Source organism: Talpa occidentalis, unplaced genomic scaffold (genome assembly GCF_014898055.3).
Source record: "Talpa occidentalis isolate TD23 unplaced genomic scaffold, MPIMG_talOcc4v2.1 talOcc4.13, whole genome shotgun sequence".
Classification (NCBI taxonomy): domain Eukaryota; kingdom Metazoa; phylum Chordata; class Mammalia; order Eulipotyphla; family Talpidae; genus Talpa; species Talpa occidentalis.
This window is the reverse complement of record NW_023601322.1, coordinates 94,620,609-94,692,697: the sequence shown is the minus strand read 5'-3', so window position 1 is coordinate 94,692,697 and position 72,089 is coordinate 94,620,609. Positions and strand designations below refer to the sequence as shown.

The following is a 72,089-nucleotide window of genomic DNA, read 5'->3' as shown; positions in this document are numbered from 1 at the left end:
CGCTCTGTCTCTGGTGAATCCTCTCACCCTCCTGTACATCTGGCCTGTACCCCGATTCTTGTATAAATAAATAAATTACAAAAAAAGGATAATGAATTAAACATGTTTCTGTCTCTTTTCTTTGTATAAATCCCACATAAATTAACAAAAAATAACTCAAAGATAATAAAGTATAAGAAAAAACAGACAATAGCAGATGAACAATATTTCAATGAATTTATACCTCCTGCAAAGATGTATACAGTGTACTAATCAATTTGTTGTCCAGGGCCTCCCCGGTGGCACAGCGGTTGAGCACAGGGTTGCAAAGCTGCCCGCGGCCTCTGCAGCACCGGTTCGATCCCTGGCTTCTCCCCGGCCACCAGAGGAGGGTCCCACATGACATGCAGACCTCCCCTGGCGCCGCTGCTCCCCTCAGCAGTGTACTTCGGTCCTTCTGCCTACTCTGCTCCCCGCTCTGGCTCTGGTGAATTCTCTCACCCTCCCATGCTTCTGACTGTACCCAGTGCTTGTATAAATAAATCTTTAAAAAAAAAATGATCTTAAAAAAAAAAAAAATTTTGTTGTCCGGAGAGTCAGGGCTAGAAAAGATGAGGTCCCACGGAAAATGGGAGAAGAGGAAGCTCAAGCTAAAATGGGGCCTAGTAGAAAGCCTATATGTTCATTTATGAAGCAACCAGAAGTCTAGGTCACCTCGGGGGCCTCCTTGGTGGCATAGGGGTTAAGTTTGCAGTCTAATTGTTAGGGGGAAAAGGCAGTCCCAAAGCAAATTCCATACAGGCTTTGTGGACTCCACCCCCACCCCAGGTCAAAGCCAAAGACACTGGGAACTCCAAATCCCATCACCACCAAAGGGAAGGTGGCTGGGACTTGAGGGTGGGGTTAAGCAGCCAGGTGGATACAAAAGGCAGACACGTGGGCTTTGGGGGCTCTCTCCATTTTGGGGCCCTCGGCCAGCTCGCGGCGTCCGTCTAGCTCTGAGAGTGACTTTGGGGTTTCCAGGTCGTCGGATCGGGTAGGACGCATTAAAGACTTTATTTCCCTATTTTCTCCCTGAGTTGTACATTTTCCTTATTTCTTTTTCTCTTGTAAATAAACCTTTTATTAACCCTTTTGCGTGTGTCTGTAGTAGAGTATTCATAAGTCCCTTTAAAGCGCGCGGGTGAGGACCCACAGCCAGGAACCCGTTTAATATCGGGGTTGCTCTATAACATTATCAATGCTACCGCCTGAGTTCACTCCCTGGCCACAGAGCTGACCCACAAGGTGAAGCAGACCTCTCCTGCCTCGCCCACTGCTCCCCTCAGCAGTGTATTTCAGTCAGTCTGCCTGTTCTGTTCCCTGCTCTGTCTCTGGTGAATCCTCCCACCCCCACTCCTCTGGCCTATATGCCAGTTCTACCAAAAGTCTAGGTCCCTTCCCCACCTCACCACTGAGGACTGGAAACTGACTCAGAGAAGCACTGGACTCAGGAAGTTAAGGAAGGGGGAGGGGGATAGAAGACTGAATCTAAAGGAGAAGATTAAGTGAAAATCTGAATACTGAAAGCTGAGACTTTCAGCCACTTTTTGTCTATCCCACTTTAAGAAAAATAGCAGCCAGGCATAGAAGCCAACTCCCTCAACTTATCTCCTCTTCAATTCATGTTGCATTTAAATATATTCAAAATGTAGACTATGTTCACTGTGTGTGTCACAGAGATGTTGTAATGCTTGGAAAAATTAGCAAGAGGATCTCAGCAAATCTGGCAAATGAAAGATGAGAGAATTATTAACTGCAGGGGAAGCATTACATGGGAAAAAGGCATCATATCGTATACAATATGACTTAATAGTGGACAATATTTACAGTGTTAATGATGTAACTGACTACTGATTTAGCCCCAATTTATCATGGGGCATGAATGAAAGAGAGTGACAGGACAGGGAGGTGTGCTAGGTGTGATCACTTGGACTTTATCCACTCCATGACTGAGGCTGGGAAGCTAAAAATGACAGTTCCCAAATGGTCTTGAAATTACAGTTCCGTAACTTTCTAACTTGAATTTACAGTCCCGTAACTTTCCCGTAACTTTCTAGCTGCACATGCCTGAGATTTGGAAAGCAGAAGTGAGGCAAAGGTCATTTCTTTGTGGTGGTGGCTGTGGGTAAACAAGGTTGAACAGATAGGAGGTTGCAGTGAGCCAACTGCACATTCCGTAGTCTTTCAGTACTTCCTGGGTGTACCCTGTGTTCTGCACACTGTGCCACTGAACCCACAGTCCTATAGTAGCCTTTATCTGCCACTCACCTGCTCCTGTCCCCAATAGTTAGGTAACCCCATAATTCCCTGCTGATTCGCCCTAGAATACTTGCAGTTTCCTGAACACTGACTGATATTGGGAGAAAATGAAGTCTCGAATGTGAAACTGAAAAACAGTAGTATGAGCCCATTATTTAGAAATCCACATTTCTAGATGCCCCATCCTAGAGACCTTCATTGACCTCTGAAAACAAAAGGAATAATCAGCATGTGTTCATACAAGCAATGTATTTTGATGCTTTCTTTTTAACACTAAGAATTTTCAGGAAGCTTGCATTTCTGTGATTATTTTTGGTTCTACTTCTAGTGAATTATCTTTTGCATTTGCTAAATCTTAGTAAGAATGGATTTGCACAAGCAGTTTCAGTCATTCTTGCTTTCCTCCATCTCACCCCCTTGAACTCTCCTTAAAAATACCCCATGTCGGGCCTCCCCTGGTGGCGGAGCGGATGAGCGCTGCGCTGTGAAGCTGCCTGCAGCCTCTGCAGCACCAGTTCGATCCCCGACTGGCCACTGGCCAGGGTCCCACATGGCGCGACAGACCTCTCCTGCCTCGCGCACTGCTCCCCTCAGCAGTGTGCTTCGTCAGTCTGCCTGTTCTGTTCCCCGCTCAGTCTCTGGTGAATTCTCTCACCCTCCCGGTCTTCTGACTGTACCCAGTGCTTGTATAAATAAATAAATAAATCTTTAATTAAAAAAAAAAAAATACCCCATGTCTGGGCCTCCCTGGTGGCGCAAGGGGTTAAGCACCACACTATGAAGCAATCCGCAGCCTCTGCAGCATGAGTTCGATCCCTGGCTGGCCAGGCAGCAACCCACATAGCACAGCAGACCTCTCCTGTCTCACCCGCTGCTCCCCTCAGCAGTGTATTTAGTCAGTCTGCCTGTTCTGTTCCCCACTCTGTCTCTGGTGAATCTTCTCACCCCCCGCATCTCTGGCCTATACCCCAGCTCTTGTGTGCATTAATAAATAAATCTTTAAAAAAACTGTTCCTATGAACACTCATATGTGAATTCCTATGTGGATAGAGTTTCCAACTCTCTAGTTCCTGGGTCATACGGTAATTCTTCATTTATGTGATATTGCTATACAATGGAACAATATGAGGGACCACCAAACTGTTTCCAAAGCGTCTACACCATTTTTGTAGCAATGCATAAGATTTCCAATTTCTATACAAACTCACAAAAACTTGTTATTGTTAGTCTTTTTTACTGTAACTCTTTTCAAGCATATGTAGTAATATTTCTTGTGGTTTTATGTTACATTTTCATAATGACTAACTATGTTGAACATGTCTTCATGAACTTACTAGTCATTTACTTATCTTGTGAAATGTCAAATTTACATCATTTGCTATTTTTAATTGGATAATTTGTTTTCTGAGTATTGAGTTACATGTTCTTTATACAGTCTCACAAAATTCTTCACCAGATGTCTTATTTTCAAATATGTTCTCCCAATCTATGGCTTGCCTCTAATTTTCTTATGACTTTCAGGTCTTGAATTGGGGAAAAAAATGTAATGGACTAAATATTATGTGACAAAGACTTAGTCTCCTGATAATTGCATTATTTTAAATTCTTTAATAAAACATTACAGCTACTGGGTAGAGAGAATTTGTAAACATGAATTAAAGTTTACTCCCTAAAGGATGAATTATAACACAAGAAAAACTTCTCATAATAATATATTTTGGGGCCTCCCCTGGTGGCGCAGGCAGATGAACGCCACACTGTGAAGCTGCCCACAGCCTCTGCAGTGCCAGTTCGACCCCGCCCAGCCGGCAAAGATCCCACATGGCATGGCAGACCTCTCTGGTCTCGCCCGATGCTCCCCTCAGCAGTGCATTTCGTCAGTCTGCCTGTTCTGTTCCCTGCTCTGTCTCTGGTGAATCCTCTCACCCTCCCGTGCATCTGGCCTGTACCCCAGTTCTTGTATAAATAAATAAAAAAATCTTTAAAAAAATAATAATGTATTTTGTCACAATACTAGTATTTTACAACTAACTGGCTTTTGGGAGGAAAAGGGGGAGTCATGATTTGTAGCATTTCTGATTTCCTGGTGCAAATACCCCTTCATCCCCATAATGATTTCAAGGTACTAAATGTTAACAATCAGTTCACAGAATTCCTGAATATTGAGCTAATTGACTCTAGAGAGTCAGAAGCATATAGCTCTGGCATACTCCTGACAATCTATAATTGGAAAGGGAATAATAAATCTTAAAGAGAAATTTTTTTAATTCATTTATTTATGCATACAAGAGCTGGGGTACAGGCCAGAGGTGTGGAGAGGGGGAGAGGATTCACCAGAGACAGAGTGTGGAACAGACAGGCAGACTGACTGAAATACACTGCTGAGGGGAGCAGCGGGTGAGACAGGAGAGGTCTGCTGCGCCATGTGGGTAGCTCCCTAGCCAGGGATTGAACTCGCGCTGCAGTGGCTGTGGGTAGCTTCACAGGTTGTATCTTAACCTTTGCGCCATCAGGGAGGCCCCAAGAGAAATTCTTTTTAAAAGGATAACTACTTAGGGAGAATTTGCAGATTGCCAGCAAAGAATAAAAAGGAAGACTTTTCATAAAGATGATGCTGAAAGTAAAGAAGGAAGCCTCTGCCCCTCCCAAAGCCAAAGCAAAAGCTTGGAAGGCCAAAAAAAAACATGCTGAAAGGTGTCCATAGACACAAAGAAAAAAAAGATGCACATGTCACCCACCTTGCAGAGCAGAAAGACACTGCAGCTTGAAAGCACCCCAAATATCCTTGGAAGAGCACCCCCAGGAGAAACATGCTTGACCACTGGGCCATGATCAAGTTCCCTGTTACCACTAAGTCAGTCATGAAGAAGACAGAAGACAACATACCCGTGTCCATACTGGATGTCAAGGATAACCAGTGCCAGATCAAACAGGCTGTAAAGAGGCTCTAAGACACTGATGTGGCCAAGGTCAACACCCTGATCACACCTGATAGGAGAGAACAAGGCCTATGTTCCACTGGCTCCAGACCAGGGTGTTTCAGATACTGCCTTCAAAACAGGGATCATCTAAACTGAGACCAGCTGGCTAATTCTAAATATAATTTGTTCCCACTATTAGAAAACAAAAGGGGCCTCCCTGGTGGTACAAGGGGTAAAGATGCAACCTATGAAGCTATCCACAGCCATTGCAGAATCAGTTCAATCCCCGGCCAGAGAGATACCCACATGGCGCAGAAGACCTCTCCTGTCTCACCCACTGCTCCCCTCAGCAGTGTATTTCAGTCAGTCTGCTTGTTCTGTTCCCCACTCTGTCTCTGGTGAATCCTCTCAGCCCCCCCATACCTCTGGTCTGTAACCCAGTTCTCGTCTGCATAAATAAATAAATCCTAAAAAAAAAGAATAAAAGGAAGAAAGTTCTTTAAAATCCAAGTCTACAGATTATAAATATACATAAATAACAATTTCCACAAATGAGTTACATGAAAATAGAATTATTCTCTGCAGCAGAAAATGAAAATATTATATAACAACAGTAGCACTACTGTTACTCAGCCAAACCAGTTGAAGGGAACTCTAGTAGATATGGGGAATTCATTCCACACGGTGTGGGTGGAGCTAACCATTCCTATATGCCCACAGCTGCTAACATATAACCCTGGTTGTCCAATCAGAACGCTTTACCTCTTTATTCTAAAGTGGTTCCAGAAAGGCAAATGAACCAATCTATCCCTTCCTTCTGTAACAGTGTAATCTATTGAATAAAAAGGGGAGGTTCTACGTTCCCTGCCCTACCTACTGAAGGGTAGACCTGAGTGACTTCAGGGGAAGCTAAGAAGGACTTTGGAAGAAGTCGTGGAGGAGGCACATGGAAAAGGGAGACATGTGAAGAAAACACTTGCTTCTCAACCGTGGACTTGTACCAATGACTTGGGGGACATGGAAGGAGACTCTTTAAAAGACACCTACAGGGAGGCTGACAGTTGCAGCCTTTACCTTGATTTTGATTTTGCTCTTTTCCTTCCAGACTTGCCTGGCCCTTCTTCCACTTTTCTTTGAGTCCCCACCAGAAGGTGCCTTAGATTTGTGGCAAGCTTTTGGGACTGAGTGGCCCTGCTTTGGGCCAACCCTATTTGGCTGGGAATTTACCCATGAGGGATAGGTAACCTTGGGTGCTTCATTTAGAAACTATACTCTTTCTCTTCTCTCTAATGCACACTAATTCTATTAAAGTTCTTTTCTGCTGATATACTTACACACTGAGTGTAAAAACACATTGTGTTGGGCCTCCCCGGTGGCGCAGGGGCTGAGCGCTGGGCTGCGAAGCTGCCCACAGCCTCTGCAGCACTGGTTCAATCCCCGGCCGCCAGGTGAGGGTCCCACATGGCGCGCAGACCTCTCCTGCCGCCCGCTGCTCCCCTCAGCAGTGTGCTTCGGTCCTTCTGCCTGCTCTGCTCCCCGCTCTGGCTCTGGTGAATTCTCTCACCCTCCTGCGCTACTGATGGTACCCAGGGCTTGTATAAATAAATAAATAAAACTTTAAAAAAAAACCACACTGTGTTTTGTTTTTATGGCATGGATGGCAGAAGCCATTTAAAGTGTGCAGGTTTGAGGGTCCCACGTACCCTTCACTCTTCCTGCCAGTACTTCCACTCTTCAGGGTTATTAGTGGCAACAAAAGCACCTACATTATTCAATATCTTTCTGTCCTGGGTTTTTGTTTTGTTTTGTTTTTAATCTTTTCTGTGTCACTGTTGTAGAGCAACCCCGATACAAAACGGGGTGCCTGACTGTGGGTCCTCACCCGCGCGCTTAAAAGGACTTATCAATGCTCTACTGCAGGCACACGTGAAAGGTTAATAAAAGGTTTATTTACAACGGAAAGGGAAATGAGGAAATGTACAGCTCTGGGAGAAAAGTGGGAGACAAAGTTTTAAATGCGTCCTACCCGATCCGCCGATCAGGAATCCCAAAATGGCGCTCTCAGTTGGCCGCCAGCCAGGAGCGGTGAAGCCAGGAGGCGAGCGATCGCGAGCCAGAGAGAGAGCAAGGCCCACGTGTTTGGTTTTTATATCCAACCTGGCTGCCCAACTCCACCCTCAGGTCCCAGCCACCCTCCCCTTGGTGGTGATGGGATTTGTCTTTCCCAATGTCCTGATGGCTTTAGTCTGGAGTGGGGGTGGAGTCCACAAAGCCTGTATGAGATTATCTCAGGACATCCTTTCCCCCTAACATCACTAGACAGAACAAATCATTTTTTGGAAATTGTGTCCTTCTGGGATTTAACCATTCACTCTTTTCCTATTCTTTGAAGGCATCCAACATAGAAAGACAACATTGCACGGCACACTGCAACCGATCCAGGGTCAGTCGTCTCTCCTTTCTCATCAGCAGCCTCTTTTCACCCACTCCTAAGTGACCCAGTTTTGGACTGTTTTCTTACACTAACCTTGCACACCATCAGAACACCCTGTCTGCTAATTACCCACTCACTCCCTACAGTGAACTCCAAGCCCTCAGGTAAGAAACACCCTACTTTGGAGCCCAGCCCAGGTTCCTGTGACTTGTCCAGGCTGAGCCCACACTCAGGAGAATCTGATATCTGTGTTAGCACTTTATGCTAGTTCCCTATGCCAGTGTGACAACTCCATTTTAACTGGTCATGCCTGCGTCATAAATATAGGTGCCATACCATTCTCCTAGGTCTTAAATAAAACAAATTCCTACTAACTGAAAAATAAAGTCTCAACAATAGCTAGACACAATTTATTAGATCACCAAAGTGACAGAATTAGAACCCAGGAAGCAACCCAATAGATTCAACTCTGCAAGAGATGTTTTGCCAAACTTACGTTTGAATTTAGTTCCTACAGCTAAAGTCAGTGAATCATTGATACTAAAAATGCAATTATTCTTGGTAGGAGGTGCTTCTAGTTCTCAGTTGTGCTGATCTACAGATATGCTGATCTAGAGGCAGGCAATGCAAGATCTAATCTCTTCCTTTCTGAAGAACACCCTGCAGAGATAGGAAAGCAGGGTGCTCATTGTTAAATCTGTTTTATTGGAAAAGACTAGTGTAGCCCTCACTGCAGCATTTTCTATTTATTCTGGAGGTGACACTGTAAGAGGAATATTGATAGCGAACTCATTCCAAGTAGGAAGAACCTAAAAGGCAGTATCCTGCGGGGATTGTTCTCCCTGCAAAAGAAAATTCTTAGGAAAGAGCAGACAGCGGTCTCAAATAGTTAAGCATCTGGACTGTATAAAGGAAACCAGATTTATTTCATGCTCCCTGTGAAGAGGATTAGGAAGGTTAAAAAACAAAACTCACCTGAATAAATTTAGAGATCTAGTTGATTTTGTTAAAGGACTCTCATGTAAACCAGGCAGCCTCACATCTAGCAAGCAAAAGGGCACTGAAAGGAGTTGCACAAAATGGAAGACTTTTAGAATCAGAAAGGGGCCAGACAAGTAAAGAAAGATTATTTCAGACAAAGCCACTGTCTCTTAGGTGAAGGCAAAGGAGTTCTTACCATGCAGATAACCTCACTAGTGCTGACCGGAAGTCCTAGATTAAATGGTTTAAAATTTCACTCTAGGAGGAGGTTGACACTCATTAGCTAAGAAAGTAAGTCTTGGTGGAGTGTGGCATAAAGACTCCATTTGGGGGGCCTCCCCGGTGGCGCAGCGGTTGAGCGCCGCGCTGCGAAGCTGTCCGCAGCCTCTGCAGCGCTGGTTCAATTCCTCACCGGCCAGGGAGAACCCCACATGGTGCAGCAGACCTCTCCTGCCTCACCCACTGCTCCCCTCGGCAGTGTCTTCAGTCCGTCTGCCTGTTCTGTTACTCTCTCTGTCTCTGATGAATTCTCTCATCCTTCCGCGCCTCTGACCTGTACCCCGGTTCTTGTATAAAATAAATAAATAAATCTTTATTTAAAAAAAAGACCCCATTTGGGTTCTGTTGCTTCCTTTTTTCAATGGGAGCAATGAACATATTACGAAAAATTAAATTAATCTGGGTTAACCCAGACTGAAGCTGACATTAAATGCTGGTCTATTGGAGATACGGGAGATATGCGTTCCTGATTTGAACCAATCAAAGATTTTTAAGATCTGGGCTTCTTTTAAAATTCTAGAATGTCTCTCAAGTGAAATGCTATCAGTATAATTTTAATTGGGGCTTCTCAAACTTCAGTGCACCTAAGAATTATCTGGAGAGCTACTTAAATGTAAATTCAGGATCCGACTCCCCAGATATTCTGATTCAGAAAGTCCAAAGTGATGCCCAAGAATTTGCTTTTCTAATAAGCTCCCAAATGACGCTGAGTCTGCTGGTCCAGGGACCATGCTTTGAATAGCTCCACAAATCATAGTGATTTATCAGATATTTATGAATAGATGAAAGAAAATTAAAAGGCATTGGCAAGCAAAAAGGGAAATGAAAAATAATGTGTACTTGGCACTCATATAGGAAATAAAAACAGTGTAATGACTACTTCAAAGGAAAGAATCCTTCCAAAACATAGGCCACATCTACTCAACAGTGTAAAAACATTTGGAGAGGAAATTAATTGGTACATATGGCTGTGGGTGTTAGTTTCTAACCATACTAAACATTCCATCAAAGACTTTGTTTTAAACATTTGGTTAAGTAATTGTGAGATGATGATGCCATTAAAAAAAACCCTCCTATCTGGGGATCAGGGACCCACTCAGGCTCAGGTATCTCTTCTATTTATGTCTAGCACCTTTCTTGGCAACTTCACCCAGACCAGCCATAAAACCTGGAATGAGGGCCTTCCCTGGTGGTGCAGTGGTTGAGCGCTGGGCTGCGAGGCTGCCACAACCTCTGCAGCGCCAGTTTGTTCCCCGGCCACCGACAAGGGTCCCACCCACAAAAAAAAAAAAAAAAAAAAACTGGAATGAGTCTGAAAGTTAGAAGTGTGGGACCAACAGTAGAACTTAGTTTGTGAATGCCTTTTCCCTTGAAATGGAGATCTGAAGTAATGATCTTAAAATACTAGCTCCCCGAGGGTAATTCAAAGGAAATCCTTATCCATCCTTCCAAGTTCATCTCAAATTGTCCCTCCCCCATTAAGTCTTCATCATGCACAACAAAGTATATGTCTCTCTCTGTCCCATCATAGAAGCTCTCCCATTTCCTTTCTTTACCCCTTTAGGTTTAACGAACATCTTTTTTTCTTGCATCCTGAGGGAAAAGAGCATCACTAGGAAGATACCATCAGAGTTGCTGACCACCAGGTGATAGCAAAAGCGATGTGGAGTCAACCAAAGTCTCCAGGCGCTTGTGTTTCAAAGATGGACACGCTGACCCTTACCACTCTCCATTCTCCCCCCGTAACTCCGGATAAACACCCCTGCAGTCTACCAAAAAGCAGGACAGTGGACTTTCAGACACCAGTCTGCTGCCCTCCTCTTTTTTGTCAACAAGTTAAACTACTTTCCTTCTCCTCAAACTCTGTTTCCTTTCACTGGCCAAGGGAAATGAGACCAGAATTCCAGGAACATTTCCTTATGAATTCAACAGGCTGTGCCAAATCTTATCTTCCATTCACATCTTTTAAGACACAACTTACTACATTACGACTTACAAATGGTTTTTGTTATGTTAGTGTAATCCCACTACATTATATATAAAAATTCACTCCAAGTGTAACAAATTACAGATGTAACAACTAAAACTAGGAAAGTCTTAGAAGAAACAGCAGGAGTAAATCCTCACAATTTTAGATTAAGTGATGGTTTCTTAGACATAACAAAAACGAAAGCACAAACAAGAAATATAATAAATAGATAAATCGGCTTTTATCAAAATTCAAAAAGTTTGTGCTCCAAAGGACATCATTAAGAAAGTAAAGACAGCCCATAAAAAGGGAGAAACAATGTTTAGAAACCATATTTAAAATTAAGGGAACTGTATCCAGAATATAAAAAAAAATTTTACAATTCAACAATTCAAGCAACCCAAGTAACCCAATATTAAAACTAAGCAAAAGGGGCCTCCCTGGTGGTGCAGTCAGGTGAGCGCCACAATGTGAAGCTGTCCGCAGCCTCTGCAGAGTGGGTTCGATCCCAGCTGGGTGGCGAGAATCCCACATGGCACAGCAGACCTCTCCTGTAGCACCCACTGCTCCCCTCAGCAGTGCCTTTCGGTCAGTGTGCCTGTTCTGTTTCCCACTCTGTCTCTGATGAATCCTCTCACCACCCCCCAACCCCCACTCCTCTGGCCTGTACCCCAGCTCTTGTATGCATAAATAAATAAATCTTTAAAAAAAAAAACTAGGCAAAAGACTTGAATAGGCATTTCTCCAAAGAATATATACAAATGACCAATAAGCAGATGAAAAGAGGCCCAGGATCATTAATCATTAGGGAAATGAATATTGAAACCATAATAATCTACCACCTCACACCTACTAAGATGGCAATAATCAAAAAGATACTAGTAAGATGTGTTGAACTTGGGATACTCATACTTGGTGGTGGCAGTGTGAAATGTTATGGTCACTTTGGAAAGGGATGTGATAGTTTCTCAAAATTTTAGAGTTTCCATACGACCATCAATTACACTCCTAGGCATACAAAAACAACAAAAAGAAAATATATACCCAAATAAAAACTTGTATATGAATGTTTATAGCAGCATTATTCACAATAGCAAAAGCATGGAAACAACTCAACTAATGAATGGCTAAACAAATATGCTATTCCTGCACAATGCAGTACTTATTCTGCTATTAAAAGGAATGAAATACTGACACATGCTCCAGCATGGTTAAACCTTGAAAACATTATTGTAGGGGCCTCCCCAGTGGCGCAGCGGTTGAGCGCTGGGTTGCGAAGCTGCCCGCAACCTCTGCAGTGCTGGTTCGATCCCCGGCTGCTCCCCGGCCACCGGAGGAGGGTCCCACATGGCGCGCAGACCTCTCCTGCCGCCCGCTGCTCCCCTCAGCAGTGTACTTCGGTCCTTCTGCCTGCTCTGCTCCCCGCTCTGGCTCTGGTGAATTCTCTCACCCTCCCGCGCTTCTGACTGTACCCAGTGCTTGTATAAATAAATAAATAAATCTTTAAAAAAAAAAAAAAAAAAAAAGAAAACATTATTGTAAGTGAAAGAAAACACAAAGAAAGGCTCCATGTGGGTCTATTTATGTCAAATGTTGGAAAATAAAACACTTGCAGAGAATAGATTAGTGGTTGTCAGTGGTTCGGGGGAAGTGAGAACAGAAAATAACTGCTAATAGGTACAGGGTTTTGATGGAAAGAAATGAAAATGTTCTAGAATTAGATAGAAGTGAGCATGTACAATATAACACACATATTAAAACCACTGAATTGAAAACTTGGGGTGAACTTCATGGCATGTGAATTATATTTCAATGAAGCTCCTATTTATTTTGAGACCTAAGATTTCAATATTTATCTCCATTTTCTTCTCTCCAAAGAAACGATATTGAAAAAAAAAAAAAAAAACTCCTCTACCTTTCCTTGGAATAATTTGGATACTTAGAAAATTGGTACATAATAATTGGTGACTTCAAGTTTTATATACTTTTTAAAAAAAAAGTCTAATTATAATTATTGGAATGAATTTGAAAACAAGTGAGAGTGGAGTGGTAATGTGGCTAAATGACCAAGAGAAGACTTCAGCAAGGCACCTGCTCTCCCTAGGCTTCTGATTCATAAAAGTTCAATGTTTAGGAATTACACAATTATTTTTGAAAAAAATACTTATTAAATATGGTATTATGGGGCCTCCCTGGTGGCGCAGGTGGTTGAGCGCCATGCTGTGAAGCTGTCCTCAGCCTCTGCAGCACCGGTTCGATCCCGCCAAGCTGGCGAGAATCCCACATGGCGCAGCAGACCTCTCCTGTCGCACCCGCTGCTCCCCTCAGCAGTGTATTTGTCAGTCTGCCTGTTCTGTTCCTCACTCTGTCTCTGGTGAATCCTCTCACCCTCCTGCGCATCTGGCCTGTATCCCATTCTTGTATAAAAATAAATAAATCTTTTATATATATATATTTATATACGGTATTATGCTTTTCTTTTTCTCCTGATGGAACCAGTATTTCTTTACCACCAAACTGAAATACGGTAAGTCCTCACATCAACAGGTTCTTGGAAACTGACTTTAAACAAAATGAGATACAAAGAAAACAACTTGACCATGGACTAATTAACAGAAGCAAGAGTTACATACACATGGCAGTTTTCTGGTCATAAACACAACACCAAACTTCTAAATAAAAACCCCAAACAGGGCCTCCCTGGTGGCTCAGGGGTTAAATCTCAGCACTACCACCTCCACGAACTTACTTCAATCCCTGGCCAGGGAGGTGACCCACACATGGTGCAGCAGACCTCTCCTGTCTCGCCCGCTGCTCCCCTCAGCAGTGTATTTCAGTACATCTGCCTGTTCTGCTCCCCACTCTGTCTCTGGTTAATCCTTCCCCCCACCCCAACCTCTGGCCTTTGTCCCTGTTTTTCTACACAACAATAAATAAAATCCTTAAAAAAAAAAAAAAAAAAAAAAAACACTTCCAATGTAAACAACAATTTGTCATCATTCATTCATTCATTTTCCAGTCCATTGATCCCAGTTCTGGGTCACAAGTGGCTGTAGCCTGTTCCAATAGCTCAGGGTGTAAGGTGGGACCCAACCCTGGACGAGCCCTATTCCATCATAGAGTGATCACACACATCTACATTCACTCTCACCAGGCCCTCCAAAACACACCCATGAACCTCATATGCACATCTTTGGGATGTGGAAGAAACCAGTGTCCCTAGAGAAAAACCCATATAGAACAAGGGGGAAAAGTGCAAGCCCCACACAGCCTGATTTCTTTTTTTTTCCTTCTTTTTTTTTTTTTTTTTTAAGATTTATCTATTTATCTGTACAAGCACTGGGCACAGTCAGAAACGCAGGAGGGTGTGAGGACCCACCAGAGCCAGAACAGGGAGCAAAACAGGCAGACAGACCAAAGACACTGCTTAAGGGAGCAGCAGGCGAGACAGGAGAGGTCTGCCACGCCATGTGAGACCCTCGGTGGCAGCATGAGAGCGAACCAGCGCTGCAGAGGCTGAGAGCAGCCTCGCAGCCCAGGGCTCAACCGCTGCACCATCGGGGAGGCCCCAGCCTGATTTCTTAAAAGGGAGCTGATTTCCTTTCTTTCATATTATTCTAATCCCCTGTGAGTGTATATGTGTAAAAATACTATGTATGAATTTTTACATATTCTTTGACAGAATCCTTTCCCATTTGACAGCTTAGGCCTCTAACTCTATGTAGAGTACATACTTTGATTACATAGATTACATTTTTCTCTGTGTAAAGTTAAAATACAGGCAGCTAAAAAAAGCACAAGCTATTTCTGCGAGGCCTCTCCTGGGACTTGAATCCCAAGTTAGGCAGTTATTTAGAATTGAGCAGTTGTACTGCCTTTTTCCCTAACACTTATCATTTTAAAACCCATGGTCTCTTTTTTTTAACAACAGAGAATAAAGCAAAACCTTCAGCTGGTCAGAATACTCCCTTGAAACACAGCAGATACTTCTCCCTCTATCTATGTTTGGATTTATGTTTATATTTTGGCTTTTTAATCCCAGGGAGCTGAGTGCTTTGCAGTCTAAAAGCATGCTTTTATGTTAGTCATCTTAAGAAAACATGTTTTTTTCTTTCTCACTTCACAAAAAGTATGGGGGCTAAGAAAAAAGAGAGAAGCTGATGGAGAGCAGGAAGGGAGGGTAACAGTAAGAAAAAGTCATGGCAAATCAAGTTCCATCCACCCACGCTCCACAGCCTGATCACAAAGCCCTCCTTGGTTAACTCTCTCTTTCCTCTCGGACCATGGAATGTTACTTGAGACTATTTAATCCTTGTGTTTATTCTTCTGCACATCTTATTAATAGTTAAACTTGTGTCTCCAACATCAGAACTGTATTTCCTTGAGTTCTGTGCAGACACCACTGAGTCACACTGAATAAAAAACCTTCAAATCCTCCTACAATGGGAAGGATGTCTAGATGATATTTTCATTCCTTAAATAGCTAGTTGCACAATGATTTCAAAAAGCAGGTTCTCAATGCAGTCCACTGAATTAAATTCATCTGTGAGCTCATTTAGTGAAACCATTTCTTCAGGTCAAAACTGTCAAGAATTCTATCACCCGGGCCCAAATGAATTTCAGAAATCTACTGATCGGTGGTGCTATCGTCTTCCCTCTCTGTAAATAAGCTCTTCTGTCAAGGCACCTCAGCTTCCAGGGATTTTGTCAACATTTCATAAGGCTCAATTTAGTAATTCTTACTGAACAGTATTAAATATATAAAAGTATATTCACTATGAAAGTACTATTGAAATAAATTTCCTCCTGTTCACACAGATGTGATACTTAAATATCATAGGGCAATCAGGGCCAGTAACTTGTGACTGGAATGTACAATGGAGCAATAATTCATTGTCTTCTGAATATTATGGAAGTGTTGTCAATCTGATTAAACATAGACACACTTGCCAAAATAATGTGTGTGCTTGTTAACACACACACATACGACATAATTCCAGTCAGTTCATAGATCTTTCCTTGCCCTAAGCCATCAACTGCTAACTCCTCTTCTGCAGGACTGCATTCAGAAGATGGCGAGTGTTGAGTAACTGTCTAGTAATTCCAGCCATTTCCCAATTTTAGAACAAGAAAAAAGTAATAAACTTATGAATCTACTTAGTCCACAAATCGCCAGATGGTTGCTTCCCTTTTATAGCTACAATTAAAGTGGAGGAGCATATAATATACTGGCCATCCTGAGATACTTTTGAGAGTGAAAGGGGCACAAATAACTACACCAAAACAACAGGATAGTGATCTATTTTCTTTCATGTTGTCATTAAATATTTATTGTTTATTTTAAAAATGTATCAGACTTCTATTGCCAGACGACATCCATTTATTCTCTTTCTATATGGAGCCCAGCACCATAAAAAAAATGACCAAATTCTTATATTTTCCTTCCTTTTAAATTTGAATTGGAATAACTCAACTAAATTCCATAGGACTCAGTTTCCCGTCAGTAAATCTACATGCAGAATAGATTCTCTCTTAAGGTATTTTCCCTCGTGCGCTATCATCCTATAAATCCAATGTCAAAATACTTTATCATAAATGTTTCTAAGTGAAAAGTATTCTAAGCCTGATGCTTAGGAAAAAAGAAAAAAAAAAAGACTTAAAGTCACAATATATATATAAAAGCCAAAAAACCTTAATTGATTCAAAGTCACAAATAGCTTACAATCAAACTTGCAATATACCATATAATCGGACTATAATTTTGAAGTGTAAATTGCTAAAATGTGTTATCATCGATAGCCATATAACTAATATAACTAATATTTATAGCACATTTACTATGTGTCATTGCTAAACACGCCATGTACTCCTCATGTAACTGTCACCGCGAAGGAGGTACCTTAGCTGTACTCCTCAGATGAGGAAAACAGAACTTAGAAATCTGACTGAGATTACGCCACTAGTGAATGACAAAATCAAGGTTAGACCTGAGCGTGACTGCAGCGGCTGGGCTCTTCACTGCTGAACTAAAGCTAATGAATTTACCAAGTAATGTCCCTGCTTTGAATGCAGTTGTCTTTCTGCTTAGTCCTGACATATGTAAAAATAACAGATCTCCTAAACTCATGCGAGATAGCTCTTGCATATTTTACTACTGATTATCACAATAAGTAATAAATCACTCTCTTGGTTTAGATGGGGGGAGTATATTCAATATTTATTAGTGCATACTAAAGAGACCAAATCCATGGAGAGCAATTATTTAAAAAGTTTATAATGGACTATGTACTGACTGAAATAACTCCAACCATGAGACATGACCTCACCTGAAAGAATTTTTGAAATGACAACCTGAAAGCTACAATCTGCATTCTTACATGTGGTACCTAAAACCAACTTCTATGAAGGATTTTTTAATTTAAACTATTATAATTTAGATATATAAATATATATATATATGCAAAATTGTCAACTGCTTTCATTTGGGCAGACATTAGCACAGCATGTGAGTACTACTTACTACCCCTTACAAGACTACAAGACATCACCTTACATTACCTGAATACTGCCTTGCACAAAGTCACAGGCCTTTATGGATGTTTAAACTTAACTAATGAGGAGCAAAGAAAGTTTGTTCAATAAATGGTGTTGGGAAAACTGGGTCGCTACATGCAAAAGAATGAAGCTTGACCACTACCTCACACCATACACAAAAATCAACTCAAAATGGATTAAAGAACTAGACATAAGACCTGAAACCATAAAATACACAGAAGGAAATATAGGCAAAACACTACGTGATATGCACATCAAAGACATCTTTACAGACATATCACCCAAAGCAGTGATAGTGAAGGCAAAGATAAACAGCTGGGACTACATCAAATTAAAGAGCTTCTGCACAGCAAAAGAGACAATAACAAAAACAAAGAGAAACCCCACCAACTGGGAGAACATTTTTGCACACAACACTAATGATAAAGGACTGATCACAAAAATCTGCAAAGAGCTGATGAGACTCAACAACAACAAAGAAAATAATCCAGTGAAAAAATGGGCAGAAGAGCTAAAAAGAAACTTCTCTGAAGAGGAAATGCAAATGGCCAAGGGGCATATGAAAAAATGTTCAACATCACTTGTACTCAGGGAAATGCAAATCAAAACTACCATGAGATACCATCTTACACCAGTGAGAATGGCACATATTAAAAAAACTAGCAACAACAAATGTTGGCGAGGGTGTGGAGAAAAAGGAACTCTTCTGCACTGTTGGTGGGAATGCAAACTGGTCCAACCACTATGGAGAGCTGTGTGGAGATTTCTGGACCTACTAAACATAGAGCTTCCATAGGATCCAGCAATTCCACTCCTAGGTATTTACCCAAAGGACACAGAAACATCAATTCCAAAGAACACCTGCACCCCTATGTTTATAGCAGCTCTATTTACAATAGCTAAGCTTTGGAAACAGCCCAAATGCCCCAAAATAGATGACTGGATCAAGAAGATGTGGTACATATATACCATGGAATATTACTCAACATTCAAAAAAGATAAACACATGCAATTTGCAGCAACATGGATGGCGCTGGAAGGGATCATGCTCAGCGAAATAAGCCAGAAAGAAAAAGAAAAATACCGGATGGTCTCACTCATAGCAGGAATCTAGAAAACTTAAATAAGGGACCAGGAAAATGAATAACTATAAGAAAGTGAACATCAAAATCAACAAAAAACCATGAACCAGAGATACTTTTTGGGGGGTGGGGGGCAGGAGGGGAGGGATTGGGTCAGAATGGGGGGGTTGCAATTGTATGGGGAATATAAAAATAAAATTTATTAAAAAAATAAAATAAAATAAAAATAAACTTAAATAATGATTGGTTTAAATGGTTTAATCGTGAAACCTAATAGTACAAGTTAACACATAAGATTATGATGTAGATTTTCCTAGAAAAGGATATCAAAGCGAACTACTTCACCAACACTAAATTAAAGTTACTAATGGCAGTGCCATTTTATATGCTTAGAACTAAAGCAGCAACCAGTTAACATAAACAATCACATGGTGTCTTCCTGAATCTCCCTCCTGTCTTTACAGGAATAAGCCACATTAGGCCTGGGACAAGGCAAAAATGAACATTCTCTTTTCAGCATAGAAACTCTGAAAACTCTAGAGATATTACATTACTTATTTCGGCATTTTCTCCAAAACATTTATTCTTAGCTTTGTAAATGCTTTTCACTTCTTACTAGATTTTAAGCACCTGACACCAAGGAGAAGCTCTTAAGCTAATAGTTGTTGGTAACTAACAACACAACAAAAATAGTAGTAATACCTGCTGCACCTCCCCCTGCAGTGACCTTTAGGGTTAACATTCCCTAGGTCCGGCTGGGCAACCAGCAGGGGGAGAACAGCATAACACCCTGAAGCAGAGGAAGTTCAGCCGAAGTTCCCTGAAAAGGCAGAAGCTTATCAAAAGATAACGACCACCAAGAACCACTACAAGAATGCTAAAAATCTTATCCCGTCTTTCTAGAACTACAAACTTTAATCCCTTACTTGTCTTTCTAAACTTCCTTCTTTCTTCCATAATGGTCATTGTTTGTTATGTAGATCACCTCCCTGATGGTGATAGACTGAGCCCATGAGCAAGCTAATTTCATTGATATTCATTCCTGTGCTTTTGGAAAACATATATATATTGGTCACAAACTCAAAGAAAATTACACTCAGATTTTCACTCTTGAAGTGTGTCTGTTTGTCATTTCTTTCACCGACGCCCTGACCACCTGCACGCTTCTCTCAACCCTGAGGTGGCCTCATCGTCTACTGCTGTGCTGGTCCGCAGCAAATACCATTGAAAGGTTCAGCGCAGTAAAGAAAAGGAGAGCCAGGCTACAGTTCTCAAAGGGAGGGAAAGTTTATTGCGCCCCGGGCGGACCTCACAGACCCAAGGCGGGGGTCAGTGGAGTCGCACACGTTGTTAGGGGGAAGCAGGGTTTTATAGGGCGAGGAGAGGTCAGGTGGGTAGTTGGGCTCTTACGGCGGCGGGAAAAGTTTGTAGGGCAGGTAGAGGTTCTTTGTCTGAGATGAGACTCCTAGGGGGAGGGGGGAGGCTCATTGTCTGAGTCCCCCAGGCAGGTATCCGCATTCCTGCCCCCCAGGTGGGCTTCCTGGTTGGCTCCTGCATTCTGGCTTCCTGCATGGACCTTTCAACCATAAGATGTCAATGTCAAATTAATCTATATACTTGGTGACCTGAAAGCTATAAACTTCAAGAAATATTTTAGGAAAAAACATGTCTTTTGCGTTGTTCATTTAGGATGTAAATTAAATGCAGATAAATTATAAAACTGACAGAAATTATAATCAGTTCCTTTCCCCCCCCCACAATTAAGGTGACAATGGTATAAATACTAAATTACACAGTCAAATCAAAACAATAGGCATTTGTACAACATGTATCTAATGGCAAGACCAAAACTGTGGACAAATTATCTTGTAAAATACATCAAAATATAGGTCCCAAACCAAGCCAAGGACAATCTTTTCTGTTTGTTGTTTTTGCTTTTTGAACCAAGGACAATCTTTAACACAGGTCAAAAATCGTACTAAATAAAAGGCAAAACTTGAAGGTTATTTTAGACCTACTAGCCAGAAACTTAAAACCAGCTGGATAACAGAGGGAGGTTTCTTCAAGCCACCCACACAGTGGCTGTCTTCCTGCTCCAGACCTGCCCATGGAATCCGGCTTCCAGCTCAAGCATGAGGAGCACACGGTGCATGTGGAAAACTGTGGAGTCAGCCAAATTCCACCCACAGCAGTTCCTCTCCTCAGCAGTGCCTTGAAAACCCACAGAAACCAAAAGGCTCAATGTGATGGCAAGAGAAAAGCCAGGACCAGCTTCTCTTGCAAATGGAAATTTTTAGGTACACTGCAGACTCAAACAACCCACAGGGCAGGAGAATGAAATCTCAAGGATTTAAAAAGCAAAAAACGAAAAGGTACATTTCATTAGAAAAGGAGACTTGAGGCATGAAGAAGTGGAGTTTCCTAAATTACAAATGGAGGAAGAAGCAAAACTAAGAAGTAGTCACAAAGGAAAAGATCAATATGAGAAATGAAATCCCTTTCAGAGCAAGTTAGAAGAAAATAGAGTGATGTAAACAAAATTAAAACCCTTTCTCTCCAGAATCTTTGGTAAATGAATGGTTATGTTATAGGGCAGGGAGAGGGGCAGCCCAAACCCCGCAAACCTGCCTATTCTACATGGGTTCTGCCATCCGCCGCATCAACACAAAACATAGGAGACTTTAATGGGAAGGAACTTTAATAAAACTAGGAAACAATGCAGGTAAGGCAAAGAGTCTAGTTTCTAAATGAAGCACCCAAAGTTACCCATCCCCTCGTGGGTAAAACTCCATCCAAATGGGATTGGCCCAGAACAAGGCCCCAAAGCCTGCTACAAGTCTAAAGCATCTTCCAGTGGGGACTCACAGAAAAGGGTCAGAAACAACCAGACAAGCCCGGAAGGAAAAAAACAAAATCAACATCAAGATAAAAACTGCCATTGTCACCTCCCCACGGGTCTCACACACATCTGTGTCACCCAGTCTACGACCAAAAGACAAGTACAGTTTCTTCACGTGTCTCTAGGCTCCATGCGCCTCTTCCAGGTCTCGTGGCTCCATCCTGCTTCCTTCCTCAGTCTCTTCTGCAGCTCTTCTCTTCCTGCTCAGCTCCACCCTCCCTTGGGTGGGGCAGGGAACCTGGAACCTCCCCTTTCCTGGGGATCACCCTGTTACAGTTATGGTGTACAGTTCTCTGGAGAGCTGGAAGTTTCTCCTTCAACACAGGTCTGAAACAAATTTAACCATCTTGAATGCAAATTTTTCCAAAGTCTGTGTGTGTTGTGAGATCCCCCACCATTCTTGTTCTGGGGGGTGGGGGGTTGGGGGGTCTTGATGCCCAGAGTTCCTGCTTGTCAGCTAGGTGTAGGGTCCTGCAAGGGGCCTCTCACCAAGGGCAAAAATCCTGGTATGAGGAACATACTGGAAAACCAGCTGATATTAGAATAGAGATAATGTGCTTTGACCAGCAGGAATAATGGTGACCCCCAGGCAACACCCCTTGGTCACTTCACCTGAGCTTACAGACCCAGTAACTGATTCCCCCAGGGGTGAACACTCCCTATGTACTCGCCCCACCCCTGTATTCAAAGCTTACAAACAGAAGACTGCCTTTGGATAGGGCTGTCTTTGGATGGGGCCTGTCTTTGGATAGGGCTGCCCATTACTTCCGGAGCAGCCCTCTGGGCTTCTCATTGTTCCACGTGGACTTTGATCTTTCCCTCATACCACCCACCCCCCCCACCAGCACTCCCAAGGTGGTGGCCCCAAGAGGCAACAATCTAATACACATTTCTTTGACTCCTTCAATGGGATTATTCTTAAAGGCTCATGTTATGAAACACTATGCACTGATTTACAAACTCCATCCTGAGATCAGGTGATAAGTTGACTCTTAAGAATCACCTTGAGAAATCTTATAAAAATAGAACAAATTCTGATTCACTAAGGCAGTAGTGAAGTCAGAAATCAGTTCTTTTAAAAACCTTCCCAGGTGATTCTGATTCACGGCCAGCTTTGCAAACCAAAAGTTTAAGAGGAAGAGCACTGATTTGATCCCTAAAATTCAGGAGCTACAATTCTACACTTCTGTGCATGCATTAAAACCACATTAATTGAACATCCAATATGTGCTAATATTGAACACCTAATATGGACTTTGGTGTACAAATGTGAGAAAAACATGGTCTCTCAAAGAGCCGATCTTCAAGCAGAAAAGTCAAATTCATCAGTGTAGTATAAGTCAGTCCAATAATCTGGCACAAAGAAAATTTGTAACTTGTCAGTGAAAACTCCCATCTTACTTAGCCTGGCTTCCTGGAGGAAACGGCATGTGAGAGAAGTCCCAAAGGTTGAGGTATTCACCAAATAAATTTAGAAATGAAATGAGCAGGGAGAAGAGGACAATATGCCAAATCTCCCCCATTTACAGATGTAAAAAATGGGTGGTGATTGCAAGCAGGAAAGGGCTAGACTAGAAAGGAAATTCATCTTGTAGGCAATGGAAGGCTGTTGCAGCATAAATTTAAAGACTGTCCCCAACAGATTTACATCTCAGTGAGATGTTTCTGGCTGGATAAGTTGTATGTAGATTTAAGAAAGTTAAGAAATGAGGCCTCCACTGGTGGCTCAGCAGTTGAGCACTGGGCTGTGAAGCTGCCCGCAGCCTCTGCAGCTCCGGCTGGCTCGATCCCTAGCCACCAGCAAGGGTCCCACATAGCACACAGACCTCTCCTGCCATGTCTGCTGCTCCCCTCAACAGTGTATTTCGTCACTCTGCCTGTTCAGTTCTCTGGTCTGGCTCTGGTGAATTCTCTCACCCTCCTGCGCTTCTGACTATACCCAGTGCTTGTATAAATAAATAAATAAATCTTAAAAAAAAAAAATAAGAAATGGAAGGAGTATGGTGAGTTAGACATCAACTACCAAAGAAAAGAAATATAGGCAGTCCCTACATTTACATATAATGGATTCCTGAAAATCTGTGTAAGGATTAAATGTATATATTCTTACAAGGCTACAAACTGTATTTTTTTTTTAACATCCTTGTTTATTTTTCCACAATACAGGATTTCTCCCCTCTGGTGTGGTTACTATAGATTTCCCACCCCCAAAGCACCCCCTGACCTCCACCAGAAGTGCTCACCTACTCCCTGTTCTCTACACCCCCTTTCTCTCTCCTCCTTTCTCTGTTCCACTCCTGAGTGTCTCAGATCTGCTTTCAAGGGTCAATTTTAGTTCGTCTTCAGTTGTCTGATCCTGTTTGGTTTTTCTAGATTCCACATATAAGTAAAACCTGCCAGTATTTATCTTTCTCCTTCTGGCTGACTTTAAAAACACTATCTATGCCTACCAAGAATACTCTATCCCGCAAAGCTTTCCTTCCTCTATGAAGAAAGAATAAGGACTTTCCCAGACAAACAGAAACTCTGGAATTTCATTACAACTAAACCTCCACTCCAAAAAATACCACAAGGAGTCCTAAAGCCAGAACCAACAAAGGGATGGATGAATAACAATGAAAGAAGGCCAAAAAAAAAAAAGTTATTAAAAGAATAAACAAATAAAACCAGAGGAAAGATAAACACAATGGCAAATACAGATGCTAACATATCAATATTAACTCTAAATGTAAATGGACTAAACTCTTCAATAAAAAGACACAGAGTTGCAGACTGGATTAAGAAACAAAACCCAACCTTTTGCTGTCTCCAGGAAACACATTTAACTACAAAAGATAAAAATAGACTCAAAGTTAAAGGATGGAAAACAATCCTACAAGCAAATGGACCAAAAAAGAAAGCAGGGACAGCAATACTTATATCAGATGAAACAGATTTCAAACACAAAAAGGTAAAAAAGAGACCCCAACGGTCACTACATTATGATCAAGGGGACAATACTTCAAGAAGAAATAACACTCATTAACATATACTCACCAAATAAAGGAGCACCAAAATATATCAGACAACGATTATCATCTTTGAAAACAGACATCAGAGAAAACACATATGTAGTAGAAGACTTCAACACACCACTATCAACAATGGATAGATCAACGTGACAAAAAATAAGTAAAGACACTAAAACTCTAAATAAGGATCTAGAGCGCTTGGGCTTAACAGTTATCTACAGAACACTAAACCCCAAAAAATCTGAGTACTCATTTTTCTCAAGCACACACGGATCATTCTCCAGGATCGAGCACATACTGGGACACAAGACAAACATCAACAGATACACAAGATCGAAATCATACCAACCATCTTCTCTGACCATGAAGGCATCAAACTAGAAATAAACCACAAAAAGAAGGCAAGGAAATCTCCTACCACATGGAAACTGAAATCCACACTACTGGAAGAACACTGGACTAATGAGGAGATCAAAGAAGAAATTAAAAAATTCTTTGAGTTGAATGACAAGGAGGACACCAATTTCCTAAATGTATGGGATGCAGCAAAAGCAGTAATAAGAGGAAAATATATAGCAACAGAGGTTCACATCAAGAAACAAGAAAGAACTCAAAGAAACAGCCTAATCTCAAAGCTCAAAGAACTAGAAAAAGAACAACAAAAAACCCTACAATTAGTAGAAGAAAAGAAATAATAAAAACCAAAGCAGAGGGCCTCCCCAGTGGCGCAGCGGTTGAGCACTGGGTTACAGGGCTGCCTGAAGCCTCTGCACTGCCGGTTCGATCCCCGGCCGCAGTGAGGGTCCCACATGGCGCGCAGACCTCTCCTGCCACCCGCTGCTCCCCTCAGCAGTGTACTTCGTCAGTCTGCCTGTTCTGCTCTCCACTCTGGCTCTGGTGAATTCTCTCACCCTCCCACGGCTCTGACTGTACCCAGTGCTTGTATAAATAAATAAATAAATCTTAAAAAAAAAAAAAGACACTATATTTAAAAAAAAAAGCAGAAATAAATGAACTCAAAACTAAAAAAATCAATCCAAAAGATCAATGGAACCAAAAGCTGGTTCTTTGAAAAAATAAATAAAATAGACAAACCCCTAGCCAGGCTCACAAAGGAAAAACGGGAGAAAGCACAAATAAACAGGATCACAAATGAAAGAGGAGAAATCACAACGGACACAGCAGAAATCAAAAGAATAATCAGAAACTACTATGAACAGCTATATGGAAACAAGTTCAACAATCTAGAAGAGATGGACAAATTCCTACAACTCTACAATCATCCAAAGCTAGATAAAGAAGAAATAAAACACCTAAACAGACCAATTACATGCAGCAAAATTGAAATGGTAATCAAAAACCTCCCCAAAACAAAAGCCCAGGGCCTGATGGATTTACAAATGAATTCTACCAAACATTCAGAGACGAATTAGTGCCTATCCTTCACAAACTCTTCCAAAATATCGAGAAGGAAGGGATAATACCAAACACGTTCTATGAAGCCAACATTACATTAATACCAAAACCGAACAAGGACAACACAAAAAAAGAAAACTACAGGCCAATCTCTCTAATGAACACTGATGCAAAAATCCTCAATAAAATTTTAGCTATCAGAATCCAACAATGTATCCATAAGACAATTCACCACGACCAAGTAGGATTCATTCCAGGGACACAAGGATGGTTCAACATCCAAAAATCAATCAACGTCATCCAAAACATCAACAAAAAGAAATATAAAACCTAAATGATAATATTTAGAAATATTAAGAAATATAAAAACTAAATGATAATATTTAGATGCTGAGAAAGCTTTCGACAAAGTACAACACCCATTCATGATAAAAGCCCTTGAAATTCTTGGGATACAAAGAACATACCTCAACATCATAAAGGCCATATATGACAAGCCAACAGCCAGTGTCATTCTCAATGGTGAAAAGCTGAAAGCATTTCCATTAAGATCTGGAACAAGACACGGATGTCCACTCTCACCACTGCTTTTCAGTATAATATTGGAAGTCCTAGCCAGAGCAATAAGACAAGAGAAAGACATACAAGGAATCCAAATAGGAAAAGAAGAAGTCAAACTATCACTATTTGCAGATGATATGATAATATACATAGAGAACCCCAAAAACTCCACAGAAAAACTAATTCAGCTAATCAATCAGTTTAGTAAAGTGGCAGGATACAAAATCAACACGCAAAAATCAGTAGCCTTCCTATACACAAACAATAAATCTGAAGAACAAGAAATCAAAAAAACCATACCTTTTATTATCAAAACAAAAAAAAAATCTAATACTTGGGAATAAATCTAACAAAAGAGGACCTATACTGTTAAAAGAAATAGAAGAAGACACAAAGAAATGGAAAGCCATTCCCCTGCTCATGGATTGGAAGAATTAACATTATCAAAATGGCCATCCTACCAAAAGCAATATACAGATTCAATGCTATTCATTCCAATAAAAATTTCAATGACATTCTTCAAAGAAATACAACAATTATTGATGAAATTCATATGGAATCACCAAAAACCCCAAATAGCCAAAGCTCTTCTGAAAAAAAAAAAAAAAAAAAGAAGGGAATGGAGGCATCACACTCCCAGACTTCAAACTATACTACAAAGCCATAATCATCAAAACTGCATGATATTGGAACAAGAACAGACACACAGACCAATGGAATCAAATACAAAATCCAGAAATAAACCCACAGATTTATGGTCAACAAATATTTGACAAAGGAGCACTCGAGCAAAGAAAGTTTGTTTAATAATTGGTGCTGGGAAAACTGGGTCACTACATGCAAAAGAATGAAGCTTGACCACTACCTCGCACCATGCACAAAAACCAACTCAAAATGGATTAAAGAACTAGACATAAGACCTGAAACCATAATACACAGAAGAAAATATAGGCGAAACACTACATGAGATGCACATCAAAGACATCTTTACAGACACATCATCCAAAGCAGTGATAGTGAAGGCAAAGATAAACAGCTGGGACTACATCAAATTAAAGAGCTTCTGCACAGCAAAAGAGACAATAACCAAAACAAAGAGAAACTCCACCGACTGGGAGAACATTTTTGCACACAACACTAACGATAAAGGACTGATCACAAAAATCTACAAAGAGCTGATGACACTCAACAAAAACGAAGAAAATAATCCCAGGCCTCCCCAGTGGCGCAGCAGTTGAGCGCTGGGTTGCGAGGCTGCCTGCAGCCTCTGCAGTGCTGGTTCGATCCCCGGCCGCCTGTGAGGGTCCCACATGGCGCGCAGACCTCTCCTGCAGCCCGCTGCTCCCCTCAGCAGTGTATTTCGTCAGTCTGACTGTTCTGTTCCCCGCTCTGGCTCTGGTAAATTCTCTCACCCTCCCGCCCTTCTGATTGTACCAGTGCTTGCATAAATAAATAAATAACTGTTTAAAAAAAAAAAAGAAAATAATTCCGTCAAAAAATGGGCAGAAGAGCTAAAAAGAAACTTCTCTGAAGAGGAAATGCAAATGGCCAAGGGGCATATGAAAAAATGTTCAACATCACTTGTACTCAGGGAAATGCAAATCAAAACTACCATGAGATACCATCTCACACCAGTGAGAATGGCACATATTAAAAAAACTAGTAACAACAAATGTTGTCGAGGTTGTGAAGAAAAAGGAACTCTCCTGCACTGCTGGTGGGAGTGAAAACTGGTCCAACCATTATGGAGATTTCTTGAACTACTAAACAAAGAGCTTCCATAGGATCCAGCAATTCCACTCCTAGATATTTACCCAAATGACACAGAAACAGTAATTCCAAAGGGCACCTGCACCCCTATGTTTATAGCAGCACTATTTACAATAGATAAGCTATGGAAACAACCCAAATGCCCAAAAATAGATGACTGGATCAAGAAGATGTGGTACATATACACAATGGAATATTACTCAGCAATCAAAAAAGATAAAAACATGCAGTTTGCAGCAACATGGATGGAGCTAGAATGGATCATGCTCAGCGAAATAAGTCACAAAGAAAAATAAAAATACCGGATGGTCTCACTCATAGCAGGAATTTAGAAAACCTAAATAAGAGACCAGGAAAAAGACTAATCAATACGAAGTAAAAATCAAAATCAACAAGCAACTATAAGCCAGAGACACACTGCAGGGGGGAGTGGCGGGGAAAGGAAGGACTAGAGTCCAAATAAGGGGGGAGGTGCAATTGTATGGGGAATATAACCAAAATGAAAATGCATACATTGTGCAAATATGAAAAAAGATGTAAGAATTATATAAAATAAAATATTTAAATAAAAAAATAAATAAAATAGTTTTGGATATTAAAAACATCTTTAGGGCCTCCCGGGTGGCGCAGCGGTTGAGCGCTGGTTTGCGAACCTGCCCGCAGCCTCTGCGGCACCGGTTCGATCCCCGGCTGCTCCTCGGCCACCAGAGGAGGGTCCCACATGGCGCGCAGACCTCTCCTGCGGCCCGCTGCTCCCCTCAGCAGTGTACTTCGGTCCTTCTGCCTGCTCTGCTCCCTGCTCTGGCTCTGGTGAATTCTCTCACCCTCCCGCGCTTCTGACTGTACCCAGTGCATGTATAAACAAAACAAGCAAATAAATAAATACATAAATAAATAAACATGCCTCTATAAAAAAAAAAAAAAAAAAATTAAAAAAAAAAAAAATTAAAAACATCTTTAGTCTGAAGGCTAAGTCATACAAACATTTAAGGCAGAAAGAGGTTATTTTAATTGTTTAGTTTTACCTGTTCTTTTTACTGACAATGAAAATTAGCACCTGAAACTTTAAATGAACTATCCAAAATTTGGCAGAAATTTGATAGTAGCGGAAATATTCATTTCTTCTTTATTCCAGTCTAGAGTTTGTGTCATCCTAACTCCTTTAGTAACTGATGAAAAGTCAAGTCAAGATGGTTTGGAAGGAAAAAAGAATTGCAGGATGGCATTATGGTCACAGATTAATTGGCTAACATAACTGAATAAGCCATGCAAGGGGGCTTAACTTTTGGCTTAAAAACAAAAACAAAAAAGCTCACCTCTCAGTCATCAATTCTTTTGGGTCAACTTCATTCTTATACTGTGTAAGATGGTTCTCTTGTAGTTCCAAACTCTTTCCACACACCCATTCTGTAGACAGACTGCTTTTCCAACAGTACAAAAAAAAAAAAAGGTCTCAGACTTGACTCTCATTGGCCCTGATTGACCTGAGTTGGTCATATGCCCACCCTCAAACCAATCATATTCTCCAGTCCTACACTCAGGAATGGAGTCTTCTTCACTGATGTCACAGAACAGAGAGTGGGAGAAAACTGGATCCAAAAAAAAAAAAAAAAAAAAAACCCACCAAAAAACAAAAACTGGGTACTGTTAACTCAAGAAGTAGATAAAGATAACAAATGGCAAAATTTATAGGTTCTATGACATGTGTCCATAAAAAACAGTTCAAAGAATAAAGGCTAAGAGAAGGTAAAAATAATGTTTTTTAAAAATATCCAAAGATTGTCTTTAAGGCAAAGAAAAAGTTATCTGTTCTCTTATACTTTAAGAACAAATTAGGACCAACAGGCAAAGGAGATAAGGATACAGAGTCAATTAAGTAAATGGAAAGAACTTTCTAACAATTAGAGATACCCAGTAATTGAACAGGTGGCATCATGAAGTAATGAGTTTCCCATAGTTTGAAGACTACAAGCAAAAAAAGGGGTGATCAAATATCAGGAATGTTAGAGAAGTGAGCCCTACACTGGGTGGAAAGTTGCTCTAACCTGTCTCTTAGATTTCTTCCAACTCTAAGATTCTGAATTATTGAAGGCAGTATGAATAAAAGATCCAGACTCATTCAAAAACTAAATTATTCAACAAAAGGTAATAGAACTTCAACTACAATGTTGGAGCAACAAGAGTTTGGGTGCCACCCATCCCATTTTACAAGAAAAACAGCTACACAGCTTTATAAATGATTATTTTTTAATTACATTAGAACTAATTCTACAAGAAAATGTACCAACCCAATTTTTTTACAAAATTTCTCTTCCAAATTTTATTTCTCTCAGATGTATTCCCTAAGCTGATACTATGGGCCTGCACTTTTCCACTGAACATAACAGTAAATATGTCTACATCACTGGCACAACATTTGCATCATTACTGTGTTCGGGTTTTATGCATTTAACTGTGCTCATATGCATAGTTTACTGAGCCGTTTCCATGCTGGCCATTATGCTTCTTTCAGTTTTTCACTGTAGTTTTGCCTTAAACATCTTTATACAAATAGCTTTTCCCCACTTTGGAATTTTTTCCTAGGTCTGGGAAAAATGGGCTAAAGGGTATGGATATTTTTGTGGTTCTGAATATGTGCTGCCAAAAGAATGCAATCACTTTGCAGCACCACTAACAAAAACTTAGTTTCCATTTCCCCAAGGCATTGTCCATGTTAAGTATGCTCAATTTAGCAATTTTTAAATTGCTAACATATATTAAATGGCATTTTATAATTATATTTCCATTTTTTCTTTACTGAGTTTGAACTGCCTTCTCAATTCAACTTTTGATTAATTTACTGTAAGATTTATTTTTATTTATTTATGCATACAAGAACTGGGGTGTTGGCCAGAGGTGTAGGTCACCAGAGTGACAGGTGCAGGTACTCTGTCACCAGACACAGAGTAGGGAGCAGAACAGGGGGATCTACTGAAATACAGTGCTGAGGGGAGTAGAGTGCAAGACAGGAGAGGTCTGCCATGCCATGTGGGTCAGCTCCCTGGCAGGGAATCAAACTCAGGCCCCAGTGGCTAACGATAGTGTGATAGCGTGGAGACTTTATCCCCTGTGCCAGCAGGGAGGGCCAATTCTATTTTTTAATATACAGAAAACAACTCGCATTCCTACTATAATGAGAGAACTCAGCATTGTACATGCAAAGACATCTCACCAGGGAGAGAAAATAAAGCAGTATTAAAGTAATGAGATTAGATCCAAGATGGAGATGTTCATGCTAAGCTCCACGTCTCAACCTAAAACTTAGCTAAATGTCTGTTTGCTGCTTACCAAGGAAAAAAAAAAAAAGGCTAAAATCAATCAGCATTTTCCTGCCCAGCAAGAGTTACCTGACCCCGCTCCAAGACTTCCATTTGCTAACATAAGGGAATTAAGCTTTCAGCTTCTTTAACTAGTCAGAAAATACCCAGTATAACTTCTTTATGCCTGCCCACTTTGGTCTGTGAAACCCTCTCAAATTGCACAACATTTTGGAATTGATTTCTATCTGCCAATGAGATCTTCAGTTAATGGAGCTGAATTTTGGTCTCTAACAACAGAGAAGATAAAAACTAATTCCAAGAAGAAGGATAGAGTTCTCCTTCTCTCACTCAGAATGAACTCTTTGGGAATGCTGGACAACACTAGGAGAACGTTAGTGTAGTAACTCTGATTCAGCTTCCTTAAACTGAGGGAACACTAAAGGGAGGGAGGGTTATCCAGTAAGTTCCTTTTCTTTTAAATTCACCTAAATAACCAGTTATTTCTGGGATCTTGGTAAAGATTCTAAACATCTCAAAATTATTCCTCATACTGAAATTCTGATAACCATGAAGAAACCAGATAAAATATCAGATGAGAAGCAAAAAATGAAAACAGAGGATGCATATTATAAAATGTCAGAGTACCCCAAAAGTAAAATGAAAAATGAAATTTGGTATAGTTTCTACAAATAATAGCAATTCTTTTTCTAAGATTGTGTGACTAAATGAGTAAAGATCATACTGATTTGTTCATTTTTCCCTCTGGAAGGATGTACAAATAAGGGTGGAAAATATTTCAAATAAGAAATATAAAAGGTACTAAACATGAGAGATTGAAAGTTCTTGTTCTCACAGCAACAGCACAAGACACATTTGCACTACACAGGCCACACCTTAGACATGGATCTGTCTCTTGCCACTTACTAATTCCTGGGAAAACACGAGGTAACTAGACTAATAAAAATCACAAGTAAATGACATAAAATTGAAAACACTAACATGTTACTTGGAAGTAACAATCTTATATTTCCCATGGGAAATTGACAGTAATAGTGCCGCTCACTCTCTCTTCGTGTGTTCATATGTATTCATATTGCATAGCAAGCTAAATATATCCCTTCTCTCCCTCCCATAAAATGTGTTTTAACGTGTGTTATCTGTAATACAATCTGAACAATGTCTTTTTAGTAAAATGCTTCTACTGGTGGTTTTTTTTCTTTAATAGAGTGATTCCTAAATCTCCAGGAAAAAACCACATCTCTATGAACAAAAGTATAACAGTTCAAAGAGAAATTCACTCACTGAATGAAAGGCTGACAACACTAAGAAAAAGAAAAGGTTCCGACATCAGTGCTAGGTAGGGATCAGAGGATTCTGGCCACCCTCTACTGAAAGCTCTTGGATTTTGCCAGGAGAAGCGGACTTGAATCACAACAAAAAGAAAATGGAGGCTTCATGCCAGTAGGGAGCTAACCTGGGCCTAATGCCTACTGATGTTTGATAAATTCCTGCTAAAGGATTGAATGAATATACTTCTTAAGGAATGAAGAAGCCTGAATCTCCAAAAGCCCAGTGCGTATATTCTAGACTAAAGGACTTCTGTAAGACTTGCCTCTTATGTTGAACAGTTCAGCTCCCTATTACTCTGTTTCCTGCCCCTACCATATACATTCTGAGCCTGCTGAGTCCCTATATATATATATATATACACACACACACACACACAAGGCATTTCTGTGCACCCTGTAGCCTGACTGGAGTATATAGCTGCTTGACTTATGAAATTACCAACACAAAGAGGGAGACCTTCAAAATGTGCCTTATGTTTCACAGATTTGTCAGTAAAAGGTTGGTGTTCTCTGTGGCACTATATATAAAATCCTAAAGTTTTATTTTTTTAAATCTTTAAGGTCAGCTTTTTATAAGAAGCACTACTAAAGAGCAAAGGCAAAATTTTAAGAATGAAAACACTGCCATTAGAGAAAAGGAATCGTGAGGATGTATTTTGGGCTTTCCACAGTGAAGTTTGTTTCTGATTACATACAAAATATTAAGCAGTTTTTTCTTGGCTTTCAAATCCTTTTGTGAAAAGGAAATCAACCAGGTTCACTTTCTGATGTGTGCATCCAAAGGCTTATTTTCTAGTTTCTATAGTCCTACCTATGGAAAGTGGGAAACAGGTCTTTGAGATAAGACTAACTTCCTGTCTACTTTAATTCCCTCTTGGAGCTGAAAGACATTTTAACAGAAGATCCCAAATACCTCTTTCCCTTCTCCACCCCAAGGCAACATATAACCTGATGTTTGATCTATATGGTAGTTTATACTGTCTCAAAATACACATAAAATAGGGACTAGCCGTGGTGCAAAGTGTTGGGCACAGCACTGTGAGGCTGCCTACAGCCTCTGCAGCACAAGTTCGATCCCCAGCTGGCCAGGGAGCTGCCCACATGGCATGGCAGACCTCTCCTGTCTCGCCAGCTGCCCCCTTCAGCAGGGTGTTTCATTCAATCTGCTTGTTCTGCTCCCCACTCTCTCTGTGGTGAATCCCTCTCACCCCCCCTACGCCTCTGGCCTATACCCCAGCTCTTGTACGCATAAATAAATCTTAAAAAAAAATACACATAAGAAAATTTTGATAAGTACACGTCAACGTCCCTTTAACAAAATGGATAGAGTATTCTGACATGTACTTTTCACCAGCAGCTGCGATCACCTGGGATCGCCTGGTCACCTGGGACACCCAAAGTCACCTCCCAGTGCTGAAGGGTAAGAACAGCAAAACTGGAAAGGAGATACAAGGTCAAGAAGCTAACTCACAGGAGGATCACCCGTGGAGGCAGGGGCAGAGGGGATTAGCCAGTAACCCAGTCGTAAAAACCAAGACCCTGAGGCATCAACGCCCAGATCCAGAGGCACAACTCCCAGGAACTATCAAACGGCTACAGGGAGTGCCAGGAGCACAAACCATCCACCCACAAAGAGGAGCCCCTCCGCTGCCCCCACAGCCGGGCAGCACTCCCGCTGCCCACCTGTGACTATGCAGGTGCTTCCTTTCACCAACTCTCAGCCTCCTGCCCACCTGTGACCTGCACCTGCCCGGGCTTCTCCTCACTGGCCTCCCTCAAGGCCGCCCGCCTGCAGCCCCGCGGGCCTCTCTCCGCAAACCTGCGCCTTTGGGGCAGCCCCTCCTGCCCGCCGGTGTCTTACTCTTCTGTCCCTTTCCTAGTAAACCTGCTCTTGAAATATAACTAAGTCTCCGTGCCGTGGAGAAACTCGCCTGTGCTGCCGACACGGGAGCTCTGGTGCCGCCTTTCAGGCTGAACCCCAGGACCCCGCGCTCCAACCCGCCGACTCCAGAGACCCTGCCACCCCCACGGCAGGTCCCGGGACACTCTGCGGGTCCCGCGCCGGGGCGGGGATGGGGACGACGCGCTTCTCCTGACCAGCCACCTCACCGGTGGTGGAGAGTGACAACCAGAGGGTCCCCGCCCGGGGAGGGACAGACGGGGGCCTCCGCACACCTGCGCCGGGGCGCCCCCGCCCGCCCGAGGCGCTGCCGGACGGGGGACCCCGCGCTGCGAGACGCCGGCCCCGCCAGGGGGGCGCCACCCCACGGCCCGGCGCGGCCGCCCCCGGGCCCGCAGCAGCAGCGGGACCCCCCGGGGCGCTCCGCTGTGTGGGGGGCGGGGGTTGGGGGTCGCTGCCTGTCACACACGCCGACACCCACGACCTCGGAGACGCACCTCGGACACCCACACAGCCTCGCGCGCGCGCGCACAGGCCGCCGGCCCGTCGCGCACGCGGCGTCTCCCCGCGCACGCGCCTCAGCCCCGCCGCGGGCGCTCACGCGGGCACGCCCCTCGCGCCTCCGCCCCCGCGGGCGCGCTCACGCGGGCACGCCCTCGCGCCTCCGCCCGCCCCGCCCGCCCTGGCCGCGCCCCCGGGGCGGGGCGAGCGGTGACAGGCGGGGCGCGCGGCGGGTACTTCTGGGGCCGCGGCCGGCGGGCGCGGGGCGGCTCCTGACAGCGGCCGGCGCGGACGGTGCCAGCGGCCTCGGGCGGGCGCCCCGGCGGCCGGCGGGATGTGCTCGGCCGGGGAGCTGCTCCGGGGCGGCGGCGGCGGCGGGGAGCGCGAGGAGGACGGGGCCGCGCGGGCGGCGGGGCCGGAGCGCGAGTCCGGGGCGAGTCCGCGGCGGCGCGGGCGGCGGCCGCAGGACCGGCGCGAGCAGGTGAGCGGGGCGCAGGTGAGCGGGCGCGGGGCGCAGGTGAGCGGGCGCGGGCAGGTGAGCGGGGGGCAGGTGAGCGGGGCGCGGGCGGCGGTTGGCGCCGGGCGGGCGGGCGGGCGGGCGGGTTCGGGGGGGCCGGGGGGGCGCGCTCTCCCGCCGCCGGGCAGGGCGGGCCGGGCCGGGCCGGGCCGGGCAGGGCAGGGCCAGGGCGGGGGCCGCGTCCTCCTTAACGGTCCCTCGCCCGCAGCCCGCCGTGTCAGCACGTGTTTCCAACTTCCAGTCGGGCCCCGCCGGCCGTGTTTTGGGGGGCAGCTGCGCCCCGCCGCCCTCCATCTTGCGCCTCTGGACGCGCACCTGGGCGCGCGAGCCGGGTGTGTTCCTCAGGCCGCGGCCCGGGTCCAGCAGGTGCAGGCGCCGGGGCTCGGCAGCGGCCTGGGCTGGGACCACAAACTATTGCACGGCCACAGAGGAGAGCAAAACTTCACCCTCAGAGTGCAAAAGCACGACCACTGCTTGCGGCTGTACGGGACGGACAGGAGGGCGAAAGGCCAACCACAGTAAGGGGAGAGAAGTTGGGGGTTTGGAAACTCTGAATTGGCTGTCACTGGAGAGAGGGAGATGCTCGACACTGGCACACAACCGTGTCTTGGAGAAGGCAAGCAGCTTACTACAAGATATTGAATTACATGCGGATGAATTTTCACCCGCAGTTACAGTAATTCGACAGCCAGAATTACCCTTGCCGTGAATCACACCAAGGAGCTGGGATGTAAATGACCGATTGCCTTTTCTGTAGCCTCTGCTGCTGGGATGATCAGTTGCTCCTTGTCTCCGCTCATGCTCTTGCTCCATCTCTCCTTTCTGTCACATTTCACAGACTCCAATATTTTTTACTAAATGCATTAATAGAGAAAATGGGAGAGCTTGTATTTCAACATTTTTTTTTTAGGAAACAAGTAAATCATGTGCAGCCCACACAAACTACACCTCAGTATTAGGTTTGCGCACCCTGTGAAAGTGTAAGTTTTCATCCTTTGGATAGTATAAGAGCTGGGGGCTAAAGCACATAATGGGTAGCGAGGAGATCTTGCCGATTCCTTTCCTGGTGGTGTTTTCCCAGTAACAGCACTGTGACGCAGTACCTCAGTTTTTACTGTAGTTCGACTGAAAAACTGAAGGAAATAGCAACAGGAACCTCCTTTTCGCGGAGGGGTGAAAAGGGGGTAATTTGAGTTGAGTTTCCCAAAGTAACTTTTCCAATAGCCAAAGGGAGTGTGTAAAATAGTTCACTTAAGTTTCTGTGTATCTTGCATCAGTTAGTAGTTCTGGCTTTACTCAAATTATTTGTTACAAGAAAAAAAGATGAGAGAACGAATAAGCAAGCAATGAAACATATCCTAGAAAACTTATCACTTTCTACACCTGCTTCTGGCAATGTCATTGCGTGTCATTGAAATTAATTTTCCTGTACTCCTCTGAAAATGTTATTTTTATCACAACTAATTATTTATGTACACTAAGCCTACATACACAGTGAAAACTATACCTGAGATAGGCATATTTTTTTTCTATGTCAGCACCAAGGAAGAAATTCTTATAAAGAAACCAAAAATAAGCAACAGCAAACAAACTGGAATAACTTATTGGTGTAAGAAGCTACCTTTTGTGACAAATTATTTCTAGGTGATATTATCACAAACACTTGTTTTCTTACTATTTTTCAAGTGCTACAGATGAAACTTTAAAATTTTATTCACTGCCTTGCCATGGCAGCAGAGATAATAACAGATAAAAATATTTTGAGGGAGAAAGAAATGAAATTAACAACTGCAAGACATGCCCTAAGGAATTGGAGTTGGATTTCCCTTTAGGAAGGTAGTGCTTGTGTTATGTTGTTTTAAGGACACGCAGATTGCAGATTACAAATGGAATATTTTTGAAAACTTGGTTCATAAATGAGTTATTTAGAATTTAAAGTGCACTTTTCCATAGAAACAATAATATAAACAGAGACAGAACCAAAGTTAATTAGCTGGAAATGAAGCAGAGGCCGTCTTCCTGCTGTCCTTTTTGCTTAGCATGCTCACTCTATTCCTCAGTCTTATTAGCCTCTTGGAGATCAGGAGAGTGAGTATTAGCAGTGAGAACGCAAAAGTGCTTTCAAATCGGCGTCAGTGTGCTCTGGAAAACTATAGCTCCAGAAGTACCTGACCTTTGCTTCTCCAGCTCTTCCAGTGTTTTTTGTCAGTCCCTAATTTTCGGCATCTCATACCTTCCTATTTCTGCTTTCCGCACAGAACTTTGCCCTTACCTGATAGTTTGATGAAGCAGGCTTCTTTCTCTCTCTGGCTATTCCCCAGCCTAAAGATTCCTCCACATACCTCCCTTTCTTCATTTATTTTTCTTTCCATTACCATCTGAAAGGTTCATACCCTTGTTTAAACCTTAAAGATTGTTGCATCACCTTTGACGATACAAAACCCATCTTTGACTTATTGTAAATATGACACCAAATTAAAACATACCTGTATTTTGGTATATCATGGAATACTAAATACTGATCTTAATATAGGTGTAGCTTAAATGTCAGAATCACTTTTTTACAATTTGTCCCCATATGCTTTGCTACTCTGTCTTAGGGAAAACTAAAGTTCTTCTGCCTGAGTCTTTTCTAGTAAGATGGTTGACAAAGGAACCTTAGTGAAAATCAAATATCCTAGGAAAAGAGACTTTCAATAATGGACCATGTCCTCTAGATGAAGGAACTGTGTCAAGTTTGAAGTAGGAATCAGGCCTCTCAGAGTGATAAGGGAGCGAGACAAAATGTCCAAGGGACTGAAGGGGCAGTGAACAACTCTCCTCCATGTGTGTTACTAAATATGTGATGAGAGATAATCCAAGTATGTTCATGAGTATAAACTCCAGTTAGCTTTAGGTAAGAATCTCTGCCATGCTGCATACTAGAAAGCCAAGCATTTCCAGTCCCTATATAATATGTCTGTATGTGAATGGCATCATCTTAAATGCAGCAATTCAAAACCGGAATAACCTAAGATGGCCCTGTTTACCTATAGAAGAGAGGTCCCATTATCCTTAGATTGATGGAAGACTCATTATCTTTAGCTAAAGATATTTATTATTTTTTTAGAGATTTATTTTTTTATGCATACAAGAGCTGGGGTGCAGGCTAGAGGTGCGGGGGTGAGAGGATTCACCAGAGACAGAGTGGGGAGCAGGACAGGCAAATCTACTGAAAGACACTGCTGAGGGGAGCAACGGGTGAGACAGGAGAGTCTGCTGCACCATGTGGGTCACCTCCCTGTCCCGGGATAGAACTTGTGCTGCAGTGGCTGTGGATAGCTTTGCTGTGCTTAACCCCTTGCACCCCAGGGTGCTGCATCTGGACCCTTGGCGCCACCAGGGAGGCCCCTTAAGATCTTTATTATTATAAAATTAATATATGTAGTAATATAGAAAATTAAAGAAGAAAAAGTATTTGATGAGATAACACTGAATAATATTTTGTAATTTTCAAACATTTGGTATTACCAATTCTTAATCTCTCTGTGTGTATATATTTCTAGCATGTTTTAATATAATATTGGATTTTAGTGTTTTGTTTTTAATCTCCTCAGCATGTTATGCCACGTCCCAGTATTATCAAAAATTCTTTTTAAAATTACTTTAGAGCTGCTTAATAGTCCATTGCCCTAAACACATTTAAGTTGCTTCATACTTTCTTTTATAAATAATGCTGCAATGAAAATCTTTGCTTGTTAATCCTCATAGCTCTACCTTGGAATAGTTTCCAAGAAATTAAAAACTAGGTCAATGAGTCAAATTCTTTAGCCTCTAGAAACACTCTAAAGAATGGCATTCAAGAAAGATTGCACCAAGGTACACTTCTAGCATTGGTATATAAGAGAGCCAACTGGAACACATGCCAGCAAAGGAAATTTTAATCTAGAGAGTAACCTTTTCCATTTTAGTAGGTAAACTAGTAACTTGTTCTTGTAAGATATTGCTGGAAATGTTTACTAAACCATGTATATATTTGTTGAGCATTTTTATTTCATTTTAGTCATGTTCTTTGACTATATTTTGGTATTACTATTAGATGTTATTTTACATTGATTATAAATATTTTCCCAGATGGTTATTTATAATTTTTTGTGATGCTTTGGTTTAGAAATACCTTGACTTTTCATTATGCAAAGGAAGTTTTCTGATAATGCTATATACACACATCACACACACACCACCCCCAAACACATATATACACATATCTATCTATAGATGTATTTGTTTAGACCATCCTAATCCTACAGCTAATAGCCATCAATATTTTCGTGTGGTATACTTATTTGGTTTTATTGGTCTTTATGTACTGAATCTCTTTAGAATGAGTGTGTGTGTGTATATATATATATATATATATATATATATATATATATATATACACATATAGTGTGTGTGTGAGGTTTGGAGCTAATCCTTCCCCCCTCAAATATTGAATTATCTACTCTCTCCCAGGTTCTACAATCGTTCACAGTAGTTATAAATATTGTAGTCTGTATTAAGCTTTTATACATTTGTTGGTGCTGTGAAAGGGAATTTTTTTCCCGCATCATGTTTTTGCTCCTGGTTTCTAGCAATTGCTTTTTATATATTCAGCTTTTTAAGCAGTTTTTACCTTTCTGAACTACTTTATTAATTCTAAATCCAATAACTACTAGTATCTCTTAGACTTGATTCCTTTTCATCTTTTAGGTATATAATCATCCAGTCTGTAGAAAAGATAGATTTTGTTTCCTTTCAAATAGTAATGCTAAAAAAACAAAAACAAAAACAAATAGTAATGCTTCATTTCTATTTTCATGCTGTCTGCTGTGTCTGGAACTTTCAGATGAGTGTTGGCTCAGATATTTAACAAATAAATAAAGGAGTCTCTAACAGCATTTACCAAAGTATGTTCCACAAGATCATCTGTTTAAAAAAAAATTGCAAGAGGGAGGCTTTATTCTTTCTCTTTGATCTGTCATTAAAAATATGATTTACAGTACAGACTCTAGATTTAGAATACCCAGGCTTGACCCCTAATTCTGCTACTTACTAACTGTAATTTTGGGGAAATTAATTAACCTTTTCAGGCTTCATGGTCTTCATCTGTATAAAAGGCATAGCCTCATAGGATTGTTGAATTACATGAGTTAACAATATATGAAAAGTGCTTAGAGCAGTTTCTAGCACATTATAAGCAAGGGAGTGGCAGCTTTCAAACCTAATTTTCAATCAGAACACGAACTAAAAAGAAATCATTGAAAAGTAGTTCTTAACCTTCCCAGCCTCTGCAGTTAGAAAAGAAGAAGGTGCACTAGAACAGTGTTCCTCAGCTTTAATGTGCATATAAATCATATCTTGTTAATGCAGGTCAGAATTCCATTGGTATGGGATGAGGCCTAAGATTTTGCATCTCTAACATGCTCCCAGGTACTGCTGATGCTATGCCATGGACCACATTTGAGTGGCAAGGGAATAAATGACAAGCAAGTCAAGCCACTGGATTTAACATCCTCGTCCTTCAATATAGTGCCAAGAAGACATATACATAAAAAGTTACTTAACTACTTCCCTAGAAGGGTGTATTTGAACCCCTTGCAAGGTGTGAGAAGCAGCAGTTGCTCTAGGCCAACTGATCTGCTCCATGTCCTCCCACTAACTAGTTCTAGAGCAAACCAGAACCTAAGTCTGCAACCCTCCCTTAGATGGTGTAGTTCAAAACTGGATATTGGCTTATACCCACTTCCTTATCTGTCTTTTAAAAACACAAGGATATTGTTTATTTGCAAGTTTATTTATTTGCAAGCAATACTATATAACAGGTGCTAAGAGCTTAGAACAATTCAGTCCAAAACATAATCTCATCTGGTTCCCAAAGACATCTGATCACTAGAGTAACTGGGAATAGTTCTGCATATGGTAGACATCTTTTCTTGTTATAATTTTTCAGAGTGAAACCTCTTAATCAATGGTTCTTAACTTGGGGAAAGTTTTGTTCACCAGCGACATTTGGCACTGTCTGGAGACATTTTTGATCGTTAAAACTAGGGGGGGATGCTGCTGGCATCTAGTAAAAAGAATCAAGAGACACTGCTAAATGCCCCGTACTGCACAGAATAGTCCCCTACAGCAAAGCACTATCTGATCCAAAATGTGTACAGTGCTGAAATTGAGGCACTTATCTCAAAGTATATTATTAGTGTTACGTGGTTTGAGTTCAGAAATTGCTTATTTTCTTGAAGACTATGTTTCAAACAGGTAGTGTACCAACTGACCTCTTCTTTTTTCAGGAACTCCTCCTATATAACTCTCCATTTTGTCCTCACGCTCACTTACATTCCTTCTCTGCCTCTTCCCTACTACTCATTACCTTTCCATCTCTCCCTACAAATGTCTCAATTCCCACCGCCTTCTCCTCCCCACCATGTAAGCCATTTCTCTTTTTCTCCATATATCTCCTCCACGCTACTCCCCTCCTTTGTAGTGGCTGAGCATTAGAGAACAATGAAAATGTTTTTGGAATATGACAGTTCTAAGTTTGAACCCTGGCTTTACTACCTTATTATCCTTGTCATCCCAATTACTTAATCCCTCAGAGGCTCAATTTTCTCATTGTGATGGATGTAATACTACCTACTTCTTAAAGTTCGGAGATTCAGTGACATTTTGTATGCAAAATGCCTACCGCTTAGTAGCCACCCCCCCCCCCCATGAACATTAGCTCCCTCTTTTTCTTTCACCTTCCCTCCTGGCTTTTCTCTGTCTCTCCCATGCTTGTTCCCAACCACATCCTACAGCAGTACTTTTAATAAAAGTAATTGTCAGAGTTACAGGATTTTTTTTTTTTGAAATGACTTTTTTTTTTAAGATTTATTTTTTATTTATTTATACAAGCACTGGGTACAGTCAGAAGCGCGGGAGGGTGAGAGAATTCACCAGAGCCAGAGCGGGGAGCAGAGCAGGCAGAAGGACTGAAGTACACTGCTGAGGGGAGCAGCGGGCGGCAGGAGAGGTCTGCGTGCCATGTGGGACCCTCCTCCGGTGGCCGGGGAGCAGCCGGGGACCGAACTGGTGCTGCAGAGGCTGCGGGCAGCCTCGCAACCCAGCGCTCAACTGCTGCGCCACCGGGGAGGCCCGGATATTTATTTTTTTTAAGATTTATTTGTTTATGCATACAAGAACTTGGGTACAGGTCAGAGCTGTGGGGGCGGTGAGAGGATTCACCAGAGACAGAGTGGGGAACAGAACAGGCAGACTGACTGAAATACACTGCTGAGGGGAGCAGTGGGAGAGAGAGGAGAGGTCTGCTGCACCATGTGGGCAGCTCCCTGGCTGGGGATCGAACTTGTGCTTCGGTGGCTGCGGACACCTTCATAAGTTGCGCCACCAGGGAGGCCCAGGAGTTTATTTATTGAATAGAATGTCCTTATGTAGGGCCTCCCCTGGTGGTGCAGGCAATTGAGCGCAGCACTGTGAAGCTGTCTGCAGCCTCTGCAGCGCTGGTTTGATCCCAGCCGGCTGCGAGGGTCCCACATGGCACGGCAGACCTCTCCTGGCTCCCCCACTGCTCCCCTCAGCAGTGTATTTCGGTCCTTCTGCCTGTTCTGCTCCCTGCTTTGTCTCTGGTGAATTCCCGCACTTGTGGCCTGTACTCCCATGTTTGTAAAAATAAATAAATCTTAAAAAAAAAAAAAAAGAATGTACTTATCTAAAACTCAGATAACAGTTTCATATTTCTCTAATAAAATAAATTAACCAACTGACCAAAATTATCTTGCCTTTTTTTTTTTTTACTGTGAGTCACCAATCCTTGATAGAAAAAAGAATACCCACACTCCACTGTACAAGTTATTCACAATTTCCTTTTCAAGAGAAGTAGTAAAGCAAATCTAAAGGAAAAAAATGAAAGCACCATGAACTAGCCTTGCCCTTAGAGGCCTCAGTAGAAATTCATTATCTTTATTCATAACTTCTTTTAGCTGAAACACAGTATCTTCAGTTTCTGTCTTCTCTGGAATAATAATCTTTTTTTTTTTTAAGATTCATTTATTTATACAAGAGCTGGGGTACAGGCCAGAGGCACGGGAGGGTGAGAGAATTCACCAGAGACAAAGCAGGGAGCAGAACAGGCAGACGGACTGAAAACACTGGTGAGGGGAGCAGCAGGCGAGACAGGAGAGGTTTGCTGCGCCATGCGGGTATCTCCCTGGCCGACTGGGGATTGAACCCGCACTGCAGAGGCTGCAGACAGCTTCACAGTGCTGCACTGAACCCAATGCGCCCTCCCCAGGTGGCCCTCTATAGTAACAATCTTATCTTACAGTAGCATCTTGTATCTTCCAGAACCTCAAAAGCTCCTACTACTTATGTTTTCATTCATTAAGTGCATTGTGTATTTTTCTGATGAATTTAAGGAAATTTAAGACATTTATTTGAACAGAGAAACTGATTTTCTAATCATTTGATATTAAAAATACTTTCTGTTTTCTGCTCTAATTTTTTCCCAACATGTCCAGAGTATGTTTTCAATCTGACCTCATTAGCAGTCCTACCTATCTTGGCATAAGAAGAGGAAATGATTGGCTTTATTTGTTGTTGCTCTTTTTTTATGGCAAAAGCTATAGCATGTCAGAGTTCTGATCAAAGAGACAGCATGGTGCAATGTTTTTAACACTATGGAAAATAAGGATAAAGCTATCATTGATACGAATAAACACTGTGTTAAGAAAATTAAATTCCCATTTTTGGTTTTCCTGTATTCACTTTAATAGGATTTTTTTATTATCCGTGTTAGAGATTTTTTGATTCCCCTTTCCAATTAGTCAAAAAAGATTGCTTTTGTTTTTATTCCCTTTGATCAAAATTTTACTTGGATGTATGGAAACCATTTACAGAGGCAGGGAATGTGAGTTTGATTTCCCATGACTGGCAAATCTCATCAGTCTCGTTGAATTCAGAATTCCCGATTGTGTGGTTTTCAGAAGTAATAATGTGCATCAGAAACTAATGCCACAGAACTACGGTCACTGCCACGGCTGAGAGTTGAGAAGGAAAATAATCTCCAAAGAAAGATGTTTGATTTCGACTTCATTCTTCATTCTGGTAGCATCTAATACCTTCCTGCACATACAAGATATTCAGTAATGTCGCCAGGGATTACTTTTTAAAACATAAGTAGATTTCAGGGAAAGTACAAATGTAGAAATTTTTAACATGCAGCTTGAATTAATCGTTTGCTTCACTTCATGGCCTACTCTTATCTCGTTAGTTCATGTACAGCCCTTACCTTACTTATTTTTTTACTACATAACCATTTTCTTCTGCTGAAATAGGAAACGAATATGTGTGACAGATGTCGCTGAAATTGTTTATGTCATTTTGAATAATTGGTGGTTTTATTGTGTGTTTGCATTTATGACTTAATTTAATGTAAATGAATACAAATTTTAGTATATTTCAGCTTAGAATAATTTCAAAGACTAATTCACTCATTTTTATCCATCTCCTCAAAAAGTTGTTTTCCTTTATTGGGTCTATGTAGTTTAGTAGGGGGACATGTAAATGGATGCTCTGCATTTAATTATAAATGCTGCTGTTAGATGGTGCCTTTTTTAAAAGATTTTATTTATTTATACAAGAACTGAGGTACAGGCCAGAGTCGTAGGAGGGTGAGAGGATTCATCAGAGACAGGGTGGGGAACGGAACAGGCAGACAGACTGAAATGCACTGCTGAGGGGAGCAGCGGGCAAGACAGGAGAGGTCTGCCGCACCATGTGGGGTATTGCCCTGGCCGGCCAAGGATCAAACTTGTGCTGCAGAGGCTGCAGGTAGCCCCACAGTGCTGCGCTTAACCCCTTGCACCACCAGGGAGGCCCTGAATTAACTTCTTCATAGAGAATTAACCAGTTTGCATGGCCATCTTTGAATCAATAAAAATACCCAAATTTAAAAAAAAAAAAAAAAAACCTAGTGTAAAATAAATATATGGAGAAAAAATTAAATATCAAACTTGTTCCTTCAGTATTCAATATGTACAGTTTATTTAATAGTAATGAAAAGGCTGTAGTGATTCTGCCACTTCTGAATGATAAACCCTTTGGATTTTAAATGGGTAACTATTTGGAAATCTACTATATGGATATTCTATACTTGGCTACTATTTTAGGAGTTCCATTGCTCTAACAACCTGACATGTATTGAATATATTTTATTTCTCTATTTGTATCATACTAAACATAAATTGCTTTAACAACTTATCATAGTCCTTCGAAAAATTTTTGTATTTATTCTTTTTTTACTTACTTTTCTGGCCAGAAAATGCTTTCTTGATTGCTTTTTATTCATTTTTTCAAGAACGTGATTGAGTTCCTGCTACTTTCAGGCACTGCTTTAGGTACCAGGGATACAAAGAAACAGGCCATTCACTGACATAGGGGACCCTGGAGGTGTTTTAGGGCAGGTAATGATAAGTCTGGTACAGGTCATGTTGAGTTTGAGGTTCCTATAAGCCATCTAAGTGGGAATGTTGACTATGTAGTTAAGTCTAAAAAAATCAAACAAGTTGCATTAACTGAGAAGTAATGCTTACAAAAATAGGGAAATTGAATCTTTTATAAAAGTATATGTCATTTCAGGGCCTCCCCGGTGGCGCAGGTTGAGTGCTAGGTTGCAAAGCTGCCCGCGGCCTCGGCAGCGCCTGTTCGATCCCCCGCTGCTCCCCGGCCACCAGAGGAGGGTCCCACATGGCGCGCAGACCTCTCCTGCCGCCCGCTGCTCCCCTCAGCAGTGTACTTCGGTCCTTCTGCCTGCTCTGCTCCCCGCTCTGGCTCTGGTGAATTCTCTCACCCTCCCGCGCTTCTGACTGTACCCAGTGCTTGTATAAATAAATCTTTAAAAAAAAAAAAAGTATATGTCATTTCAGTTAGCTTTGAAGTGTCTATCAGTGTTTTAATATGGTGCTATAAATACATGTCTTTCTTTTTTTTTTTTTTTTTGAAAGAGGGCAAAGAGCAAACCTTTTTTTTTTTATAGAGGCATGTTTTATTTATTTATTTATTTGTTTGTTTGTTTTGTTTATACATGCACTGGGTACAGTCAGAAGCGCGGGAGGGTGAGAGAATTCACCAGAGCCAGAGCGGGGAGCAGAGCAGGCAGAAGGACCGAAGGACACTGCTGAGGGGAGCAGCGGGCGGCAGGAGAGGTCTGCGCGCCATGTGGGACCCTCCTCCCGTGGCCGGGGAGCAGCCGGGGATCGAACCGGCGCTGCAGAGGCCGCGGGCAGCTTCGCAACCCAGTGCTCAACCACTGCGCCACCGGGGAGGCCCTACATGTCTTTCTTTATAAAGCAGCTTAATGAATTCTTTAATGCACCCCATAGCACTTAGCTCACTCATAGTAGGCATTCAGTTATTACTTATTTAATTGAGCTACATTGACTAAAGAGGGTTTATTTTGTCAACCAGACCACTTTGTGTGACAAGGGTTGTGAATTATGGGAGGTAGACTTCAGTACTAGAAGACTGGTAGAACTCAGAGGACGTGAAAAACACAAAGAGCCAGAATGTGGTTTCCTGAAAGTAAACAGCTGTGACTCTAGCATATCAGTGCAGGCTGGCCACAAGTAGGGCACAGCACGTCTTGCATAAAGTGCAGGTGCAAAATATGCTCAGAGGAGAGGAGCGTAACTTTAGAATACAACAAACTGCTTTACAGTGAGCAGAAATTCACCTAAAATTAAAGCAACAAATATACTTCCTTATAAAATAAGGTAGCGTTATATAGATATACTTTTTAAAAGTAATTTCTTTCATAAGAAGTATCATATGCAGGCCTCCCCAGTGGTGCAGCGGGTTGAGTGCAGCACTGTGAAGCTGTCCGCAGCCTCTACAGCATGGGTGCAATCCTGGCTGGCCAGGGAGATACGCATATATCGCAGCAGACCTCTCCTGTCCCACCCGCTGCTCCCCTCAGCAGTGGATTTCAGTCACTCTGCCTGTCCTTCTCCCCGCTCTGTCTCTGGTGAATCTTCTCACCCTCCTGCACCTCTGGCCTGTACCCCAGTTCCTATATAAATAAATAAATCTTTAAAAAAAAAAGGGGGGCCTCCCTGGTGGTGCAGCAGTTGAGTGCTGGGTTGCAAAGCTGCCCGCATCCTCTGCAACGCCGGTTTGATCCCCGGCCGCCGGGCGAGGGTCCCACATGGCACACAGACCTCTCCTGTCGCCCTCTGCTCCCCTCAGCAGTGTACTTCGGTCCTTCTGCCTGTTCTGCTCCCTGCTCTGGCTCTGGTGAATTCCTTCACCCTCCCACGCTTCGACTATACCCAGTGCTTGTGTAAATAAATAAATAAATCTTAAAAAAAAAGGAAAAGAAATATCCTATGCCCCAACACTTTTCTGTCTATAAGACTAGATTCCTGTTGATTCTTTAGTGGCAATTTAAACTGTTCCCTCACCTATTCCAGTGACTGAGCAGTAACTTAATAGACATTTCACTTAATAACAATTACACTGCAGTGGTTATTTAGAACTGCAAAGAAGAAAAACTTACCAAAGTCACTGGATTTGACAAAAAGCACAACATGAAATAAGAAGCTGTTACTGTACACAATCAACAACTGCCAAACATTATTGTATGAGTAGGATTTTCATAACTTCTGGAAAAATTGTCAGATTCATAAATATTGCTAACTTTGCAATGAGACAAAATCCTATTTTGTAGAACACAGTAAGAAAGTGATGATTAAAAGTTATGTAAAAGCAACATAATTCTAATAAGGATGATTCATATTTTGCCTAGTTCTTTTAGATGTACTAACCATGTTTGTCTTTAACTCTTCAAATATGATTTGGGAAAGATATAAAGAACACGGCAAGTAGAACTTGCAAACTTTCATAAAGCTACACTTTCTGTACGATCCTAACTTTTAAATTAAAGGAAGCATATTCATAAAGTCATAAATGTTGATGTTTCTTTCAATATATTACATTCAAGCAACATCCGTGATAGTCCCAGTGCTTTAAAAAGCCATCCTCATCCAGTTAGTGTTTCAGAATCCTACTAGTGCCTATAGTCAGAATTTTGTCATTCCTGCCTTTCTTCGTTTTTTTCTTAAAAGAGAATTGACACTTTCCTAATACACAGATGTTCCAGTTCCAGTCAGAATGTTTATTTGCTGGTTTTGCTTTAGGAATAAAAAGGTATGACATTCAGTAAAATCCATTTTTGAGTGGAATTATGGATATGTTAACCTCATAAAGAAATGGCAGCTCCCTCAAAGAAGAAGATAGAATAGTGGAAAAGACTCAGAGCAATAAATATGAAGAATGGGACTGGACAGTTAATAAGAGGATGAGGACGTGAGGGAACTCCAAGAACACCTGAGCACAAGTTTCCGAGCCCCACATGCAGCCTACACAGAGCAGCAGGGAAACTGGAGGCTGCTGAAGGACAAGCAGCGGCAAGAGCACGTGGCTGTGAATGCACAGCCGAGATGGCAGACTGTGGGCTCTAAACTGCAAGGAAAAAGTAAGAGCCAGATGACTTCGTAGATAACTAACCCCGAGACTTAAAAATTTATAACAACGTTTTAATGTCTAGTTGCATATATGTGTTCATCACACTATCATACTTTGTTTTATTGGTGTTTCACAAATGTGAAATTCCTTCTCTCTTTTTTTAAAAAGATTTATTTATTTATGCATACAAGAGCTGGGGTACAGGCCAGAGGTGTGGGGTGTGAGAGGATTCGCCAGAGGCAGAGTGGGGAGCAGAACAATCATACCTACTGAAATACACTGCTGAGGGGAGCAGTGGGCGAGTCAGGAGAGGTCTGCTGTGCCCTGTGGGTAGCTCCCTGGCCGGGGATCGAACTCATGCTTTAGTGGCTGTGAATAGATTGCGTCTTAACCCCTTGAGCCACCAGGGAGGCCCTTCCTTCTCTTTTAAAAGAAAATAAAATCTTTGGTGAAAAAAATGCTAGGTTGAGAGGTTGAAAGGATAGTGGAGTGGATTAAGTAAAACAACATTCCAGTATTGAAGAAAACTTCTGTGTGAAATACCTGTGAAATGGATTCCCAAGTTCTTCCTATCATTGTTCCTCTATTTTTGTCTTTCCATAATTATATATAACTAAAAATTATGCTATCTATAAAGATGACCATCCCATGATCCTTGGAGCACAATCTTCTACTGTTAGAAGTTTATTGTTCAGGGGGCCTCCCTGGTTGCTCAGGAGTTAAATCTCAGTGCTATCACCTCAGCAGGCCAGGGAGCTGACGCACATGGCGTAGCAGACCTCTCCTGTCTCGCCCACTGCTCCCCTCAGCAGTGTATTTCAGTAGATCTGCCTGTTCTGCTCCCCACTCTGTCTCTGGTGAATCCTCTCACCCCCCGCATCTCTGGCCTGTACCCTAGTTCTTGTATGCAAAAAATAAATAAATCTTTAAAAATTTCTTAAATAAATCTTAAATCTTATTGTTCATACTACTAAGGTAAGAAAATTTCAAGGAAAAGAGAAAACTGGCTGTTTTCTGTCCAAATAAAACACATTTTCTCTCTTAACTGGATAGAGTTAGAATGATAAAACTAAAAAAGATCCACCTCTTAAGTGTTCTATGTGCTTAGTCTTTATGCCAATTTCTCTTGCTTTTCTTCTGAGGGGCAGAGGAGGAATTAAGGGGTAGAAGTTGGTTTCATTTGTTTCTGTTTTTGTTTTTTTTAAGAGAAGAAAATTTTAAATACTGGTGAAATAGTAAACTCACAACTGAGGCCAGGTGCTAAATTGTAGCTAGCTCGGTTGGTAGAGCATGAGACTATTAAAATCTGATACATTAAAATAAGTAAAATGTGAATGGTCACAGGATTGATTTTATATTCATAAGAAAGGATGAACAGGGACTTTAGAGCAGATTGCCTGAATGTGTCTTCACTCTACCAGTTACATAATCTTGACTAAATTACATAATCTCTCTTCCTCAATTTTCTTTAAGTTTTGAAGGTCAAAATACTTAAAAACCATCTCAGCATAGTTTTTACATATTCAATAGATGTTAGGGTTTTTTAAATTAATAAATGTGTTGTGAAATTCATTAAAACTTCATTTAAACATTTAGCTATTGTTTTTAAGCTACATATCAGCATCTATGTGGGCTAGGCTTTGAGATCAAGAGGAATAAAAAGCAAAAAAAAAAAATGAGTCTTTTACAGCTGACTGAATCCTGAAGTAAAGATGTTTTTGATAACCACAGAGTCACTTTGTGGTACCTTAGTGCTTGGAACACCTACCCTATTATATAACAAGACAAAAGCAATTAAACATGCCATTTCATTTTTAAAAAACATTACCTAACCAAATACTTGAAAACATTGCATTAACTGCATGATTTTTTTTGTATTTTTGGCTAACTCCTCTCAATAATTTTTTTACCAAATTAGCAATCATTCTGCAACTTTTAAGTACATATTTTGCCTTAAAACACAGTTTTATATAAATATAACCTCCCTACTAGATTGTTAACTTCTTAACATTAAGGATATTGTCTTATTTATCAAACACGCTATAGGCACCAGGAAAATGTTTGTTGAACTGGTTCTTTAAAGTAAAAGTATTTTTACAGCAAAATAATTATAAGTGTTATATTTGATACACATGATAGCTTAAGGTAATTTTATTTGTATATGTATTAGTATGTATATTTCTTTGTTTTTTCCTTTTGGACTGTCAGGGCTTTAATGTGGGCAGCTGGTAAGAGGAAATGATTTTTATATGCATAGAGCCTACTTTACTTCTGACATTTCTATATCTTTTATGAACTTTCCCAGACAGTAATGAATACTGATTTAAAAAAAATATTTTAATTATGCTAAATATTTTTAGAAACAGATTTGGATATGACATTTAATGTTTCAAATCAACTAAGGGAAAAACAGGACTCTTCTTAGATTTGGATTTCTGGTTAATTTTTCATAGACTTTATTTTAAAATTATTTAAGTACCAACAAAGTACCTTCTAGATCCTGCTGAGCAAAAAAGGAAATTTGCCTCTTTAATGGTGGATGTAATAAGAAGAAATGAGAAAGGAAAAAAAGATAGTTACTGTTATTTATTCATTTAAACTTTAAATGTAAGTACATATTTAAAGACATTCTTTTTTTTTTAAAAGATTTATTTATTTATACAAGAACCAGGGTACAGACCAGATGTGCAGGAGGCTGAGAGGGTTCACCAGAGACAGAGCGGGGAACAGAACAGGCAGACTGAGTGAAATACACTGCTGAGGGGAGCAGCGGGTGAGACAGAAGAGGTCTGCTGTGCCATGTGGGTATCTCCACTGCTGGCCGGGATCGAACCCACGCTGCAGAGGCTGCGGACAGCTTCACAACACTGCACTCAACCCACTGTGCCACCGAGGAGGCCCTTAAAGACATTCTTAAATAAAAGTGTTGGTAGAAAAAAATAGCTGATTAAATGGATACTCAAAAGTTAAACTATTATACCCAGACCATCACAGACCATATGAATAATAATAATAAACACACTTTACAGTACTTAAGGTTCCAGGACTGATGACTAGCTGTCTACTATCCAGGATCCTCTGGCTTAACCTTATAGGAACTGTCCCTCAATTCACCATCAAGAGTAATTAATGGGGGCCTCCCCTGTAGCGCAGCGGTTGAGTGCTGGGTTGCAAAGCTGCCCACAGCCTTTGCGGTGCCAGTTCCATCCCTGGCCGGCCGCCAGCGAGGGTCCCACATGGCGGGACAGACCTCTCCTGCCGCCCACTGCTCCCCTCAGCAGTGTACTTCGTGAGTCTGCCTGCTCTGCTCTCCGCTCTGTCTCTGGTGAGTTCTCTTACCCTCCTGGGCTTCTGACTGTACCCAGTGCTTGTATAAATAAATAAATAAATCTTTACCCAAAAAAAAAAAAAAAAAAAAAAGAGTAATTAATGGGGGGCCTCCCTGCTGCCTGTTCTGCTCTCCACTCTGTCTTTGGTGAATCCTCTCACCCTCCGCGGCTCTGGTCTGTACCCCAGCTCTTGTATAAAAAAAAAAAAAAATCTTTGAAAAAAAAAACAGTAATTAATGTCCAGAAAGAACCAAGGGGTGGGGGGCCTGGGCAATGAAATAAGGCATGCAGCAGACTTACCTCCAGCGAAATAACAATTTAACTGCCAGAAATTATTTCAGAACTAAACAATCATTTAAAGTCTTTTTGGTTTAGCCATACAACACGTGGAGACACATTCATTAAAAAGAAATCAATGATTCTTGGTAAGAACAGCATCTGTGGCATCTGCACTACAACCCACTCCATTCCCTCCGCTCCTAGTGCTCTTACAGAGCTCCAACCGCAGCATGTGTGGTCAGGAGTCTGGAGTTCCTCTAACTCGAGTCTAGGGCTATAGTTTCACCCCAAAGGGGTAGACTTCCAATGTTTCTTATTCCTCCCTCTCCTTTTTTTGCCCCCTTGTTCCATGTAACAGGAGCTCTATTTCAGGTAGGCCCGAGTCTCCTTTCCCCAGCCAGCCCCCACACCAGGCAAAACAAGCAGAGAACACCAAGGTCCGATTACCCTGTCCCAGTTCACTATGGGGAAGACATTCCACACCAGGAGAGGCAAGCCCCAACCAACAGCTGACTCCCCACCCCATGTGCCTATCTGCTGAGCAGGAGTCACTTTGGGAACACAGAGTCTCCACTCCTAGTCTAGTGCAAATGGTGCATGTGCTTTGCACAGGGGAAGCCACACCAGAAGAGCAAAGAGCTCCAAAGATCTACCTGAGAAGGTGGGCATTATTTGGAAGAAGGAGTAGAGAACTTAATGCCTGGTGGTGATGTTGAAAACCATACAGATCTTGGTGAAGAGCATTGAAAGGAGGGTAACTCCATAGTACATGAAAACAGCAGAGTGGTCAGAAGTTTTAAAGAAAGAACCGGGGAAAAAGTCAGCCAAGAGGAGCCCTCCTTGAGATCATGTCAACTGTGAGGCTCAGGAAGGCCACGTGGTATGCTAGGCTGCACCCACTCAGGAGCACTAGGGGCAAAGTGTGGGGCGGATGAAAGCATTCTCCAAGCTTCACTCAGACCCATCAACATAGAGCACAAGCTGCAGAGGAGCAGCGAGCTTAAACACAGTCTATGAACAAACACCAAAAGAATAATAAGCTGCTCTGGCCCAGGGCGATTGCTAGGAAGCAAGACTTTAAATTAATATTACAAATACCCCTGGCAGCCTGGAAGAGAGTGTGGACCTGTCCAAGACTACACCCTCTCAGAAGCAGTCAGGGTGGGAACCCCCATGCTAACAGATACTGTCTGAAAGTGGGTGAAACAAAGTGGGTGAAACATAGATCTCTGATCTATGATAGCCATCTCCAAGGCATAGATATAGTCAGTGGTAAAGCAAAAAAAAAAAAAAAAAAAACTGGCTAAGGGGGTTAAGCACAACGTAAACAATAAATGGTTTCTACTAACCCAGATCAACCCCAAGGAAACGAAGATAAAGAATGAAAACAAAGGGGAAAACATGAGAAGAAACATTGGAGGCATCACACTGCAAGTGGATAGGTGGCAGAACTAGGTTAGCCAACTCACTAAACAAATATATTATCTAATATGTCTAGGGGAGAGATTTTTAAAAATAAATAAAAGTCAAGTTAACAAGAAAAGATGAGACATGGAAAGAAACAGTAACACATGACCCCTCCCCCCAAATTGTGTGGGGGAGGGCAAGCAGGTTATAGATACCACTAATGGGGCCCTGATGATGTACTTAACTAAGATATCAAAGAAGCGAGTGTGTGTGTGTATTAACTGAAGGAAACTATGCTGAAGTATAATAATGTTACCTCATCACAGGGGGAATATTAACTACAAGAGACATTTTTTAAGAAATTAAATGGAAATTCTATAATTGAAAAGTAACCCAAAATGAAAATTATTTGAGCTGATACAAGACAAAAATCAGTGAACATGAAGATAAATTCACAGAGATTATATGATCTGAAGAGAAAAAAAGAATGAAAAATGAATAAAACCTCAGGGAACTGTGGGACATGATTAAGCAAACCAACATACAAATGATGGGACTATCAGGAGAGGAGAGATAAAAGTGAAAGTCTCCTGAAATGAAACACCTGAAAGATTTTGAAAGTTCATGAAAGGTAGTAAGCTACCCATCCAAGAAATTCAGTGAAATCCAAGTAGGATAAACACAAAGTGAACCACATGTTGACACTTCATCATCAAAATGTTGAAGACAAAGAGAAACAGAAAATCTTGAAAGTAGCAAGGGAAAAAGAACTCATCACATCCAAGGGAACCCAAATAAGATAAACAGTTTGACATTTCATCAGAAATGTAGGAAGTGAGAAGTACATTGAAAGTGCTAGAAATATGGGGGCCTCCCTGGTGGTGCAAGGGTTAAGCACCACACTATGAAGCAATCCGCAGCGGCAGCCACTGTGGCAGAGTTTGATCCCCACCCGGCCTGGGAGCACAGGGAGCAACCCACATGGTGCAGCAGACTTCTCCTGTCTCGCCCGCTGCTCCCCTCAGCAGTGTCTTTGGGTCAATCTGCCTGTTCTGTTCCCCACTTTGTCTCTGGTGTATCCTCTCACCCTCCCGCACATATGGCTGATACCCCAGTTCTTGTGTAAATAAATAAATCTTTTTTTAAAAAAAGTGCTAGAAATAAAAATCATCAAAGAAGGTCCTGTGTTCAGCAAAATTATCTTTCAAAAATGAAGGTGAAGCACTATTAGATAACAAAAACTTAGCAGTTTTGTTGGGGAACTATCAAAGGAAGATATGAGGGTGAAAGCATGTGACCCCAGACAGTATATTAAATCCATGCCAGAAAAATAAAGAACACTAAGGTAAAGGTGATTATGCAGATAATTATCAAAGATAATATCATTACAGATAGCTTTTCTTCACTGTTTAGAAAGTAAGCACATAGAACAATATGTATATCATTGTTTTGCTGAGCCTATCTTGAAATGTAATGTATTTCACAATGGTATCACAAACTAGGCAGGCAGAAACAAAGTTGTATTGGAACAACAAAATTGTAATTACAACACAAACTTGTAAGGTGTGAAAGAGTTACTCAAATGTATGGGAAGGAAAGAAGAGGACCAGAAAGGGAGGTGTTAAGAAGATGGATTGTATAGCAGCCAAAGAACAAGAGAGATTAGAAGAATTATAAATTCCTATTCTTTAATCTTTTGAGATACTTCCTTACAACTGCTTCTGACTAGGAACCAGTACCATTTGCCTGCTCACAAAAAGGCTACTTTAAAGGACAAAGGGCAGGATATAGAGAAAGGCAAAGGACATGTGTGTGGCAGAGGTATGGGTGTGTGCTGAGGGAGGGAGCGTACAAGCTGAAAATAAGCCTCTTGATTCATTAGGTACCTAATCTTACCAGGTGCTATGGTTAATGCAGTAATGAAAACATACTCGGTTTGAATATTTTTTTTCTTTTTTTTTTTTAATTTATAATTACAAGTTTTCTTTCTTTTTTTTTTTTTTTAAAAAGATTTATCTATCTATACAAGCACTAGGGTACAGTCAGAAGCGCAGGAGGGTGAGAGAACCCACCAGAGCCAGAGCAGGGAGCAGAACACACAGACAGATGAAATAAACTGCTGAGGGGAGCAGCAGGCGGCAGGAGAGATCTGCGCGCCATGTGGGACCCCCGCCGGCAACCGGGGATTGAACCGGCACCGCAGAGGCCGTGGGCAGCCCCGCAGCCCAGCGCTCAGCAGCTGCGCCAGCAGGGGAGGCCCGAATATTTTTAATTAGTTGAAAAAGCACTCTTTATTAGTGTTCTTCACAAATGATTTCCCTGGTATGCAGTAACTGGGATCTTCACTACTGTTTGGTTATACCTTGCCTGATTTCAATACTGAAGCTTTCACTACCCATGGAGAAGTCTCTTCCATTTAAGATGCTCTCTAAGCCCTGACCCCAAAGTTTTCTGTCTTATCTAACAATTTAGGTTTGGCCTTGATGAATGCTGAACTCATACTTTATTAAGTTATAGAGAACCTTTTACATACTGACTTTTTTTAAAGATTTATTTATTTATGCATACAAGAACTGGGGTAAAGGCCAGAGGTGTGAGGCATGGGAGGATTTACCAGAGACAGAGTGGGGAACAGAACAGGCAGAATGACCAAAGTACACTGCTGAGGGGAGCAGCGGGCGAGACAGGAGAGGTCTGCCGCGCCATGTGGGTATCTCGCCAGCTGGCCAGGATCAAACCCACACTGCAGAGGCTGCTGACAGCTTCACAGAGCTGCGCTCAACTGCCTGTGCCACCAGGGATTCCCCATACTGACTTTTAAAATGGTAATATTACCTAATTGATATGTATCATAGTTGTGAAATCAGCCCCCTCCGAAGAATTCAATCTTGGTTCTTCCATACAATATCTATTTATTTATATATATATATATATATAATCTATATATATTTATATGTATATATAAAACTCGTGACTAGAGTCATGTAATCAATATATTTCAATATACAGATATATATCTATTTGATTATATAATACATATAATCAATATTTAATATATATATTATCTCTATTTGAGCAAGTAGCCTTGGACTCATTATAATATATCTCTCTCATAGGATTATTTGGCTTTTTTTTTTTTTTTTTCAATTTTTTCCCTTTACATTGTTGTAGTGTCCTTCCCCCACCACCCCGTCACCACCCACATCACCCTCCCTGTTTTGGCCCCCCTCCCACCTACTCCCCTTTGCTCTATGCCTCAGTGTCAGGTTATTTTGAATTTTAAATATGATAATACAGAAAACAAGCACACTAGATATTTCATACTATATTACCTTAAGCTTTGCATATTTGTAGGGAGGATACACAGACCAGAGGGATTTGACTAGAACACAGGTCATTTTAGGAGACAATTAGAAAGTAAGCTGAATCAGCTCATGTTATTAAAAAGACCAGCAGTAGACGTATTAGTTTGAGTCATGTAATCAAACTATATCAGCTAGATCATTTCTTGGCTTTACTTTATATTGGTTTTATTAATAACAAGCTTTCCTTTCATGGTAATAAGATACTTTACATCTTACTAGCTAAACTACAGCAGTGGGGGGAAAGGTGTCTCTTTTTCAATAGTTACAGAAGTCTTAGGTAGAGCTTTTGTTGACCTGTCCGATTATATGCTCATTCCTTAATAATCATTAGCCCAAGGAAATGCAATGTTCTGATTGGCTGATTCTGGAACTGGGGAGTTTGGACTAAGAGTGAGTGGGATAGTTTCCCCAAAGTTAAATCAAGCTGCTAGTAGCAGAAGAAGGCAGAATAAATAACAGACAGGGAAAAACAGCAGATTTCCAATGCTGCACATGTAATACCATGCAGTAATACAACTGAACATGAGAAAAAAGTTGAAAGTGAATCTTAAATTATTACCCTTCAATGAAAACCTATTTATAGAATTTACCTTGTATTCTTTTTGAAGTGAACAGAGGTTCTCTCTGACTAATGCACAAAGACTGTTCCATAAGCAAAGATGTTACAGAGAAAACACCCCTATTTAACTTCTCTATAATTAAATTGTCATAACACTTGAAGAAAAATACAACTGAATTTAATTATCATGAGAAAGATGATCACTAAGGTATTAATTATCCCAGGGAGCATGGTATAATAGAGACTAGAAGTAAAAATCACAAGACATAAATGCTACAAAAATATAGAAATGAGAATAATTACCATATATTATGTGATTATTGCACATATTCTAAAACATTTTATCTGCTTCCTTATTTTATTATCACAATGCTCATGATAGATACTATTAGGCTCATTTTATATATGGGAAAAGCGAGGGTCAGTTGCTAAGTAATTTACCGTATGTAAGTGACAGAGCAGAATTTGAATACGTCTCATTGGCTTACAAGGCCTCTGTTTTTTGTTCATAAGTTGTGTGATTAATTTCTCATTCCTTCTCTCTAAAGTAAGCTATAATTTTCTTTAAGGAGACTTTTAAAATTTCTATGATTATATAAGGGTTCACCTTAAATTTCTCATCATTAATTTTGTGCGTCTTTTAAGAAGGATTCTAACACTCCTTAATTTTTAATGTGTCTTTAATCATGGACCAAAATAAATGCTATTTTTGTGAGAATACTTTTCAGTGTGCATGTCAGTTCCACTGTCTGATTATGAAGTAAACTATGCTTTTGACAAATGTCCTTCCACTGGAAGCTCACATACAAAGAATAAATTTGGCAGAGACACAAAGTGATTAATGTTAGAACAAGGGAAAAGGACCATCTGCATTTCTGCACTGGTGTACTGTTTTATGTGTGAAGTGTTATTTTTTATTTATCTTTATGCCATATTGCAGCTCTTCCAAGAACAGCTCTTCATTTTTGTTTGGAGTCTTTTTTTTTTCACATCTGAACCTAAATTCTAGTTAATACCGAAAGGGCTGCTAAACTGTTACAAATAAGATTACTGCTAAAATTTAAATTTTAGCAGTTTTTATGCTTGATAAACTGACTTTCAAGTATCTTGTAAACTGTGAGGGATACAAAACAAAAAAAAAAGGTAATACTTTATTCATTTCATTCACTATGTTAAATGTGCTTATTATGTGAAAAATCAAAATGTATTCACATAGCTTTCCTTTTTTCAGAAATCAAACATGTAAAGTTTCTTGACCACTGAGCAGCATTAGACAGATGTTACTATTTTTTTTTTTTAATAGAGGCATGTTTTTATTTATTTATTTGTTTGTTTTGTTTATACATGCACTGGGTACAGTCAGAAGCGCGGGAGTGTGAGAGAATTCACCAGAGCCAGAGCGGGGAGCAAAGCAGGCAGAAGGACCGAAGTACACTGCTGAGGGGAGCAGCGGGCGGCAGGAGAGGTCTGCGCGCCATGTGGGACCCTCCTCCGGTGGCCGGGGAGCAGCCGGGGATGGAACTGGCGCCGCGGAGGCTGCGGGCAGCTTTGCAACCCAGCGCTCAACCACTGCGCCACGGGGGAGGCCCCAGATGTTACTATTGATGTAATAGTAACTGGAGGGATTAATGGAGTAAGAATGTCTGTATTCATATCACAGCTCCTTCAATTACTAAGTGTAAGTCAATGACTAGATAAGTAACTCCTTTGGGGAGAAATAACGGTGACTTTCTCTCGGTTTATCGGAAAGATCAAGCAAAATCATGCCTGTCAAGATAGTGCCTGGCATATATAGTAGGTACTTGGTGTTAACTTTTCTGCTATATATTCATGTTGCCACTATTGTTCTGAAAATTGCAAATATCTAAAAAACTCAAGGACTCATCTTTCCATTAGTCCCTGCTCTTACAATATGACCTAAGAATTGAGCTGAATTTTACCTAGCTGTTAACATATCTTAATAGCTAAGATAAAGTTAATTTACAATAACTTGAAGACATTCACACTGTGCTCAGGGAGAATACTTATTGTCATATGTAAGTAAGTTTTGTCTTTATTTTTGTGGAGTTTGTTGTTTTTTTGGTGTTTTTTTTTAACAGGCTGTTATTGCAGACTATTTGTATTGATTATTCAACAAGTATTTATTATGAGCCTATAATGAGCCAGGCACAATGCAATATATTAAGTACTGATGCTAAAAGTTATTAGACATGGGCCTCTCCTAGTGGCGCAGGTGGTTGAGTGCAATGCTGTGAAGCTGTCCGCAACCTCTGCAGTGCGGGTTTGACCCTGGCCAGCCAGCGAGATACCGACATGGCGTGGCAGACCTCTCCTGTCTCGACCACTGCTCCCCTCAGCAGTGTATTTCAGTCAATCTGCCTGTTCTGTTCCCCGCTCTGTCTCTGGTGAATCCTCTCACCCTCCTTCACATCTGGCCTCTACCCTGGTTCTTGTATGCATGAATAAATAAATCTTAAAAAAAAAAAGTTATGACATGTTTCATGCCCTTAATGACTTTGACCTTCCTGTAAAATGCATTAACAAGAATATATGTGTGTGTGTGTATAAATAATTTTATAACAATACACTGCAGTAGGCGTAATAATGGCTCCCTTCTAACTCCCCAAGTGTTCACATCCTAACCTCAGAACCTTACGTCCAAGAGAGATTTTGCAGATGTGATTGAAATTAAAGACCTTGATATGGGGAGATTATCTAAGTGGGTTACACCTAATCACATAGATTCTTATAAGCAGAGAACCTTATCATGGTGCGGCTAGTGGGGAAAGTTAAGTGCAGAAGAATGGTCAGAGAGTTGATGACTGAAAATGGAAGAAGAGGGTAAGGATCCAAGGTGTATGGGTAACCTTTTAGCAGTTAGAAAAGGTAGGAGAAAAGTTTCTCTCCTGCAGCCTCCAGAAAGAAACACAATCCTGCTGACAAGACTTCTAACCTTCAGAACTAGAAGATGATAATATTTGTGTTGTTTTAAGCCACTAAATTTGTAGTTATTTCTATGGCAGCAACAGAAATGAAGGCAAATACAAATAACCTCTCTTTACTCAAGGAGAATAGAGAGAGAAGTAGAAGATGGGAAAAATTGTCCTAGGATGCCTGCAAAAGGCATTGTTCCAAAGTGGTTCACATGCCCTTTCCCAAGCCAGTTTCTCCTAAAGGGAAGGGATCACTGTTAGATGTGTCCTCTTTGGAACTAAAAGCAGCACCTGCCTCACCTAAGGACTGTGGGAAAGAGGGAATGGATGCTTAGTATTGTCCACGACAAAAATACCTCTAATCCCATAAAAATCTATACATTGTTTTAAGATTACTACAATAAATAATACTTTGGAAAATAAAATCCTCTTGTTTGGCAAAAGTGAGCAAAGCAAAAAATCTATCAAGATATTGCTATGCTTCTTTCAAGTCTCCTATTATATCCTTCCATTTATTCAACAAATATTAATTGAGCTGCTTCTGTGTGCTGTTACTCTCAGCACCTAGCCCCTTGTACATACAGATATCACAGGATATCAGTGTTGGCAAAAATAGATACTGTTCTACCCTCCTGGAGTTTACAAGAAGTCAGATAGAAAGAGATTGATGAGATGATGACACACAGTTACTTTGAACAAAGAATACACTGAAAGAGCATTATACAGCATTTGGAGACTAAATGAAGAGCAGGCTTTAACTAAGCAAAAAAAGCAGGGAAAGAGTGAGCTAGCCAGAGAAAACAGCATGTGCAAATATGTGACTGGCAAGAAAGAACATAGCTTGTTCCAGAAGTAGAGAAGACCTGTGACTAAAACAGAAAAAGACAGAGGCAGGCTGATGACAGATGAGGCCAGAGACCCAGACAGAAACCAGACCAAAAAGAGCCTCGTAGATCATGCTTAAAGATATTGGCCTGGGTCCTAAAAGGAGGGTGAAGATGAAGCAAATGGATTTGCAATTTGAAAGGATCACCTGCTGGATCACATGCTAAGGTGGTAAATCCCCGCTGGGGGAACTAAAGGGCATGTGCACAAGCAGAGTTGGAAAACTACTAGAACAGTAGTTCGTTTTAGGATTACAGCAACATATGCACTTGGGGAAGTACATAAAACGTAAAATAAAGAGGAAATGTTGATAAACTGGATGGGGGAGAGGGTGGAGCCTCGGGTTTCTGGCCTTTGGATCTGGCATAAGGATGGGGTGCCATTTACAGATCTAGGAAACATAGAAAGAGTACTACTTCCTCACAAACATCCAAGCAGTTTAAATTTTCTTATAAATAAGAACTAGAGTATTGAATTGGATGCACATTTGACCTCTTTATCAGATAAACCAGAAAAACAAACAATGCTTTTACTTACCTGTGGTAGTTTCGTAGCATGAACTGTATTTAATTTCATTTTATCTAACCATATCTGCAGCTCAAGTCATAATGTTTCTTTATTAATACAATTTTCCTAGTTTCAATATATTGTGATACAATATTTTGATTTAATTATCCCAACCTGTTGCTTTTCCAAACTTACATTTTTTAAAACCTCTTAAAAATGCACTTATTGGTGGGAAAAAGAGATCATACCCATCAATTATAGCCAGGCAGGTCTTTCTCTCAACTACTGTACCCACAGTGGAGTACTGGGGCCAGCTGCTATCAAACCTCAGGAGGCAGTTGTTAAATTTGCAGAAACCTTGTGAGCTGTTTATAAGTACCTTGAAATTGGCCACAGTGAAGAGTGGAAGCATTATAGAACTTGGAAAAATCTATAGACTTGGCAGACTATGCAAATAAGAGGTCTATCCCCACCCTCACCAAGCCTACTGGTATTTCTTTGTACCTCTTAGAAATGTGTTTGGGGAAATTTCCTGGACACAGAAAACACTAATGAGATTGACTGTGATCTCACCAATGTAAGGATGCCAGATGTTTTCTCTCCTGTGTTCCAACATGTCTTTCCCTTAGGGTTCTTTCTACTACATTGCTAGATATCTTTGATGTTTCCACACAACTAACTTCATTTGTGAAGATATGCCACTTTTAGCCATTCTTCTGGTGAGTTTACTTTTTTTCTCTCCTTTAGATTTATCAGATTAAGAAGTGCTATAATAAATCGCACAATGAATAATTATTGGCTCTGGTTGACAGGTATCTCTAATTTTGTGTGTGCTTGATATTTTTCATATTAAAAACAAATAAACAAACAAACAAAAAACCAGAAGCAGCAGGCTGCAGCAGTCACAGCTTGCTCAGACCAGGCCTTCCTGGGTCTTCCACCTCCGATTCCCAGCATCCCAGATGACATGATCTACTGCTGCCTCCCAACTTGGTCTGTAGGACCTAAGTAATTTTCTTTAGATTTGGGTGTTGCCACACCTACTTTTTTCCCTGAAAAACCCACAGGCAGTTTGTAAAAGAATTTAAAGTAAATTTTCAGAGAGAACCATGTGAGAATAGGGTACTTTCTTTGTACTGCAACCACAAAAATACTGAAAAAAAAGTTTTTAGAAGTTTCGGTAACAACAGAAAACCCCAAAATACAATGAGCACACAAATTAAAGGAAACTGGAAAGAGTAAAAGAGAAAAAGAAACTTTAATTTAAAAAAAGAAAGAAAAAATAGACCACAAATGTTATCAGCAGTGCTAGATACTGGAGGAGTATAGAGGGATGAGAAACCTGGGGAATTACAAACCATCATGGACTCTTCATATCCTGTCCTTAGGAAAAGAACGGCTTAACCTCAGGCGAAAACAAGATTCAAATTTTTTTTCTTAAATATAATACTCTATCATGAAACAAATAAAAGTATGGGACGCCGATAAATAAAAATTGACCCAATCGGCCCTCCCTGGTGGCGCAGGCGGTTGAGCGCCCGCTGTGAAGCTGCCCACAGCCTCTGCAGTGCCGGTTCAATCCTGGCCAGCTGGCGAGAATCCCACATGGCGCGGCAGACCTCTCCTGTCTTGCCCGCTGCTCCCCTCAGCAGTGTATTTCAGTCAGTCTGCCTGTTCTGTTCCCTGCTCTGTCTCTGGTGAATCCTCTCATCCTCCCGCGCATCTGGCCTATATCCTGGCTCTTGTATAAATAATTTTTTTTTAAATTGACCCAATCACAGCTCATCAGAGAAGGAAAAAATATGTTAGAGCTTAGAATATGAAAAGGCTAGCAAGCAAATTATAATTCAAGAGAAGTTATCATTGTCAAAAGGGATCACATAAAACCATTTTATGAATTAGAAAACTGAAAACTCAGAAAAGTGAAGTAATTTGGTCAAGATCACTCAATTAATTTAAGGCGCTAAAGCCTGAATTTATACTCCCTAAATATTTCTGCAGCATTTTGTTTTTCCCACTCTTTTTAATCATGGAAAAAAATCCAAAGGTAATTTTCAAAATTATATGTAAATTTAACTCAAAAATAATTCTGACTTAAACTTATAATATAGACAATAATGCCCCCATGAGTCTCATTTTTCCAACACTTCATCAATGACACCAGGCTCTGGATAAATTCCTTTATATGGTAAAAGACCATCATAAAGTGACATCAAAAAGCTGATCATTTTAAATAAAATTTAGTTTTTTAACTCTCTTCCCTTTAGTATATGCATTTTAAACTGTATAAGTAGAGTAGAATAAGGTAAGTTTAAATGAAAATATTTTTATTCTTTTATTCATGACTGAAATGGTCAAGCTCTGGTTTCTACTAAAGAAATCTCAATTTGAATCATGTGTTTGAACAGTGCCTCAAAACTTCCTCAAATTCATGCACTCTTTTGGGCAGTGATCTTTTTTCCCCTTATTTAAGCTAACCAAATTTCCTTTGGCCTCAACTGCCTACTTAATGGTATTTATTTTTTGTCATTATATGATACCCTAGACCTAGACTTATTTAATGTATGAGTATTTCTCCATCTTGCATCTACTATGAGGAAGCTGGTGTTCCATAAATATTGCTGATTTGAATCATGAACTCCTAAAAGAGATTAGGTTTAATAAATAATCATTTACAAGTCTGCCACCTAAGTGATAATTTTTCTTTTCTGACTGTATTAGGGTCTAGTAAAGAGGACTAATACTAGTTATATTAATAAAGGGAAAAAATCGTTAATTTAATTTTAAGAATTGCTAACTGGCCATTGATGAACAGAGAGGCAGAAAGAGATTAGAAAGCAATGATTTTCAAATGATGGTCACCAGACCAGCATCCTAAGCATTACCTGGAAACTTGTAAGAAATACAAAGGCTCAGATTGTGAAGCCCTGCCCTCTGCTTACAGAATCAGAAGCCCTGGTGGTGGGCTCAGCAAACTGCTTTAATAAGCCTTCCCAGGGATTCTAATTTATGCTAATGTTTAAAAACCTCTGCACAAAAAGTGTGCTAAAGGACCAGTTATGGCAGCAAAGTGGAAGCAAAGAGGGCTGCAAAGAGGTGGGGTTACTAAAACAGAAGATTGGGGAAAGGCCCTGTAAGGCTGAAACTCACTCTTCCAAGAACCTGATGCTGGTGTCTTTCATAAGACATCTGAGGAAGCGGCACCCATGTATGACTCAGATCTGGCGTCTCAAGAAGGCATATTGAGAATGGTTCTGCAAGGATTGGAAAACCTCCAAATTTAAATCAATGGCTGCTTCTGAAAGGAACTGCCACCCTGAAGAACTGTTGCAAGGTTAAGAGGAACAGGATCAAAATAACCACCAGAAGAACAAACTCCTTCCTTCTTCTCAAGCCGTACAGTGTCTGAGTGTCTACTGGCAGAGCCCAACAGGGAGGTAGAATGTTTGCAGAGTCCCAAAGGATCAATTTGAAGCTGACGGACAGTAGCTTAACAACTGGCATGAAGGCCTTAATTGTGATAAGGCTGGGAGGCAATAGAAATAATAAATATTTTGGGTTATATGTAATTGGGTATGCATGAACATGCTCTAGGAAACTTTCCAGTTGAGTTTTAGGCTAATTGTACAAATTGTTCCTATTTGAATCTCCTAATGAGATTCATTAGACGCATTTAGGACATCTGTAGAACTTGGAAGACCATTATGTCAGGGTTTACACTGCAGTCTTCTTAGCTAAGCTAAGACCATAGGATCACAGTAGTAATGGCTAAGGACTGCTCAACGATAGCACCAAGACATGTTCTAGTCAGCTGCATCTAGGTTCTTTAAAGTCTTAGTGTCAAAGGAACAGATTAAAAAGCAGCTTACTTACTGGGACAGAGCAATCTGGAGCACTGCTCCAAACCAGAAAGTTAGCAGAGAAATACTAAAAAATCATAGCAAATGATAAGAGTAATACAGACATCTTCATTTAAGCACTTGTCTTTGTGTCATGCCAGGAAACTAAAAAATGAACGGAAATTAATCTGCTCCTTCCTTCCTCTTGTAAATCAGTATTTGGTAATTGGGGTTGTTGGAGTTCAGGGCAGGGCACCACAAGATGTGCTAAAGTGGCTTATTGACTATTTTGAATTAAAATTACTTGACAGTTTAGTCAATGCAAGAATGATACTGACCCTCTGTTTTCCATGAAAGCAGGAAATGCATCATCTTTGTGAAAGGTACCCTCCTGCACCAGCAGATGGAAAGCTATTCTTCTCACTACAGAGAAGGAATTCAGGGTCTCTTTAGCCGATATAAATAAACTCTTCTGAGTCCCACACTAAATTAATGTTCATACCTTAAGTGTTTTGAACATTGTGCCATCAATTCCTCACAAGTGTATTTTTTTTTCTGCAAAATGTATATAAATTGCCTGTTTTGGTCATTTCATAGGCCCCATACCCATGAACCTCTGTGCATACAACATTAAATTTGTCCTTCTTTCTTGTTAATTTGCCTTGTGTGAATTTAATTATTCAACCAGCCAAAAGAACACAGGGTTTAGGGAGAAATTTCCCCCCCTCTGACAGGGCCCAGTCAGTATTTATTCCACAGAAATCAATACATCAGTGCTTTCTAGAGTCTCGAAAGGTGGGTACAGACACAGGTATTTTATATGTTAATCAAAAGGAATAATCCCAAGAATGTATTGAGCGGTCATCAAAAGTATGCCCAGTACTTTGGAAAATAAAGAATTTAAAGAAAACCTTCACCTATTTCAATTTTATGTTTATTTTTATTTTTATTTTTTTTTTTTTTAAGGATAATGAAGATATACAAAACCACCCTGGAGAGCCTAATGGAGATCACTATAAAAAGATGGGAACACTCTTTGGCGAACTGAATAAAAACCTCCTCAACATGGGCTTCACACGGATGTATTTTGGAGAAAGAATTGTGGAACCAGTAATAGTCATTTTCTTCTGGCTTATGTTGTGGTTCCTTGGCCTGCAAGCCCTTGGACTAGTTGCTGTTCTCTGCCTAGTCATTATTTATGTGCAACAGTAAAATCTGGCCGGATGAACTGTTGTTTGACATTTGGTTGCCATAGATGTAATTGGTGAAGTTATATATTGCATTACATGAAAGCCGAAAAATTTGCCTTGTTTCAAATTGTGTGCTGTTTTGTAACGAAATTTTTAAGTGGATGTTGTTTAAAATTAAACTCAATTCTTGATTATAACAGGGTTTAATATACATTTTGTAGCTTATTCAAAACTCTTGTTTTACCACTGTGATCTGTGCCCATTTTTAAAGCCCCCTAGTTCCCAGGCCAAAGTTTAAATAACACCACCAAACAGTGAGCAGGAAAAATAACAAAATATGGATTTCAAATTGGACAATATTGGTCTTGGAAAGAGCTCTAATGAAACATTTTAGAATGACTGGGGATCTAATTGAAGAACCCACCAAATAATCCAATATAATTTGGGGAATTTTTGGATTTCTATTGTTCCTGCTCACTTCAAATAGTATAAATGATACTACTCTATACTACCTTAATATTTTGAAAAAAATAAAGGTGATACATTTTTCTAAAGAAAAGCTATATATATATATTTATGACTGCTAAGGAAACTTCCCAAGTTAAATGAACATTTTTATAATGTAACACTTGGGCCTGGAATCAATTGAGTATATTATTTGAAGTTTTAGACAATTTTGGTGCTAATTCTTTTTGAGAACTTTTGAAGTCTGATAAGCCAGTTCCATAGTTGGCCGCACCCTATGGTAATGGTTTATTTTATTGTGTCAAAGAAGTTGCATATTTTTTCCTGAGGGACATGTATTTCTTTTTTCAAAAATTTACATTTTATAGTTCTTTTATAACAATTCTAAGATTTAAAAAATTTATTTCTTGTCTTGGCAGGAATTTTTTTCCTCAAAAATTGATTTGTATTATGGCTGAAATACTTTACTATTCTTTTAAGAAAAAGATGTGTTCATTTTCTTTAATACCTATATTGGAAAGTAAAGTATTATTACTATGTGAAACCAAATGCTTAAATTTGGAACTTACCAGCCAATTGTAATAATATTCCTGGAAGGCTAAAACCATGTCAGTAGTTGGTCAGCCATGTTACTAAATATGTTTTAATTCAGCACTTTGGGTTTTATATTAAAATAAGTGTTCCTTTAAATACACTTTTAAAATGGAAAATGGCTTAGTGAATTTTTGGAATTTCTTGGAGAACTTAAAATTTTCACACTTTTGTCTTAAAGACTTTCTACAACAGACAAAGGAGAGGTGGTTAAGATAATCATATAAAAATTATGGTCATATAAGAGGTAAATGGAACGATGGGGCACATTTATCTTTGGCGGAGTAATAACTAGAATGTCAAGTGTTTACTATTTCACTTAGTGAAGATTTTTTCCCAATCTCTCTTTTAAAAATTTATTCCATAATTTCTCAATGTCTTCCATTCTATAGTCAAAAATTAACCAAAAAATGTTCAATTCAGATTTCTAAAATCAAATAATCCTAAACAAATTACCAGCGAGAAGGCACTCAAGAGTATTATATATTTGTAGAAATAGAGACCCATTAAAGCTTCACTTAAAGACTTTATACGTGTTTTTATTGGGTTTACAATATTTCTACAGTAACCTTTTTAAAGTTGGCATAAGGCCAGCTTACTTGAAAAGGTGTCTTCATTTGTGTACAGAAGAATTGAGACCTTTCAATGGAAGTCATAAGATTACAAATGGGGCCTGGTGGCGCAAGGGGTTAAGATGCAACTTATGAAGCTATCGGCAGCCACTGCATCACGAGTTCGATCCCCAGCCAGGGAGATGCCCACATGGCGCAGCAGACCTCTATTGACATGCTCGCTGCTCCCCTCAGCAGTATATTTCAGTACATCTGCCTGTCTTTGGTGAATCCTCTCACCACCCCGAACCCCACCTCTGGACTGTGCCCCAGTTCTTGTATGCATAAATAAATAAATCTTTTTTCAAAAGATTATAAATGAATATCTGCCTTAAATATTAAAAAGTGCATTCTTTAATGCTACAGGGAGTTTTAATTTCCCTTTCCAATATAAAAGAGACAAATGTGCACGGTAACAGCTCTGATCCCACCAGTCCCTAATGTTGAGATTATTTTAAAGTAAGTTTGAATAGTAGTTATTTAGTGCACTGCTAGTTACATGTATCTGTTTGCTGCTGTTAACAGGATATATATTAAATCATATAAAGAAGAGAGGTATTTTGCTGCTGTTCTTTCTACATATATTATTGGCTAGAGTAGTATACCATCAAACTTTTTGCTTTGATAGGGAAAAAAAGCAAGTTTTGCTTATTTGAAAGGAATAAAATATTTTCATTTATAAATTATGTTAAACTATAGATATCTATATCCTGAAATGAAAAGAAAATGATCATTTCTTTGGCTCCTGGATAAGGAATTAGACCGAAATTACTCTGAACCACTCAGTCTCAGATACAATCTGAAATGAAATTGGAATAGAGTGAGTAGTAGAGATTGCTTGGGATCCACACCTATGAGTGCAGGAAATGAAGCAGGGTTGGGCAGAGGGAGTTCTGCAATCCAGTCCCAGTAAGGTCTCAGCAACTCCATGGAGTTCTCTCAAACTGGGATGGCCCGTCAGGTTTGACCCATGCTGGGTTTTGTGTTTGTTATGTTTATTGCTGGTGAATAAACATATAGAAGTCACAATGCTAAGGTTATTAGATTGTTAAGGTATACATCACTAATACCGCCAGCCCTCAAGCAAAAGGAAAAAGGTCAAGAGCAATGAATAAACAGAGTATAGATGAGTAAGTCAAGTTTCCTTGAAGTAAAAACTGAGTATTTTGAATCCAGCCCTCTCATACCTTTAGCTGACCTCCCTTTCCTACACCCAGTCCTGTAAAGGAGCCAGCTTGCACTGGCTTGCAAGAGCAGGTGGGTACATTTTCCCCCTGGTCTGTCTTCAGTGACTTCAAGTTGGTTGCTTGAAACTGGCTCTGGTGGATGTATTTACACTATGAAACTTGTCAAGCACAAGTCAGGGCTGTCTTCTGCGAGCCTGATGTTAGCATACCACTGAGTAGCCACTCTAGAAACCCCCTTATTATTCTTCTCCTACAATTGTAAAAGGAAGCACATTGGGGCAAATCCCCATGGCCCAATCCAAAACTGCATTTGGTTCTCCTGCACATGGAAATTACAGATTATAGTTATCATCTGACCAACATCTCTATGTAATCATGTTCTGATCACAGAAAATCTCCTTGGGCTCTCACTGAGCTGTAGATCCATTAAAGACTACCATTAAAGATGATCAGGAAATGGGCAATAGTTACAGAATTGATGGAGCAAATTGCAATATAAGTAAAGGTCGATTGTAAATAGCAAGCCCCAAAAAGGCAGAGCTAGGTATTGAGTGACCAAGGACTGTTTGTTTGTAGATTAACTTTAACAGTTAATTTTATAAGTTTTTCTTGATTTCGGGTTATTTAAAATGTTTTTGTTGCTGATTCATGACTTTACAAGGTGAAAGAAGAGAAAAACTCAAATTAGACTTCATATCTGTTAGTACTTCTGCTAACAGACTTGTCTAAGGTGAATGTAGACTGAAACACAAAGATAAACTAAAATACAAATAGGATTATTGATAGACTTAGGGTATTCGGAAACTCCTATTCCCCTGCCCAATCCTTAGTTTTGGTGTTCTCTGAGGTCCTGTCCAGCAGCCTGTTTTCTTATCGCTTTACATGGACAACATCAGCACTCCCATGGCCCCACTTATATTTCATACTGACAACTTTCCAGTCTGCACTCAGTTCAGAGCACCAAACAGACTTAAAAGACCCACTTATTCAGCTGCCTCCCAAGACATTTGCACATCAAATTCAATATCCAAAAAATGGATATTTCCTACACTGCCCACATAGGACCAATCACCAAGACCCATCTAGCTTACTCCCTCAAGTCCAGTGCTGCTATTTCTGTGTATTCCCAGTATTATCTTAGTTCACACCACCATCATCTTTCCTAGATTGCTAGCTCAGAATCCCATGTTGTCTGCGGGCCTTCATTTATTTTTAGACAGGCCATTTTGATCTCCTCGACCAAAACGTCAGTGACTTCCTGTTGCCATTATGACAAAGGCTTTACGCTTATTACGTTTAGCAGGAGCATCATGAACTGGTTCTTGCACAATTCCTCTTCCTGTGTTACTACCTCCCTCTCCAAAACTCAGATTCAATGTATTTTTTTCTTTTTCACTCTTTGAGAGAGATATACTTCTCACTTCCAGAACTCTGCACATGCTTTATCTTTTCCCTTTAACTCCTCCTGACCAAACTGACCAACATCTCCACAATACAGAAGCCTCAATTTAGACAGCATTTCACCAAGGAAAATTTCTCTTATGCCTGACATCCGTTTTGGTACCTCTTGTGTTTTTTTTTTTTTTGGAGAACCCTGACTTCCCCGATCGGCACTTAACATTCTCTATTGTCATAGTTCATTTGTCAGGTTCTTGCACTAGATGACATGGTTCACAAGG

At 40.7% G+C, this 72,089-nt stretch overlaps 1 protein-coding gene across 2 annotated transcripts; it reads left to right on the top strand.

The window, feature by feature from the left end:
- Positions 1 to 35,541: 35,541 nt before the first annotated feature.
- On the top strand, positions 35,542 to 69,896 carry FAM241A (family with sequence similarity 241 member A). Of its 2 annotated transcripts, none has more exons than XM_037509547.2 (2): positions 35,542 to 35,688; positions 67,333 to 69,896. In XM_037509547.2, the coding sequence occupies exons 1-2, from the start codon at positions 35,542 to 35,544 to the stop codon at positions 67,576 to 67,578; spliced, it is 393 nt and encodes a 130-aa protein (XP_037365444.1). In that variant the 3' UTR covers positions 67,579 to 69,896. The 2 variants fall into 2 exon arrangements, 1 of the variants encoding a protein (XP_037365444.1); XR_008551543.1 differs by lacking the exon at positions 35,542 to 35,688 and adding an exon at positions 36,206 to 36,242 and having other exon boundaries at positions 67,333 to 67,372.
- The last annotated feature ends 2,193 nt before the right edge of the window (positions 69,897 to 72,089 follow it).

Bases quoted from the DNA above. Each gene is read 5' to 3' on its own strand.
- FAM241A (XM_037509547.2), top strand. From the start codon at position 35,542: ATGTGCTCGGCCGGGGAGCTGCTCCGGGGCGGCGGCGGCGGCGGGGAG. The intron at 35,689-67,332 runs GTGAGCGGGGCG...TTTTTTTTTAAG, and splicing joins CGCAGGACCGGCGCGAGCAG to GATAATGAAGATATACAAAA.